Raw genomic sequence first — 72,089 nt, 5'->3', positions numbered from 1 at the left:
GACTGTATTGCTTCAACCTTCCGGGCATCTGGCTTCACACCATCGCTGCTAATCACATCGCCAAGAAATGTTAACTCGGTGACTCCAAATACACATTTGTCTGGGTTGAACTTCAAGTTATTCCGACGTGCGATATCAAGGACCTGAGAAAGATGGTTATCATGATCTTCAGGTGTCGAACCTGACACAATAATATCATCCATGGAGGTATCTACACCTTCCACTGAATCAAACAAAGTGTGGATTGTCTTATGATACACTTCTGGAGCAGAAGATATGCCAAAGGGGAGCCGTAAGAATCTATATCTTCCAAAAGGTGTTACAAACGTACAGACCTTCGAACTCTCCTCATCCAACCTCAGTTGCCAAAATCCAGCTGACGCATCCAGTTTACTGAAATAACGTGCATTCGAGAACTTTGCAGTGATTTCATCTCGTGTGGGAAGCTTAAAATGTTCACGTTTAATGGCCTTATTCAAATCCTTAGGGTCAATGCAGACTCTCAATTGTTTGTTTGGCTTTTCAACAATTACAAGAGGACTCACCCAATCCGTTGGTTCGTTCACCTTGGTTATGACGTCAAGCTTCTCCATGCGATTGAGTTCCTCCTTCAGTCTGTCATGTAAAGCAAAGGGCACTCGACGACATGCGTTTACGACAGGTGGAACATCATTGTCGAGCTTGATGTGATGAACACCTGGCAGATTACCTAGACCCTTGAACACGTCTGCATATTTCTGAAATACTACACCTCCATTCAAAGGTAACTCAGCATCAACAGAGAGAACACGGCGAACCAAATTCAACTGGTCACATGCTTTCAGCCCTAGAATAGACTGAACATCTTCTGGAGTTACAACAAATATGAGATCAAGTTGTATGTTCTTGTGACAAACTTTAGCTGTAAACTGACCCATTACAGGAATATCAACATGAGAGTAACCAGTGAGTTTAGTCTTTGAGGGGCGCAGTTTGGGCTTGTCTAATAGTCTGTTGAAATCTTTCTCAGAAAGGATATTAGCTTGAGCACCTGTGTCAAGTTTAAGTGGCAAGAACGTGTTATTGACTTGTAAAGAGACTATCCAATCTTTGCCAGAAACGACATCTGCATCAACTGAATCCACAAAGAGTTCATCTTGGGTTTTCTCAACAAAGTGAACTTTACTTTTCGATGACTGATTTTTGGACCTACAAACTCTAGCAAAGTGATTCTGTTTCCCACATTTATCACATGATTTTCCAGATGCAGGACATTTTCTAGGAGCGTGTGTAAATCCACAATAGCCACACGTATCAGACTGCTCAATCGAACGTGAACCAGAACTCTGTGACTTTTTCCTGTTAGATTTTCGACGACCAGATTTTGATTGTTGTTCAACTGAATGTACTGGCTGAGGGTCTAGTGGATGAAGTTCCTTAACTTGAACTTTACTAGCTTCAGCAGCTCTGCACATAGTAATAGTCTTGTCTAAAGTCAAATCATCTTCACGCAAGAGTCTTTCCCTTAATGCATCACTTGCAATGCCACAAATTATCCTATCTCGTATGAGTGAGTCATGCAAATCTCCAAACTCGCATGTTTTTGCTCTGCTCTTTAACTCTGTAACATACTGGTCTGTTTTCTCCCCTTCCCTCTGGCTACATGTAAAGAATCTGTGCCTCTCGAAGGTAATGTTACGTTTGGGAATGCAGTAAGCTTCAAATTTATCCAAAATTGACTTAAGTCTCATGGCATCCGTTTCACTCTCAAAATGAAATGTGTTATAAAGTTCAAGTGCATCTTCTCCAATTGTAGACAAAAAAATAGACGACTTTACCTTGTCACCTTTCCCGTTCTTGTCAGAAGCAGTCAAAAACAGCTCAAACCGTTGCTTGAACTTACGCCAGTTCTCAGCAAGATTACCAGTCAAAAGCAAAGGTGAGGGTGGTCGTAGTTTGTCCATTCTCTGACGAAACCACTTCTGACACCATGTAACAGTGTGACATGAAGATCAACGACAGATGACTGTTCACTACAAGTTTTATTGAAGATCTGAATGCGACGTGTATACATGTGACACGGTTCGCGAGCAGCACGTGCGAGGCAGGCACATCCGGGTAGGGGACCGGTCCGGCTCGCCTGGCCTAACTGCACATGCAGACTGTATACAAGTCTCTTATCATTACACCACCCACCACGGAGTATCACAAGGACAATGCTAAAAACAAGTGGGTTTCCAACTTGCAGCACCAAGGATATTCGGATGATATACTCCAGCGGAAGAGTTATAAATAACAAATCCACCAGATTGGCCCATGAGCCACCGCCTTCTGGGCATAAGACTCTAGGCAAAGTTCAAAACATCAGTGTCAAAAATCGTGAACATTTGATATAAACAAATGTACCAAGTCCAAAAGTAAAGCATTTGCAAATTAAATGTGTGTAATGACATACAAGTCCATACACAGGGCTTGGCGTGACCAGCCGATTGATAGAATCGGGCCGATTCTACCACCCGTCTAGATGAAGTAAGGGCCAAAGTGGTGTGTTGAGCAGCAGGAACACGGTTCAGGCTCCTACTGCCCTCAACCACCAGACTACCGTCCTCCACCGACACGGGACGCAACCCACGGCAAACAGGTTGCCCAATTCGGTCACTCCTTGCGACCAGCAATGGGGTGCTATGGACCTAGTTGACCCGGGTCCACACGGGGGTTTGAACGGCTCTTGGCGTGACCCAGCACCCACCACGAGGAGGTGGCCGTTCACGGGTGCCGTACAGAACATGATTTCTGCCAACATGTCCTGAAGTTTCATGAACATTCCTAACTATCATTTCTGAAATATTACTGTCTTTAGGCAGTATCACTGGATGCTTGGTATGTTCAGACATACATGCTCTGTTAAGCCGTCCACCAACCCTCAACAGGTTACCTTCTACAATGGGATCAAGCTTTATATATAGCTTACTTGACTTGCCAAGTTCAACCTTAGACTTCACAATGGTGTCAATTTCTTGCGCAAATGCAAGTCTCTGTACAAGCTGTATAATTGAAGTCTCTGCATCAACCATATCCTGCAATGTTAATTCAAGGTCTGCACCCTTCTGTTGTAAATCCATCTTGTTTCCCTTCACTTTGTCCCTTAAGTGTCTCTTCACTCGCAGAATCCAAGCCACTGCACGTTTCAGTCTGTGCCACTGTGAGAAATGACAAAGCAATTTCATAACTGTGTCTCTAACATCTGTGATTTTTACTGTATTTACAGATTTCCATTTCACTTCTAAATCATTGCTTGGAATCTCACTGTTCACAACAACTACTGGCCATTCATCTTGTTGATGCCTCAAGAATTCAGGACCACTTTTCCATCTGTCACTCTTCATGAAATCTTTCACTGAGAGTCCCCGTGAAGCATCGTCAGCTGGGTTTTGCTTCGATTCAATATAGTACCACTGCTGTGGAGATGAGCCATCATGGATAACTGAAAGTCTGTTAGCTACAAAAGTGTGAAATCTTGAGTTGACATTCTGAACATATCTTATTACAGACATACTGTCTGTCCAGTAATAACTGTCATCAATATCAATCTCCAGCTCTTGTTTGAGCAGACTGTCAACACGAACTGCCACTGTAGCTGCAGTTAACTCCATCCGTGGGATGGTCATTTGCTTGAGAGGGGCTACTCTGGACTTGCTCAATACAAATGTACAATGAATGTCTCTTGTTTCACTAACAAGTCTCAAATAGGTCACTACTCCATACCCACTTTCACTCACATCACAGAAATGGTGAAGCTGTGAAATAACAACCTTTCCAAAATTCCTTGGCTTCATGCATCTATCAAATGAAGTGCGCTCCAGTTGCGGCAATTCCGCAATCCATTTCTTCCAGCAAGAGAGATACTTGTCTGGAATCTCATCATCCCAACCGCATTTTATCCTGCATAAGTCCTGCAATAATTGCTTTGCTGGTAAAATAACTGGAGCTACAAAGCCCATTGGGTCATAGACTGAACTTGTAATGGAAAGGATGCCCCTTCTGGTTGCTGGTTTGTCTTTTATTAAAATCTTGAACACAAACTGATCTGATTCAATGCACCATCCAAGTCCTAATGCTCTTTCCATTGGTAATGTGTCTTGGTCTAAGTCCAAGTCTTTGAACTTTACTGCTCTTTCTTGTTCAGGTACTGTCTCCAAAACTGACCGACTGTTACTCACCCACTTGGTGAGATGAAAACCACCTTTTGAACAAACATCACTTATGTCTGCAACAAAGTTAATGGCATCTGTTTCCGTTTTTACAGATTTCAGGCAATCATCAACATAAAAGTTTCTTCTGATGCTATCAATTAATTCTTTGTCAAAATATGCTGAGTTATCTTTCCCTGTCAATCTGAGTGCATAGTTAGCACAACTTGGACTTGATACAGCACCAAAAATGTGTACTGTCATCTCCTATTCTTCTAAATCCCTTGTAATGTCACCGTCTGCCCACCACAAAAAACGTAAGACACTGCGATCACTTGGCGGCACCCTCACCTGGTAAAACATTGCTTCAATATCGGCCATTAATGCAACAGGTTCTTGACGAAACCTCAACAGGACCCCTAACAAAGAATTAGTCATATCCGGCCCCTTTAGCAACTGGTCATTTAATGAAGTTCCCTGATAGCGTGCAGAACAATCATAAACCACCCGAATCTTACCTGGTTTTTGTGGATGATAAATGCCGTGGTGTGGTACATACCATGTCTTCTCTGTGCGATGACTGTCATCTGCTAGCACCTTCTGTGCATAGCCCTTCTTCAACAAATCATTCATGAATGCTGTATAGTCCATGTGAAATGATTCACTTCGTAGAAACTTCTTCTTCAGTTGCTCTGCCCTGTATTCTGCTTGTGCTCTATTGCTGGGTAAAAATTCAGATGATGACTTAAATGGCAAAGGGATTTCATAATGTCCATCAACAAGCTCAGCAGAGTTCATAATGTTCATAAATAGCTTGTCATTTTCAGACATTTCTGGCTTGTCATCTATAAGCCTTTCACTGAAGTCTTGGTTGTACTGACTGATTAGCTGTTTCTCTAAATTCTCCAATACATCAATTCCGTTCACTGACACCCTTGGCAGACACTCATCGATGTCGCCGCAGTCACCACTTACAGTCCACCCTAAAAGAGTCTGTACAGCATAAGGTCCGCCTTGCTGAGAGTTGATGATCTGCCATGGTTCTAGAGCAGTGGGTACATTACTTCTTATCAACAACTGTACTTCAGCATCAATCTGTGGCAATGTAACTTCCTCTAAGTAAGACCACTTACCCAAAGCTTTCCAATCAAATGCATCATTTCTGGTGACCGGAATCTCTTTCTGAGTGTACAGTTTTGCTAACTTCACACAATTTTCACCCTTCAAATCTGTCACTACCAAGCCTGGCACTGTATAACACTGAACTGACCTTTTCTGATTCATAGTCTGCAACATAATGTGGGTTTTCCTACCTTCTATACCCAAATTTCTCATCAGACTTTCAGTACAAAATGAAGCAGAGCTTCCATAATCAAGAAATGCGTAGGTTTTGTAACACCTATCACTATTCTCCAACATCACCCTGACAGGCACAATAGGCAAAGTGCCGCTTGTTCCACTACCACAACCATATGTCACACTTTCACACATGCTTACAGAGTTATTACAAGCAACCTTCACATCTGTTTTAGTGTCTCTAGCATTATCCTTGAATGCATTATTATCTTTGTCATAAAACTGAGAATGTAAAACAGTTGCATGTATGCGTCCACACATATTGCATTTCAGTCTGTTAGTACAATATTTACTCAAATGCCCTGAGCATAAACATCCAAAGCACAAAGCTTTTGATTTGAGAAAGTCAAGCTTTTCAGAATATGGCATATTTCTCAGTTTCTTACACAAGTTCAAAACATGCTGTTCCCCACAAAAGGAACATACTGTTGGAGATTTCCACTGTCTGTTAGACACCTGAGAGTTTCTACATTTCATCTTATCAACCATTGTTCTGTCTTGTGTTTCGATGTTAGTCACAAAGCTACTGCCTCTTGTACTTTTCATCCTGTCTTGTCTCTGTCTGTTCACTCTTGGTGGCACTTGTTTTCCATCCTCAATGTTACCATACAATGGATCCGCTAATATCTGTGCCTGTTCTTCAACAAATTTAACTAAATCTTGGAAAGTTACCTTTTCGTCCTTTTTCTCCTGAATGGTAAACACAAGGCTACGCCATCTGTCCCGCATCTTGTAAGGTAACTTGGAAATGATAATTTTCATGTTTTGGGGGTGCTCCAGCTCCCTCAAATACTCAATGTCTGCCATGCTGTTGTAGCACTCAAGCAGATATAATGAATATCTGTTCAGTTCATCACTATCTTCAGCTTTAATATGTGGCCATTGTAGAGCTTTCTCTTTGTATGCTGTAGCAACTTTAAACTTGTTTCCAAACTTGGTCTGAAGCAGCTGTTTAGCTCTTGTAAACACAAACACGCTCCGGATCCATGTGAATACAACTCCGCACCAATTCCCCTGGCATTCCACTAGTAAACTGCTCCAAATAATAAAGTCTATCTTTGAAACTGTCTGTCTTACTTTCTATGCAGTGTTCAAATGCCATGATGAATGTCTTATATTCCAAAGGATCTCCTCGGAACACAGGAACTTTTAGCTCTGGTAACGTAGCTAATCGCTGATTCTCAATGACCATCTTCATGGTGGCATTTTCAATATCGTGTGGAACACAATAATCCTCAAGCACTTGTGTCTGAGGCACATGTTGAACGTAAGTGTGACTAGTTGGAAACTGTGCTGTTTGAGGAACAGATGAACTACTCTGAACCACTGGAGGAACAGATTTACCACTCTTAACTTGTTTGTTGTGATTCATTCTACTCACACTGTCTGTAATCTCCAGTTCCTCAAGTGCTTCTACCTGAGCATGAGCAACTGCCAATTCTGTATCCATCGCTAACTTTTCTTTCTTCTGTTTAAGATAGTATTCTTCCTCCTCTAAGGCATGCCTCTGCTGAAGACACTCAGAACGTGCCTTTAACTCTGCCAGCTTAGCTACCATCTTCACTCTTGTAGATGACACACTACTCCTATCTGAATCTTTGGAGCAGTGACCTGAAGATTTCTTGCTGTCAGATTTATTTGACCGAGCACTACATGCTACACTAGCCTTCTCAACCTTTCCAAGGCTCTGTGCATTATCTTCTATCCACACCTCCATTTCAGCCTTGAAACTACGAAACATACTGTCCTTTTTAGCAAACCATGACTGAACATCTGCATCAACAACTTTTGGTGTAACCATATTGCAATATGAATCATATGACTGAAGAAAAGCACTGTATTTATCCTTCCATTTAACATGGCACCCGTGAACGGCCACCTCCTCGTGGTGGGTGCTGGGTCACGCCAAGAGCCGTTCAAACCCCCGTGTGGACCCGGGTCAACTAGGTCCATAGCACCCCATTGCTGGTCGCAAGGAGTGACCGAATTGGGCAACCTGTTTGCCGTGGGTTGCGTCCCGTGTCGGTGGAGGACGGTAGTCTGGTGGTTGAGGGCAGTAGGAGCCTGAACCGTGTTCCTGCTGCTCAACACACCACTTTGGCCCTTACTTCACCTAGACGGGTGGTAGAATCGGCCCGATTCTATCAATCGGCTGGTCACGCCAAGCCCTGTGTATGGACTTGTATGTCATTACACACATTTAATTTGCAAATGCTTTCCTTTTGGACTTGGTACATTTGTTTATATCAAATGTTCACGATTTTTGACACTGATGTTTTGAACTTTGCCTAGAGTCTTATGCCCAGAAGGCGGTGGCTCATGGGCCAATCTGGTGGACTTGTTATTTATAACTCTTCTGCTGGAGTATATCATCCGAGTATCCTTGGTGCTGCAAGTTGGAAACCCACTTGTTTTTAGCATTGTCCTTGTGATACTCCGTGGTGGGTGGGGAGCTCGGATGATGAACCTTAAAGCACTAGCCATGGCTTACGAAACCCCTGTCACCAAGAAAAAACGTCCTCTTGACACAGAACCTGATATTAATGAACTCAGACCCTCCACATCTATTGACCATTGGCCACGTTACATAGTACTTGAGACCGTTGACAAGACACCTCTGAAGCTGAACCCTTTTGCCATTTCAAAAGGCATACAAGGCATAGCAGGAGATGTTAAAAACGTTAGACGTTTGCGTTCAGGATCTCTTCTCATTGAATGCAGTAAGAGGCAACAAGCAACTAATCTCCTGTCAACTAAATCTTTTGTCGGCATTCCCGTATCAGTCTCTGCCCACCGAACACTTAACACCAGCAAAGGCATAGTGAGAGACCGAGACTGCCTTTTTGCTGATATGCTGGAGATTGATATTGCCTCAGAAATGAAGGAACAAGGTGTACTATATGTAAAACGTTTCACTACCCGGAAAAACAATGAGATCCAACAAACAAACACATATTTGTTCTCTTTTTCTACTCCGACTGCTCCCACATCAATAAAGGCTGGTTACTGTCAACTCAAAGTGGAAACGTACATTCCAAATCCATTGAGATGCTTCAAGTGCCAAAAGTATGGGCATGGCGTAAATACCTGCACATTGTCTGTTGTGTGCGCTCATTGTGGTGAGAAAACACACACAACAGAAGATTGTGACAGTGATTTTAAAAAATGTACCAACTGCTCAGGTGACCATTCATCTTCATCGAAACAGTGTCCAATCTGGAGAGAGCAAATGGAAATAAACAGAATAAAGTATACCCAAAACATCTCTTTTTCTGAAGCAAAAAAACTAGTGAAGAGATCTGATCTTCCAGAAAGTTATGCTACAGTAGCAAACGCATCATCTGTGCGCAGCTCTAAAATAACAAAGTCATCTACAAGCTGCCAAACTACCTTGACTTGGGTCAACAGTGACTCTCCACAACTTCTATACCCAGCTATGTCATCACAGACTGAAGAATCACTTCCTGGAACATCAAAGTCTTCTTCTGATCATAAATCATCTTCGCAGTCACGCACTGAGTCTCAATCTACAACTGATAGACAGCAAACTGCTAAAGGTAAATCTAAGCCTAAGCCTGATGTTTCAAAACAACAAAGTGGCAGAGCTCCCAAGGGGTCACAAAATAAAGTTCAATTGTTTAATAAATACGGGTCTCTTGAAGACATGGACGTTTCTGAAAACGTCCATTCTAGGGCACATAGCTTGTCGCCCTCCAAAAGAGTGCGGGGTAGATCCCCAATAAATCCCCCCAAAAGATAGTTTATTCCACTAATATTGTACAGTGGAACTGCAGAGGATTGAGGACAAATTTACATGAATTACAGCTATTAGTCCAAGATTTCACACCTTCAGCGATATGTCTCCAAGAGACATATTTAAAGCAAACAGATACATTTGACCTTCGTCATTTTAATGCATATCATTCTTTTTCACCTCCGGGTGATAGAACTACTGGCGGGTCATCCGTTTTAGTCAGACAAAACGTTATTCAAAGCCCTGTTTCACTTAATACTAATATGCAGGCTGTTGCAGTGAGAATTACCTTACACGTAGCGTTTACGCTATGCTCTCTCTATATTTCGCCGTCTTCGACGTTCACTAAAACTGATCTTCAAGCTCTATGTGACCAACTCCCGAAGCCCTGTATTATAATGGGAGATTTAAATGGGCACAACCCACTCTGGGGTAGTGTAAATACAAACACTAGAGGTAAATTGTTGGAGGACTTTTGTTCTGACAATGACTTATGTATTTATAATGATGGTTCCAACACATATTTACACCCTGGCACAGGGACGTATTCTGCTCTCGACTTGTCATTGACAAATTCCGAACTATTAAATGAATTCGAATGGTCAGTCCACGATGACCTGTGTGGAAGTGACCATTTTCCTACTATATTAAAAGCTGTAACTCCATCTGATGTTCCTCCATCATCAAGGCGGAATTTTAAAAAGGCTAACTGGGCTTTATATGAAACACTGTGTGCTGAAAAACTTAAACCTGAACGTTTTATTGACGTTTCTGATACTATCAAATCTTTTTCTGATGAACTGAATTCCATAGCTGATGAGTGTATACCAAAGTCCTCTGCAGTTCCACACATAAGAAAACCATGGTTCAACGATGAGTGCAAACAAGCTAGGAAGGCAATAAAAAAAGCTGAACATTATTTCCGTCGCCATCCTATGGTGCATAATTTAAATAAATTTAAGATTTTAAATGCTAAAGCACGGCGTACTTTTAAACAGAACAAACGCCAATCTTGGCAAAATTATGTATCCAAAATAAATTCTCGGACACCCATGTCCAAGGTATGGAACATGGTCCAGAAAATCAAAGGTAAAGGTACTAAATCTACTGTCCATCATCTTAAACATGGAGATCAATTGCTTACTGATAAATCAGATATTGCTAATAAACTGGGTGAAACCCTTGCTAAACACTCTTCCTCTTCAAATTATGTACCTAAATTTCAGCAATATCAAAAACAACAAGAAAAGAAAACTATTAATTTCAATTCTGATAATGGGGAAGATTATAATGAAACGTTTTCTATTCATGAACTCCATACTGCTCTTGATCAAGCTCATGACACTGCTACAGGAGCTGATAACATACATTATCAACTCCTGAAGCACTTACCAGAATCCTGCCTAGAAACGCTTCTCAATATTTTTGATGATATTTGGACATCGGGTAACTTTCCTCCGTCATGGCGTGACGCCATACCAATACCTAAACCTGGACGTGATCATACGGATCCGTCCAATTATCGACCTATTTCACTAACTAGCTGTGTTTGCAAGACCATGGAACGCATGATAAATAATCGACTTGTTTGGTACTTGGAAACAAAAAATCTTATCACAGATATACAGTGTGGTTTCCGTAAAAACAGAAGTACTGTCGATCACTTAGTGCGACTGGAGTCATTTGTTAAAAACGTATAATAGCTCTTTTCCGCCGGAGCGAATGACGAATAAGGCGCTGTCTGGGGTTCAGTTGTTTATTCTAGTGGATCCAGTTGGATACTGATAGTTTCAAGTTTCAACTATTTATTGCCATATATATAGTATACAGCCTATCGAGCACATGGCGCCGTCCTCCCCAACCACATGGCAATCGCTACAGTCTGTCTATCTCTGTATCCCAATGTGAAGTGAAGGTTAATTGCTCAGGTGCAACATGTGGAACCCACTGTTTGCCAATCAACCAATCATAAATCAGCATACGTGCTCACATGATAAACAATTGCTAGTGTCATGACCTGACATGACCTGACATGACACAACCCCTTGAACTATGAGCCTTGTCTGACATCCTTGACTTATATAAGAAATCTCAGAATAAAAGCATTTCTCATGAAATGCTACCTGTGCCATCAAGATACTTTATGAACTCTTTTACCACAAATAAACTGAATAATCTAAAAAAATACTACCACCTAAAACCTTTTTATGAACTGTTTTCTTTTATCTATATATATTTTTTTTTATTTGCATTTTATAACTTATATTAAAATGACCACAACCATAACATAATGACATCCTTAAAACACAAGTGGGAAATTGATTCAAGCGTTTGTTAAATAAGTACATGATATATAGAGAATTATAACTCTACTATTTCATCACTGCTACAAACGCACTAATTAATAAACAACATGCTGTGTCTATCTTTTTTGATCTTGAAAAAGCATATGACACAACCTGGAAACATGGTATTTTGAGGGATTTACATGACTTTGGTTTGCGAGGTCGTTTGCCTCAATTTATTGCCAACTTTTTAAATGACAGACAATTCCAGGTCCGTGTGGGTTCTACCCTGTCTGATCATTACAATCAGGATCAGGGTGTTCCACAAGGCAGTATTTTATCTGTCACTCTTTTTAGCATCAAGATCAACAGTTTGTCAAAAGTTTTAAACGATTCAATTGATGGATCGCTTTTCGTGGATGATTTTAATATTTCTTGCCGAGGTAAAAATATGCATACTATTGAACGGCAACTGCAGTTGTGTTTAAACAAAATAAATAAATGGTGTCTTGAAAACGGCTTCAAATTTTCGAAGTCCAAAACTAATTGTATACATTTTTGCAGAACATATAAGCCACATAAGGACCCTGAACTATCTCTAGATGGCACTCCCATCAAAGTTGTAAAGGAGGCCAAGTTCTTGGGATTAATTTTTGACTCGCATTTAACGTTCCTACCACATATCAAATCCCTCAAAACTAAATGCCTGAAGGCACTTGACCTGTTGAAAGTCGTTTCAAATTCTAAATGGGGAGGGGACCAAACTACCCTCCTGCAACTTTATCGATCACTGATTCGGTCAAAACTTGATTATGGCTCCATTGTATATGGTGGAGCCTGTAAAAGCAACCTGAAACTTTTAGATTCTGTTCACCATCAAGGTCTAAGACTTTGTCTTGGCTCCTTTCGAACTTCACCTGTTGACAGCATGTACGTTGAGGCCGATGAGCCATCTCTTGAGCAGCGACGTATCAAATTAGCTTTACAGTATGTAACAAAATTATATTCCAGTGAGTCAAACCCTGCATATAACTGTGTTTTCAGTGCTCTGTGTGAGGACTTATACAATAAAAAGTCTTCGCTTGTACCGCCTCTTGGTTTAAGAATTAAACCATTTCTTGCTGCTGCCGGTATTGAGCTGGAAAATATAGCTCCTTCCCGTCTTCTTTCTTCTCCTTGGCAGTTGGTTAGACCCCAAGTGGACCTAACATCGACCACATTTAAAAAATCGGAAACTAATGAATTACAGTATAAACAAGAATATAATCAATTGAAACATAAATATAGCAGTTATAAATCCTTATTTACAGATGGGTCCAAGGACGGTGGCGCAGTAGCTTGTGCCACTGTCATTGGATCCAGAACAATATCTTCTAGATTACCAGACAACAGTTCTATTTTTACCGCTGAGGCTAACGCCATATTAACAGCTCTTAAATATATTCAAAGACGCCATAAACATAAACAATATATAATCTATTGCGACTCTCTTTCTTGCCTTCAGGCGATTAAAAATCTTTCTTGTAAACATCCACTTTTAATTGAAATTATTGAATTATATAATGATCTTGCTACTGGCCAATACGACATCGTCTTCTGTTGGTTACCCAGCCATGTAGGCATTTCAGGGAACACAATGGCCGATTTTGCTGCCAAGGCAGCACTCAACAAATCTGTGACACCACTTCTTCTTCCATACTCAGATTACAAAGCGAATATTAGAACTTATATACGTGATCTGATGCAAAAGAAGTGGGACACCCAAGTAGGTATAAATAAATTACATGAAATAAAACCGTATATTGGTTACACCTACTTGAGCTGTCAGTCCAGATTTGAAGAGGTCGTTATGCGACGATGTCGTAATGGTCACACCAGATATACGCATAAATACCTTTTGAAAGGTGAGGATCCTCCGTTTTGTATCCCTTGTGATGAAAGAATCACAGTCAAGCATGTCCTGCTTGACTGTGTTGAATACTCTATCACAAGGGATAAATATTTTAATTCACGAACTTTGAAGGATCTTTTTAATTCTGTTAGCTCTCATTTAATTATTGCATTTTTAAAAGAATTAGATTTGCTAAATGAATTGTAAATAGATGAATATTTTATACTTGGAAGTTTGAATTAGTAACTTAGAGTGTTAGTGGCTGTATCCTCGAGGGGGGTTAAAGCACTGTAAAATTATTGTCCTCCTGAGAGGATACGTAAGTCCCAAAACATTTGAAGTCAAATTTGATCTTCCATTTTGTCTTAGCCGTAGAATATGTGTCATTTTAATTTGTGGCTAATCTTGCTTACAATCACCATCAACTGAGGGGATGATGTAAATCCAGCTAGGGACCATGCAGGTAGCAGAAGTACTGTAAGTCCCCATGGCCCCTAGTATGGTGATCTACCTTCAGTTGTTGGTGATCTATATAGCCTGTTTTTATATTGTATTGTCTGAATAGGAATATTAGTTTTAACTTTTCACGCTAGTTTTAATTCTTATTGTGATATTCTAGTTGTTTTACTGTCCTTCGGCGACAGGTTTTTATCATATACATAGATTCCTTTTTTAAGAATGCTCTCGTCACGATATGGCTGCAATACTGCCGATGTGACGTTAAATGTTAACTCACTCACTCACTCCATTTAACATAATGTTCCTGAATATCTGTCACTTCAGCATTACTCTTCAGCAAATCTTCAATAATGCTCTTTTCTTTTGTTACAATCCAACAAAGTTTACACTTTTCTTCCTTTAATCTCTGTATTTTATACAAACGTCCTTTCTCTGACAAAGTCCTTGATCTGACAGATATACCGTCTCCCTTTAAGTCTGTGTTCCTTTCCATCCTATCTAATTCGCCTTCTGACGACATGCTGACATCAACTATCATTTATCAATGCAGATATTCACAAATTATGTCAACTTGTAATTCAAAACTGCTAATTTCTGAGTGAAACTTCAGACCTCTGACCCTGCGCGACGAGACAGCGGTAAACCGGAAACATGCTTGCCACTTTGTAAACAAACCTCAGGTCGTCGCTTCCGGTTACATGCACGAGATTCACGTGCGAAGTGGGAAAATTCGGCAGATCCAAAATACAAACAAAGTCACTATAAGTCAATATTTCACGACAAAGCCCTTTCAGCATTCAGAATTATCAACTGCCATTGTAATATTTGAGTGTAGAGTGCGAAATATCAACTTAACTGAACACCACGTGCGCTGTCAAACTGTGTTGTGTTGTCCACGCTCTCTCGCTGTCCTAGGTTTTTCAACTTTTTGTGACCGCTGCAAATGTCTGTACAAATAACTTCTACGGTTCCAACACAGCAAACCTTTATTCTGTTCATAATTCTGTGTACACTGTGTCCCTGTTGTTGCCGTTTGAAAAACCGTATGGCAACGCTGCTTTCTGCCTGACACTGTCACTTGCGCCAGCCTCCCAAAACTGCATAGCACCGCATGCCCATCCACCAAGTTATCTCCCTCTTTTAGTCATGTGACTTACCACAGATCACATGATCCCAATGTAACTATAAATAGGCCATTTGACCGCAACACATCTTCCATCGTCGAGTGAGCATGCTCGATTGCATACCAAACGTTGTGACAGGTATTTACAAACTGAAATGGAATCAAGTACATAGTGCTCAGGTCACAATCAGTTGAAGCAACATTTGGGCTCGGACAGCCCTTTGATAGGTGACGGTGTTTAGCATACTAACCTAGCTCTGAGCAGTTAAGTCCTGCCCCATGTACAGCTGTACATGTGGTCTCACCTCAGGCAAGTGAGTTTCTTCAAAAGATTCTGTTTACCCAGAATTTACCGGGAATATAACTGGAATATTACTGAGTGTGGCATAAAACTAAACTCACTCACTCACTGTTTACCCAGCAGAAAGTCCTGAGACTATTAACCTTCTAGTAGAGAAGGCACCTTGGTTAATCGGGGTAATAATGATCAGATTTTGCTCTTTGAGCAGGATATATAGCCCGTGAAACATTCCCATGATTCTCATTTTACGAAAATAAATGATACCATAAGGGCAGGAAAAACCACCTGTCATGCATATGTCACATTCCAGCTCAGTTTTACTTGCTTTTTTGTCTTTAATACCAATTACCAACGGGAAACACTCCTAGAGGTGCCAGTTCTTCTGAACGTCCCAACAGCAGTATATTAGTCATAAGGAATTGGGCACCCGTGGCAAGCCATCCCCCCCTGGTGGGTGCTGCGTTACGCTAAGAGCTCGCCAATACCCCCGTGTGGATCCGGGGACATATTTTGTCCACCAACACGTTTGCCTTGGGTTGCGGCCCTCTGTCAGTGGACGAAGGGATCCTGTTGGTTGAGGGCCTGGAACCGTGTTCCTATTGCCCAACAAACCACTTCGGCCCTGACTTCACCTAGACGGGTGGTTGAAGGTACTCGGTTCAACTAATCGGCTGGCCATGCCAAGTCCTGTGTGTGTATATTTTTATACACGATTTTGGAGACTTAGATGTTAAATGTTCCTTGAGATGGCTTGGCTTGTAATTATATATTTAAATTTGAAAATATTTCACTTATGTTTTTTGCCTAGAGTCCAATATCCAGAATGCGGTGGCTCATGGGAAAATCTGGTAGAATTATTAATTTTTATGTTTTTTTTCTGTTGGAGTGTACAATCCGGGTATCCCTGCTGCTGCAAGTCGGAGATCCACCTGATATTAACACTGTCTTTATGACTCTCCATGGTGGGTGGGGAGCTCGGGTGAGGAACCATTAAATCCTAACCATGAAATACCGAACCCGTACCAACCCCCGCCCCCCCCAAAAAAAACAAAAAAAACAACGAAAAACAAAAAAAAAAACGTCCACTTGAAAATGATGATCGGGGGCGAGTCTCTGTATCACTTGATTATTGACCACGGGCTTTGGTTATTGAGACTCTTGATAAGATTCCTATCAAACTCAATCCCTTTGCCATTTCTAAAATAACAGGAGAAATAAAAGACATCAAGAGCTTGAGAAATGGTTCACTGTTAATCGAATGCAACAGAAAATTGTAGTGCTGGTGTCAGTTCACAGAACACTGAACACCAGCAAAGGTATTGTCCGAGACCGTGACCACCTCCTTTCAGATATGACTGAGCTCAATATAGTTTCGAAGCTGAAAGACCAAGGAGTAACATATGTCAAAAGGTTTACAACCCGAAGAAATAATGAGACTGTTCAAACAAGTACTCGCCTCTTCTCATTTTCGGATCCCAATCCTCCTAAATCAATCAAGGCAGGTTATTGGAATCCGAATGTTTATATTTACATTCCAAATCCTCTACGCTGCTTCAAGTGCCAGAAATACGGACATGACGTTTCTAATTGCACATTGTCTGTTACATGTGCTCACTGTGCTGAGAATACACAAGTCACAGATTGTGACAGCAACTATAAAAATGTGCCAACTGTCTTGGAAGTCATATGTCTTTTTCAAGAGAATGTCCAATGTGTAAACAAAAACATGGCAAAAAAACAGGGTCAAATTTCTGAAGCAAAAATGATTTACAGTCCTCCGAACAGACAGAAACATACGCCTCCATTACCAAAATACCTGAAACAGCTTCAAAAGGCACTACTACACCCGTGATCACTTCGTCACACTGCTGTCAGACAGATTTGACATGGGTGTATACGGATATTCCAAACGTTTCTCTCCTGAACAGTCTACTCAGATAGCACCACGCACTATCCAGCAGATCGAGTCGACTACGTATAGTCAGTCTCGAGCTCAATCTGAAAGACATGGAAAACAAATGCCAAATCCAAATCCAAACAAAACTACACCAAATCGGTCTCCGAAGGGGTCAGATAATACATTATATAATAAATATGGCTCGGCGGAGGAAATGGAAGTGTGTGATAACACCCATCCCTGGGCACATAGCTTGTCGCCCTCAAAGAAAGTGTGTGGTAGGTCCCTAATCAGTCCACCCAAAAGATACTGTATTCCAGAAATATAAATTTAGTACAGTGGAACTGTAGAGGATAAAAGACAAATTTTAATGAATTACATATTTTAGTTCCAGACATGGCACCATCAGTATCCTGAAACTTATTTGAAACAGACAGATAATTTAATCTACGTCAGTTCCACGCATATCATTCTTTCTCACCTCCGGGTGACAGGGCCACTGGCGGATCTTCAATCCTTGTTAAGCAGAATGTTATTCATCGCCCACTAACACTTAAAACTAATCTTCAAACCGTTGCAGTGAGACTCACACTTCATATTGCCTTTACAATATGCTCGCTGTATATTATGCCTTCTTTCACACTTCACCTGTCTGATCTTCAAGCTCTCTATGATCAACTTCCGGAACCCTGCATTATAATGGGTGATCTCAATGGTCATACTCTGGGGTGGGACAAATACTACCACTAAAGGTAAAATACTGGAAGATTTTATCTCCAACAATGATCTGTGTATATATCGTTTTTTTTTGTTGGTTACCTAGCCACGGTGGCCTTTCTGATCTATCTTCTGTCTTCTGATCTATCGATCTGTAGCCTGTTTTTATACTGTATTGCCCACATAATGATATATCTTTTAACTTTCCACGCTAGCTTTAATGCTATTTGTCATATTTTAGTTGACGTTGACGTTGACTTTGAATATTAACTCGCTCACTCACTCACTCGTAAGGATTTCATAAAATCTATGAAGATATTTACTTACAGAAACATGACAAACACCCTCAAAAGCCAAGCAATAAAATACTGATATATATGGCAGTAGGGGAGTTGAGTGATTGCTTGAATTACCGTGTCGGTTTTACTCAGACCATCAAATTTTGCCAAGCACACTCAGTTCGTTACTCACGCTATCACATTGGTGGAGCACTCACAGTGAGACCGCCAATTGATACACATCATGAAACGTGTTGTCAAGCTAGAAAACTGATTATATGTGTTGCGATGCCTGACACCTTCCTACAATGGATATTTCAAATGTCGTGTTAGAACCGTGATGTTTCTGTAACAGCTGAATTTGTAGTAAGATATAAAAGCCGAGTTCTCAGTCCCACTGCACACACGGCGTTGTGTGCTGCCGAGTTGAAGTCAACTATCATTCAACTCAATCTCCTGGCTGTCCTGCGGTGCTTTGTGGTCACTATGTACGCAGGTAACTGTTTTCATACAATTTCCGTGTAAGTACAATTTCCACGTAAATTCTCAGAGACCATGACATTGAGGAGACATGTATGTATGAATGCTCAGGGTGGTCACACTCGCTATGGTCCCCTGACTATCATTTTGCGCCTTTAATGCACTTTTTCAATCAAGTCTGGCTTGTATATTGTTTTTTTTATTTTGACTCCATGATTGTTTTCGAAATAAATTGAGGCAAACATTTCACGAGTGAAATATAACCGGAACGTTTCTTTCTTTGAAGCAAAACAGATTATTCTTGCACAAGAACTATCAGGACCGACTTATTCTACCGCTGTTAAAACTCACTCACCTATTCATCTAATGAATGTACTTGTAACTTGAAAGTAACTTGTAACAGTAAAGTAACTTGTAACTTGAAAGTTACAAGTAAAGATTTCACGAATGAAATATGAGCGAAACGTTTAAGTCTGAAATTGGACCTTGGCGATTTATGAAGTTACCCAGACGAGAGAAACGTGGAACGACACATTGAAGTTGGACTGATCCAGGATAAACGTTGTGTCCTGTAAAATTCCCCAATTGAACTGAGCAATAAGAGGGGCGTCGGCCTAAGTATATATATTCCCGATTTCCAATGTTAGAAAAGCTTCCATCTTAATTTGAAGGAATCATTAGCAAAGGCGACTCAGCTTGTCGTAAGAGGCGACTAACGGGATCGGGTGGTCAGGCTCGCTGACTTGGTTTACACATGTCATCGGTTCCCAATTGCGCAGATCGATGCTCGTGTTGTTGATCACTGGATTGTCTGGTCCAGACTCGTTTATTTACAGACCGCCGCCATATAGCTGTAATATTGCTGAGTGCGGCGTAAAACTAAACTCACTCACTCACTCATTAGCAAAGCCGACACCCGTGGAGAGCCACCTCCTCGTGGTGGGTGCTGGGTAAGGCTAAGTGCTCGCCAAACCCCCGTTGTGGACCCTGGGGCATATCTGGTCCACCAGCCCGTTTGCCGTGGGATGCTGCACTCTGTCGGTGGAGGAAGGGATCTTGGTGGTTGAGGGCAATAGGGGCCTGCAACCGCGTTCCTGTTGCCCAACACACCACTTCGGCCCTAGGCGGGTGGTTGAATGAGCCCGGTTCAACCAATCGGATGGTCATGCTAAGCCCTGTACTTTTTTACATTTACATTTTTGTCCGATGTCTTGACTTCATGATGATACATTTGTATACTGATACTGAGTCAAAAACAAGAAACTTTTGACTCTAGAAAAACGTTAGCAAAACCCCACTAAACCCCATCCATTTGCCGTGCAAATGACGTTAGTGCCAAAACAGGTTTTGCACGTGCGGTCGATCACGTGATCCTCGCGTCGAAGTTTTCTTCATTTGCACGTGTTTGTATTGGCCTCAAGAATGAAAAGAAACAAACTTTTATACCACAGTTGTAACGGTACTTTAAATGCCACGATTATCAAATGTGCAACGTGAACGTACCGTTGGCATATTGCGAGCGGGAAGATCTGGTATTGACGTCGCAAGAGCAATGGAATGCATCCGTCGTACTGAGAATGACTTATGAGGTCGTCCACAAAAAACTGGCACCACTTCTGATCGCCCAAGGTCGGGTCGTCCACGTGTGCACGTCACGAGCAGAAGACCGTCAAATCGTCCTACGTCACCGACGTGACAGATTTCCGCCGGTTACACGAACCAATGTTGATATGTTTAGAGGTCGAAATCGTTTGCTGGTCAGCTCCGATGGACACAGAGAGACTGGAATCGAGTCGTCTTTACCGATGAATCCAGGTTTACCCTCAAATTCGTGGACGGCTGACACAGAGTCTGAAGACGACGTCGTGAACGGTATGCCCAATGTTGTGTACAGGAAGTCGACAGATTCGGGGTTGGAAGTTGCATGGTGTGGGGTGCTTTCTGTTGGAATAACCGTTCCCGACTTCTGGTCATCCGTGGAAACGTCACAGCTGCTGCTTTCCGCGACCACGCGCTCAGCCCTGAACTCGTTCCTTTCATGGCGGCTCATGGCCCAGGTCTACAGTTCCAGCATGATACTGCTCGGCCGCATAGCTGGAATCAACGTCATGGACTGGTCATCGAGATCCTCTGACCTTAGTCCAATACAGCACGTTTGGGATGCACTTGGGAGAAGGCTTCGTGATCCTAGGAACCTACCTCAGAATTTGCAGGAACTTGGCCCAGCCTTGCAAAAGCAATGGCGCAGAATCCCCAACCACGTGTTCACAAACATCAGGCAGTCGATGAGGAGACGGTGTTTGACAGTGGTGAATACGCGGGGAGACAATACACAATACTGAACAGAGACATTTCGAATTTTTATTCTTGTGACTTGACATTCTCTATACCCATGTTTTGGAACGACGGTGTAGCCTAATGTAAATGATTGTGACACTGCCAGTGTATCGAGTACATCACACAAATCTCAGCAATGAAATAATAACAATTTAACCATCTTAGCATCTCTTGTTCATTTATAGCAACCTGAAGAAAGAATGTGAAGTTTCTTTTTGTTTCAGTATATGATTACACATACAGCCATAAACAATTTACCTTGCACATCATAAAATAGACGCACACATACATAAAACCATACCAAAAGGGATACATACCACCATATATAGCCATGCATACAACCGCATACACATACACTATCAAATATACCATTACAAATACCTACAGTAATGTACGTGCATACGCACCCACAGGAATGACAGTGTGTACAGTGCTACTTTGTTTCCGGAAGATTCCATTTATAATTGACATTTTTATTATCAGGATTTCATCAACACCGAAGGTCCTGCTACTGGTTCTCCACCATTAAGAGTTCCTTTGCGGAGGCAGTTGTATCTGTGCATTCTTCTCGTGGGACCATGAAAACCGTAACCCCCTGGGCCGAAAATCATCAAGCCAGTTAATAAAACGACTGGTATCACACAAACTGAATATTCTGGGCCGTGAACGAGTTTCGAATTGTAAAAGATACGTTCTTTCTGAAGTTCACAAAATTCAGTCTTTCAGACTCATAGAGACACTGGATGTCTGTATCGGGCTCCGAAGTGTCAAACCACTTGAAGTAATTCGATTGAAAGATTTTGGGTTATGCACTTGATTGTCATGTGGAATTTTATTTGTTAATTATTAATTATTAATTGTTATGTACTTCATTCACCGCTGAGTTTCTTTTCATATATTTGGAAAAAAATATCCCAAACAACTACACCTACACATTCTTCTCCACCAACATTGTTACACGTGCTTTCTGATTCAGTGAAGACATTAGTGGTGAAGCATGTTTATTATGATCGATTTTGCTATTCTTTTGATTTTAGAATCATAAACACCAAAAAACACATTTCGATATGTCTTTGCAGTTCTTATCTTTACCAAACACTGTTGGTAATTCTACTAGTTTCAGTACCAGGGTAAATCTGATGCATCTTCCTCTACTTTCAAATGCTGGTGATTTATAGCTCATATTTTATATTATATTGTCCAAATACTGATATTAGTTTTAACTTTCCACACTACAAGTACTTGCACACTAGTTTTAATTGTGGTTGTGATATTCTTGTTGTTTTACTGTCCTTGGACGACAGGTTTTATTATGTATACATATTTCATTTCAATATCAAATATGTTCTCGTCACGGTATGGCTGAAATATTGCCGATGTGACGTTAATTCACACATTCACTCATCGGTATTAGACAGTTGACACAAATTGCGTTTTAATTAATTTAAACAACTTCCTCAACGTTTCTCCTATTGTTTATCCATAAACTGATTTTCTTTAACTGTCCTGTTTGCAGCTCCCAGCTACTGGATTGGCGCATCTGATCTGAACGTAGAGGGGAGATGGTTGTGGGAAGGACAACGTCGTATGACCTACACACACTGGTCTCGAGAACAACCTGACAACTGTCGAGATCACAGATGATTTTATTTATATAATTAGTCTATGGTACTGTAAAAAGATATAGTATAATCTTTTATTCCTCCATGGTGAAGAGTACAGAAAGAAAACAGTATTTATCTACTTATGTACTTATGTACTTATGTTAGAATTGTCATACACATTTGAGCTAATCTCACGTTTGAATTTAATCAGTCAAAGGCACGAGTGACACAGAGTCACTGGAACACAGCTTTGTACATCATGCTGATGTATTTTACACACCGAGTTGTAAACTCAGTCAGGTCCTCTTTGATTAGGGTAAAGTCGGTTGTACATGACAGCAGGCACTCAGTCAGTTCCGTTGGGTTCATGCTGTGAAGTAATACGCTGAACTCGATTGGTCCGACATTGATTAGGCCTAACCACAGTTCGTCCCGAGTTGCCTCTGTGTATCCACATACAACTACGGCGTGAGTGAGGGGGTCATCATACATCAAACCACACCGATGACACAGCCTTGTTTCACACAAGTCTATCACGGTCGCGCAAGCTTTGATAACAAAGTTAGCTTGCTGTCTGAGTGATGCGTCAAGCAATGACACAGTCCATGCAGGATGGACTTGAAGCCGGCGATGTATCCGGTGGAACTTGTGAAGGCCAGGGTCATCTGCCAGCCGACGGTTCCACTGTGCCACATGATACTCTCTGACTGACGTCTTCACTATTCTCCTCCACTTTAAACGCCCCAAGAAGCATCCTGATTCTAGGAATGTTTCCAAGTGACAATATAGTAGGTATTTCTTGAGCACCCTGACTACATCAGGCACATATCCGACGGATGACGATGAGACGTTGTGTAAGTAGCACATCAACCGGATACGAACAGCTTGTGAGGGAGATATTTGTGGTTCATGTTCAAGAGACCACCCAGGAAACACAACTTCCGCTGATCTATAACTGCCTCTAGGGGCAACACTCCAAGGAGTCCAAGACAACTATCAGTTCGAGTGGTACGAGGTAGGTCTTGGTTTGACTTAATGACGTGTCTGTAAGATCTTTCCAGCATTAAGATCTAAACTTTGGAAAGATTAGTCCACAACTCCGACCCGTACAGGGCTTTGGGAAGAAACACACGGCTTACGACTGTCAGGCTGATGATTGGGTTTGTAAATCGTGGGTGAAACCCACAAGCTGTCAGTGATCTCACGCAGGACCGCAAGGAAATGGCAGCTCGCGTCACATGCTCTATGCTTGACATGTTACTTGACAAGACTATTCCAACATGACGGATTGTATCCTTCCATGGGAGAGGTTGGTCGTACAACTTAACTTCAACTTGCTTTAGTTGTTGAGATCTCGATCGGTATGGAAAAGTCACTATTTCACTCTTGGCGGTTGACAGTACATATCTCCAGTCGTTGCTGTATTCCTCCGAAATCCTCACCATCTCTCTAAGAGCAGAGACCCTTGATGAAATGAGTGCCACATCATCTGCCTGAGTGGGAGAGCACACACTTAAGTCCATCACAGCAGCACCAAGGTTCGACTGAGAGAGTTTCTGAAGTAGGGAGTTTATGTACAGCAGATACAACTTCCCTGACAGCACGCCTCCTTGCCTGATGCCCTGCATCATGGGGATGGGCCTAGAATACATTGAGTCAAGGAACACTTGACACCTCATTCCAGTGTACATGTCGTCAAGAACAGTCCACAAGGAACCTTTGATTCCACTCTCGAATAACTTATATTTCAAACCATTGTGCCATACTGTGTCAAAGGCCTTTGATGTATCCAGGAACACAACGTGGATATCCTCCTTTTGCTCGTGGCAGTGGTGTATCGTCTCTTGCAGGTTGAAGGATGTTTGAAGGGCAGATAACTGAGATTGGTATGCCATTTGCTGTGGGTGAGGAAAGGTGTCAGTTTGATTTAGACCGTCCAGTCGAGACAGGAGCACCATCTCAAACACTTTGGACAACACAGGGGAAAGTGATATGCCACGGTAAGAGTTCGGATCTTTCTTTGATTTATTACCACCTTTGTACAGAAGTACCAGGATGCACTCACGCCAAGCTGTCGGGATATGTCCAGATTCAAGAATGATGTTGTAGAGAGTTGCCAAGTGAAACATCAGGGTTCTGCCACCATACTTTAGGTGTTCGTATACGATCTTGTCAGCACCACCAGCTTTATTGTTCTTCAGCTTGGTACAGCACTCAGTGACTTCCAACTCTGTGAATTTCATTGGTTGTGGATCACATTCTTCCTTGCATTTAACACGGATCTCCTCAACTAGGGATTCTATCTGCTTACAGAATTAAGAATTGAAATTGTTTCGGTCTTTGGCAGTATATACATCCTGGAAATGGCTAGCCCAAGCATCAAATATGGCTTCTGGATCACTGTGCACTGTCCCTTGATACAATATTGGGGAAAGTGTTGACTTGTGCCCCCCTCTGATCGACCGCACACGATTCCAAAAGGTTCGGATATTAAGGTCACGGACTTGTTCGAGTTCTCGGAAAGTCTGTGAGATGTGGTTGTCACATGCTCGTCTCATGTGCTTCCTGAACTCAGCTTTTGCTGCTTTGTAATCTCTGTAGGACGTGTATGTAGAGCCACAAGGCTTGCCTTCAGCAAGCCAAACAGTGCGCTTAGAAGTCATGTAATTATGAGAATCATAATGCGTTGTTGTTAGATTATATTCGGTAATACTAGGGGAACAGGTTCACGTTCAGGGAAGCGTGACCAGGTATGGCGAGAGAGCTGGGGAGTTAATTTATAAACAATACAGAGGTGTTGAGTAGCTTGGCTATGGGAGGTCAGTACAAATAGTGAGAAAGGGTAGTTATCTGCACAGTCAGCCAGAATCACCACTGTGTTCACCTGCATGGGTTCAGCTTTCGTATGGGATGGCATCTCACGCTGGCTGGCGTAAGTTTTTATTCTCATTATTACTTTTGTATTTATTGATTGAGTAGATGTAGCAAGAAATTGTTTAACTGATGTAGTATTTCTAGATATATGTGTACATTGTAACATTTTATAGCCACAAAGCCATTCAAAATATGAATGTTACCATTCCACATAAACTGTTTCTCTTTCATAAATATAAATCGGAGTAAACTATAAAGTTTAAAACACTGACACATGTCTTAATGAGTAAGTGTAGTTACGTATATTGTATTGTAGTGTCCCGGAACTGGCCGGTTATCCTTAAAGTAAGGAGAGGGAGTTATCTCCGCCTGTAAGGAGACAAGTGTCTTCGCTATTGTATAAGGGGCGTGTATCTCCTAGTAATGTGAGATGTGGATGGCACAGCCATCAACCATTACACAGGCCCCTTGACTCCGTGACCGAAACCAGCGCCTGAGTGTGAGGGATACCACGCAAATACAATTGACGTCATCAAGTGGAACTAATGAGAATGTGTTCTCTTTGAGTGGCAAATTTCATTGCTGTTATTTAGTTCAGTTGTTTGGTTTTCAATGGTGATTACATGTAATCATTTTCTATATTAGTGAGGGTATTAGGATTTTAGTGTAGTTAGCAGTAGTAGTGTTATTATAACTTTAGCAATATAAGTGGTAAACAGAACTGTATATGTAGCTAGGTTAGGTTATTAGATTAGTTAGCTGTATTTGCACCTGTAGAATTAGTTTAGTATAGGTATTGTGGTTACTTATATCTTCAGGTGAGGAATAAAGTTTTGCAAAACAAACTGTTTTTCTGTTGTGGTTAATTTGGTATGTGACAGCAAACATAAAGGCTATGAACATTCCTTGGAGTGATAATAATTGTACTGATGCAAAAAGGAACTCTAGGAACTCTGAAAAGGAGCTCTAGGAACTCCGAAAAGCAACTCTAGGATCTCTGAAAAGGAGCTCTAGGAACTCTGAAAAGCAACTCTAGGAACTCTGAAAAGGAGCTCTAGGAACTCTGAAAAGCAACTCTAGGAACTCTGAAAAGGAACTCTAGGAACTCTGAAAATTAACTCTAGGAACTCTGAAAAGGAGCTCTAGGAACTCTGAAAAGCAACTCTAGAAACTCTGAAAAGGAACTAGGACGTTTGTCTCCTACAAACCGCACATCAACGGATTGTATTTTAGTGCTGCAACACTAGGTGAAGTAGAGTCATTATCATATGAGTCTTGCTGCGTTGGTTTCTTTGTCTTATGATCAAACACTTCTGTATCTAAATGATACTTGATGATAATCTACGCTGCATATAACATTATCCAGGTAATATCCATTTAAGCAAGAGTGAGTGAGTGAATTAAGATGTTAACGCTGCTCTGAGCAATAACCCAGAAATATGTCGTAGAGACCACGATTTGCTTCAGACATTTTAACCATGTCGGGAATCGAACCCCAGTCTTCAGCGAGACGAACGAACGCTGTAAGAACTGGAATACCTCACAGGTCTCAAAAGCATGAGGCACCTGAAATAGGCCTCCCACAGTATATCTGATCTCTGGACCTGTGCATCCATTATTCACAACAACTAAATAGCGGCTTCTGCGGTTGAACATTACATTAGAGTAGACATAGATACCGTTGCACCACGCTATAAAGGATGGACTGACCTACTTATTGTAGTTGATTAAAGTTTGTGGTTGAGAGTATACATAGTAATTGAGTTAACACATGGGGGTATGCACAATCAGTGTAACACCAAAAACAACTAGGGTAGGTCTAAATTAACGGTCATTTGCTTCATGCATTTGTTACATTGTTCCAATTACTGCACTTACTCCCTTGTAATACAAACTAAAAATAACTATTTGAGGCTATGATCGGCTGTGAAACTAATTTTATCCACTCTTATAATTATGAGACTTAAATTTTCGATTTCTTAATTTAACTTTATATGGTTTACTTTTTTTTTATTTAAATTAAAATTCATCGGTACGTTTTCACTGCACACAGACTATAGTAACCTCGAGCGTGGTTTCCAAAAGAACCAAAGTTCATCTTTTTTTACTTAGAAAAAGCGTATGGCGCAACGTAGAAACATAGTATCTTAATACATTTACATAAATTTGGATTGAGGGGCAGATTACCTCATTTCATATCTCAATTTTTAAGCAAGAGATAAGTACGGGTGGGTACGTGTGTTTGATTAATTCCAAAAAGATCAGGAGGTACCTCAAGGCAGTATCTTGTCTGTCACCTATTTTAGCATCAAAATCAACAACCCCGCTAACGTCTTATATAGTTGTGTTGATGGGTCCCTTTTCGTGAATCATTTCAGTATTTCATGTCTTGGTAAGAGAATGCACGCAATAGAAAGGCAGCTTCAACACTGCCTTAACAAAATCCAAAAATATGCAAATGAGAATGGTTTCAAATTTTCAAAATCAAAAACAAATTATATGCACATTTGTTCTAAATACAAATCTTTCAAATCCAGGATACAACTTTACTAATCTGGAAAGTCTGGTTCCACCATTTGGAATCAGAATTCATCCACATATAACTGCTATAATTGATTTGAATATCAGATCACCTTACCGACTTTTGTCTTCTCCAGCGTTGCAGTAGTTGCAGTTTGGCTGAATCTAGAGGTTCTTGACGTCGCACAGCACTGCACTATCCTGTCACTATCTGTAAACAGATCCGACAATCACTTGGTCGATAGATCAGAAAAGACAGATAGACAGACAACCGCTGGCGTATAGAAAAGCAGAGATTCTGGGGTTAAAAAAGGAGATCGTTCCTACATTTTAGACTTCACTACAGGTAGATGTGAATTGAAATTGTCTTGTGGAAAAGGGTATATGTGCCTTTCCTATTTTCTGTTATACTCTCATTCATTGTAACATAATGTATATGCTTTTAAAAAAGAAAACAAAAACAAAAGCAAACAAACAAAGGCCCTTGTTATGAATTTTCAAATATTGTTGTATAGTTACTTGGTGGTTTAAATGTACTTTACTTATCTTTCTGCTGAAAGAACAAGCAGATCGTCTAAGGTAGACTGTAGATGTGAGTGCGAATTCAGCGCAAAACTACAGATATTTTCAAATTAATTAGCCACCTAATGTACATAATATGTCCCGTTTTTAATATATTTACTTTTCAATGTTTAGTTTGCAATGGTATACGGTAAGCAATCCCTTCAATACAAACGGCCAAGACCGAGTGAGTGGTTGGTTGTTGTTTAACGCCCTACTGAGCAATATCCCAGCTATAGGGCGACAAGCTGTAAATAACAGTGACGGACAGCATTAGTGTCGGTGCATTGAGCAGGAATACGATGACAACAAGCCTGACCACCCGATCCCGTTAGTTGCATCATGCTAAAATAACATACCAACCAAAGTTGTATCATGTATATAGATAATACCATGCTAGGTGAATACGAAATCTCAATTGAGAGTTCACAGATTGCTTGATTAAACAATCTCACTTTCGACGTGCATACCAATTTTTCTAAACACCCACATTATCACGGTCCAATTAGATTTTTTACTCACACCCACATACCTGAGAACGCCAGATGTTAACTGGTTTGTCCCGCAAAATGATTGATTACGTTTGGATTGCTGACACCTCGTTCTTGTAAACTTCATGACAGTTTGGTAACAGTTGTATCTACGTCGGATCTAGTATTTTTCTGCAGCAACACATATAACAGTCGGGTGTTCGAACCTTCTGCAGACGCGGCGTTCTATGCTGCTGTATCAACGACCATGGAAGTTGGGTCCCTTTCAGTCCTACTGTGCTTTGTGGTCACCGTTTATGGAGGTAACTATTTTCTTTATTACATACCATTCCACTGTGAGTCATCCATGTTTACGATATTTTATTCAAGTTGAAGACCCGCTTAAAGTGGTTGCAACATGTCCCGTTATACATTACAACTGTCCTAGGCATGGTGATCTACCATCGGTTGTCGGTGACCTATAGCCAGTTTTGATATGGTATTGTCATACATGACAGATGTATTCACAAAATGACACGAAGCGCCATAAACGTGACGGAATGGACGCAGAGGTATAGCTGTTCAGAGACGTGGACACAAGACCAGCTGGATGCAAACATTTCCTACGTTTATTCAAAGCTAAGAAATACTAAGTATGTGTATAAAGGGCCAGTGCGCCCCCCCCCCCCCCCCCCCCCATGCATGTGCGCGCGCACGCGCGCGTGTGTGTGTGTGTACGTGTGTGTTTATTCAGTAAGGGGGCCAAACAGTGATATTAGCTTTATCTTTCATTACTAGTTTCCCTTGTGTGCGATATTCGAGTTGTTTTACTGCACTTCGTCGATGGGTTTTTATACCCCATACATTGCATGCTAATGTCAAATATGTTCTCATCAAGATGTGACTGAAATATTGCCGATGTGATGGTAAATATTAACTCACTCACTGCATTACAACTATCTTAGAAAACCCATTAAAACAGCCGGCATGGCGCACGTCACTGGAAATGGTTGTAATGACGTTGAAATGTGGTGGGATATGATAAGATGCGTCAACCTTGTCAGCGAGCTTGACCACATGACAACGTAGTGGTGAACGAAATGTGTTTCAAAACTGTCAACCACCATCCTGCCGCATGCCAGCTGACCCTTCACTTTTTGTTTGACACCAAACAAGTCTGCAACAAATACCTGTATGTAATTATATCCACGTTTGGTACTGGCTCAACATTCACCTGATGAAGGTGCACAATTTAGCTCGAAACGCCGTATAAAGAATACAAAGAAGTTGGTATCCATCAAACGTGTCCTGCATTCATGTTTGTTCAACTTCTACATGCCTTTCATAAATTTCTGTGCCAGTAGACACTTGTTCTACTGTCATCTGGAGGGAGAGAGAAATGTGACTTCTTGGTGAGGAGACTCTTCTCCAATCACTTACTTCCCTTTGCAAGTGTTTGCTGCTCCTCTGGAAACGTCAGCATCGATGTTAAAGGTGTCCAGGGTGGACATCGTGCTTTGACGCCTTACACGTTTTGACGTCATCTTTGTTTCGAATACAGGAAGCTTCTTGGTATCCGTGGTATGTGCACAGCGCATTGATGTCTATGTAATTCATGTTCAGTAAGCTGCTCAAAACACATAGGTTTGCTTGTATTCTCTTAAACAAAAGTAGGGGAACGTCATTATTGAGTGAGTGAGTTAATACTTAACGTCACCTCGGCAATATTGCAGCCGTTACGAGAACAGTTAATAACTAAAAGGACTGTACGTATATTGCAAAAAAACTGTCAACGAATGACAGTAAAACAACTAGAATATCACAGTTTGAATTAAAACTAGCGTGGACAGTTAAAAGCTGATATTACTATTTGGACAAAGCAATACGAAAAAACAGGCTACAGATCGCCAACAACTGAAGGTAGATTACCATAATAGGGTCCATGGGGACATTTGTGATAGAAAAAGTGGGACATATATTAAATCACTCAGTGTTGATGTGGGCACCCGTGGCGAGCCACCTCCTCGTGGTGGGTGCTGGGTAACGCCAAGAGCTCGCCAACACCCCCGTAGTGGACCCGGGGGGATATTTGGTCCACCAACCCGTTTGCCGTGGGTTGCGGCCCTGTGTCGGTGGAGGAAGGGATCCTGGTGGTTGAGAGCATGGGAGCAGGACTATTGCTCCTATTGCTCAACACACCACTTTGGCCCTGACTTCACCTAGACGGGTGGTTGAATTGGCCCGGTTCAACCAATCGGCTGGTCATGCTAAGCCCTGTACATGTAAATGTTGTTCACAAATTTGAGAAAATATGTAATTTTTTGTCTTGGCTTCATGATGATTCATTTGTATTTCGATTGTACAATTCAAATTTCGTAACTTGCCTAGAGTCCTATGTCCAGAAGGCAGTGGCTCATGGGCCAATCAAGTGGAATAAATACTTTTGTGTTATTCTGCTTGAGTATACCATCCGGGTATCCTTGGTGCTGCAGGCAGGAAACCCGCCTGCTTTTAGCATTGTCCTTGTGATACTCCGTGGTGGGTGGGGAGCTCGGATGATGAAACAATATAAACTTACCATGGCTTACGAAACTCCCCTCAAAAAAACAAAACGTCCTCTTGATACTACTGATCCTGATGTTGAAGACCAAGGACTGTCCACATCCATTGACTACTGGCCACGGTTTATTGTAATTGAGACCACTGACAACACTCCGTTAAAGCTGAACCCTTTTGCGGTATCAAAAGGCATACAGGGCATTGCAGGTGATGTTAGAAACGTTAGACGTTTACGAACAGGTTCTTTGCTTGTTGAGTGTAATAGGAGGCAACAGGCAACCAATCTCCTTTCAACAAAATCATTTGTAGGCATTCCAGTGTCAGTCTCTCCTCACCGTACTCTTAACACTAGTAAGGTATTGTGAGAGACCGTGATAGACTATTTGCGGATATGCTGGAAATTGACATTGCTGCAGAGATGAAGGACCAAGGTGTGTTATTTGTGAAACGTTTCACAACCCGAAGAAACAACCAGATCCAACAAACCAACACCTATTTATTTTCATTTTCCACTCCAACGGCTCCAAAATCAATAAAGGCCGGCTACTGTCACATCAAAGTGGAAACGTTTATTCCTAATCCACTCAGATGTTTCAAGTGTCAAAAGTATGGTCACGGTGTAAATTCCTGCACATTGTCTGTTGTGTGTGCTCACTGCGGTGAGAAGACCCACACAACAGAAGATTGTGACAGTAATTACAAGAAATGCACCAATTGTTCAGGAGACCATTCGTCTTTCTCAAAAGAGTGTCCGATTTGGAAGTACCAGATGGAAATAAACAAACTAAAATTTACTCAAAATATCAGCTTTGCCGAAGCGAAACAACTTGTTCAAAGATGCGATCCACAAGAAACATATGCTTCTAAAACAAAACCATCATCTGAACCATCCTCTAAGGCTTCTACGTCTTCTTCAGCTGCTCAAACAAACTTGACTTGGGTGCACACTGATTCCACAGAGGTTTTTTCACCCGCTATTTCTACTCAGACCGCTGAGCTACTTCCTCGCATGTCGCAAAGTCAATCAGGGCCAGCTTCGGATTCATCATCACAGCCACCTGCAAGGTCTCAATCTTTGTCAAATGTCCAACAAATTCCTAAAGGAAAAACTAAACCTATGCCTGATTCTTCAAAAAAGCAAAGTGGCAGAGCCCCAAAAGGGTCTGAAAACAGAATTAAGCTTTATAATAAATACGGATCACTTGAGGACATGGACGTGTCCGAAAACGTCCAATCAAGGGCACACAGCTTGTCGCCCTCAAAAAAAGTACGGGGTAGATCCCCAATCAACCCGCCCAAACGATAATCCGTTGCAAAAATATTGTACAGTGGAACTGTAGAGGCCTAAGGACCAATTTCAACGAGTTACAGCTACTTGTCCAGGATCTTGCACCATCCGCTTTCTGTCTCCAGGAAACCTATCTGAAGGAGACAGACGCTTTTGATCTACGTCAGTTCACTTCATATAATTGTTTTTCACCTCCAGGTGATAGGGCCACCGGAGGGTCTTCAATTCTTGTAAAACAGGATGTTATCCATAGTCCTGTAACACTCACAACTAGTCTCCAAGCTGTTGCAGTGAGACTAACTCTTCACGTTACCTTTACACTATGCTCTTTATATATTTCACCTTCTTCAGCACTCCAGCAGTCTGATCTTCAAGCTCTCTATGACCAACTTCCTAAACCTTGTATTTTAATGGGTGATCTCAATGGACATAACCCGATTTGGGGTGGTACAAACACAAACTCTAAAGGTAAAATACTGGAAGATTTTATAGCCAATAATGACTTGTGTATATACAATGATGATTCAAGCACTTATCTGCACCCTGCAACTGGCGCCTACTCTTCTCTGCATCTGTCTCTTGCAGACCCTTCTCTACTAAATGAATTTGAGTGGTCAGTCCACAATGACCTCTGTGGAAGTGACCACTTTCCAACTATCTTAACAGCAACTAATCCATCTGATTCTCCATCTTATACAAGATGGAATTTTTCCAAGGCAGACTGGTCGTTATTTGAAATGTTATGCACATCTAAACTACGGCCGCAGTGTTTCAGTGAAGTAACTGATCCTATTCGGCTTTTTTCTGACACTTTAAATGAAATAGCTGATGAGTGTATACCTAGGTCTTCTACTGCTCCACATGTACGGAAACCATGGTTCAATTCCGATTGTAGGCAAGCCAGAAAAGCGAGGAAAAAGGCGGAAAATTATTTCCGCTATCATCCAACTGTCCACAACTTGAATAAGTTTAAAATCCTCAATGCGAAAGCCCGTCGTACCTTCAAACACAACAAGCGGCAATCTTGGAGGAACTACGTTTCCAGGATTAATTCGCGCACGCCAATGTCCAAGGTATGGAACATGGTTCAAAGAATTAAAGGTAAAGGTTCTAAATCTTCAGTTCACCATCTCAAAGATGGTGATAATTTAATTACTGACAAGTCTCATATTGCAAATAAAATTGGCGAAACACTTGCCAAAAATTCTTCATCGGCAAATTATGTCCCTGAGTTTCAGAGATATCAGAAACAACAGGAAAAGAAAAAACTTAATTTCGAATCAAATAATGGTGAAGATTATAATGAAGTTTTCTCATTACATGAGTTATATACAGCTCTTGACCAAGCTCATGACACTGCAGCAGGTGATGACAATATTCATTATCAGCTACTGAAACATTTGCCTGAACCATGTCTGGTCACACTTTTAGATATATTTGACAAAATATGGACGTCTGGAGCATTTCCTCCTTCGTGGCGTAATGCCATTGTAGTCCCAATACCAAAACCTGGCAGGGATCATACAGATCCGTCGAATTACAGACCGATATCTCTCACTAGCTGTGTCTGTAAAACCATGGAACGTATGGTGAATAATAGATTAGTTTGGTATCTTGAAACCAATAATCTCATTACAAATATTCAGTGTGGTTTCAGGAAAAATCGCAGTACCATTGATCATTTGGTACGCTTAGAATCCTTCGTGAAAAATGCAATCGTAAATAAACAACATGCTGTATCAATTTTCTTTGATCTTGAGAAAGCTTATGATACGACCTGGAAGCATGGTATTTTGAGGGATTTACATGAATTTGGATTGAGAGGTCGTTTGCCTCTTTTTATATCAGAGTTTTTAAAAGACAGGCAATTTCAAGTCCGAGTAGGTTCTACCCTGTCTGATCATTATAATCAGGATCAGGGTGTCCCTCAAGGTAGTATTTTGTCTGTCACTTTGTTTAGTATTAAGATCAACAGTTTATCCAAGGTTTTAAATGATTCAATTGATGGATCATTATTTGTGGATGATTTTAATATTTCTTGTCGTGGTAAAAATATGCACACTATTGAAAGACAACTGCAGTTATGTTTGAACAAAATAAATAAATGGTGTCTTGAAAATGGCTTCAAATTTTCTAAATCCAAAACTAATTGCATACATTTTTGTAGAAAATATAAGCCGCATAAGGACCCTGAACTATCTTTAAATGGCACTCCCATCAAGGTTGTAAAGGAGGCCAAGTTCCTGGGTTTAATTTTCGATTCTCATTTAACCTTCTTGCCACACATTAAATCCCTTAAAGCTAAATGTCTGAAGGCACTAGATTTGTTAAAGGTTGTTTCAAATTCAAAGTGGGGAGGGGATCAAGTTACCCTCCTTCACTTATACAGATCATTGGTACGATCTAAACTTGATTATGGCTCCATTGTATATGGTGGAGCCTGTAAAAGCAGCCTCAAACTATTAGATTCTGTCCATCACCAAGGTCTAAGACTTTGTCTTGGATCTTTTAGAACCTCACCTGTTGCCAGTCTCTATGTTGAGGCTGATGAATCATCTCTTTCACAACGCCGTATAAAATTGTCTTTACAATACATTACTAAACTATATTCTAATAAATCTAACCCAGCCTATGACTGTGTGTTCAATCCGCTGTATGAAAATTTGTATGACAAGAGGTCTTCTCTTGTTTCACCTCTAGGACACAGAATTAAACCCTTTCTTTCTTCCGCCAGAATTGAGTTGGAAAACATAGCTCCCTCCCGTCTCCTTTCTTCTCCTCCTTGGCAGTTGGTTAGGCCACAAGTTGACCTAACATTAACTTCATTTAAAAAATCAGAAACTAATGAATTACAATATAAACAAGAATATAATCAATTAAAACATAAATATAGCAATTACAAACCCTTATTTACAGATGGATCCAAGGACGGTGGTGCAGTAGCTTGTGCCACTGTCATTGGATCGAGAACAATATCTTCTAGACTTCCCGATAACAGCTCTATTTTTACTGCAGAAGCAAACTCCATATTAACTGCTCTTCAATATATTCAAAGACACCCTAAACATAAACAGTATATAATCTATTCAGACTCTCTCTCTTGCCTTCAGGCTATTAAAAATATTTCTTGTAAACATCCACTTTTAATAGAAATTATTGAATTGTACAATAATCTTGCTACTGGCCAGTGCGACATTGTTCTTTGTTGGTTACCTAGTCACGTTGGCATTTCTGGGAACACAATGGCCGATCTTGCTGCTAAAGCAGCACTCAGCAAATCTGTGACACCACTTCTTATTCCATACTCAGATTATAAAGCTGCAATAAGATCTTATATCCGTGATCTGATGCAGAAGAAGTGGGACACCCAAGTGGGTATAAATAAATTACATGAAATAAAACCTTATATCGGTTATACTTACTTGGGTTGTCAGTCCAGATTTGAGGAGGTCATTATACGACGATGTCGCATTGGCCATACGAGGTATACTCACGAGTATTTATTAAAAGGTGAAGATCCTCCGTTTTGTATCCCTTGTGATGAAAGAATCACAGTCAAGCATGTCCTGCTTGACTGTGTTGAATACTCTATCACAAGGGATAAATATTTTAATTCACGAACTTTGAAGGATCTTTTTAATTCTGTTAGCTCTCATTTAATTATTGCATTTTTAAAAGAATTAGATTTGCTAAATGAATTGTAAATAGATGAATATTTTATACTTGGAAGTTTGAATTAGTAACTTAGAGTGTTAGTGGCTGTATCCTCGAGGGGGGTTAAAGCACTGTAAAATTATTGTCCTCCTGAGAGGATACGTAAGTCCCAAAACATTTGAAGTCAAATTTGATCTTCCATTTTGTCTTAGCCGTAGAATATGTGTCATTTTAATTTGTGGCTAATCTTGCTTACAATCACCATCAACTGAGGGGATGATGTAAATCCAGCTAGGGACCATGCAGGTAGCAAAAGTACTGTAAGTCCCCATGGCCCCTAGTATGGTGATCTACCTTCAGTTGTTGGTGATCGATATAGCCTGTTTTTATATTGTATTGTCTGAATAGGAATATTAGTTTTAACTTTTCACGCTAGTTTTACTTCTTATTGTGATATTCTAGTTGTTTTACTGTCCTTCGGCGACAGGTTTTTATCATATACATAGATTCCTTTTTTAAGAATGCTCTCGTCACGATATGGCTGCAATACTGCCGATGTGACGTTAAATGTTAACTCACTCACTCAGTGTTGATGTGAGAGTAAAGAATGTTTTGAGTGTACTTCATCACTTGCACCTCTTTATGACCGGTTGTTTGTAGACATTTGTGCACATTTCTATTACAGGAAGCGTTGAGAACGTTTTGTCTCGCCATGTTCACCGTAAGTACCTCTTTCTTCCCTGATTGTATTTTAATAGGGTGAGGTGCACCTATCTGGCATTACCATTACATGGCTTTTCTGGGCCATGCAGTCGTTTGAGAAGATTTTGTCCTCCTTCTTCAGCTGAACTATTGATTTAATTTTACATGGGTTGTGACGTGTGTCATCTTTGGAGCAGGATATGTTCACCTTTCTGCGAGTCCCTGGTATCACCTCAGTTAGATAGTGATTCAGAAATACAATCTCGTGATATAGCCAGATATGTTCATCAATACTTTGTCCTTTTATTTTAGGCTAAAATTAAGTAATGTGCATGACATCAGCTTTCATGCAAAGTGCTTTGCTTCAAATTTGTTTCCAAATCACTTTTATTTTATGCAATACTTCTATCCTCTCATACATACTACATTTATAGAACATTCCAGTTGATGGCTGTGTTGTACTAGCCCTCCAACCAAAACCTGATGCTTGTGAAACGGAAAGGGTTGTATCATGCATTAGTTTTCTCTTGAGTTTCTTGAAACTTTCAGTTCCAGAATCATGAAGTAAAACCATTTACTAAATTGTAATTTTTTGTTTTAGCAGGATGTCCGTTAGGATTTGTTCATTACCGGCGGTCCTGCTATTGGTTCTCAGTGGTGAAAGGCTCGTTTGTGGAGGCGCATGTAAGTTTTCTAGGCACCTGTATATTCTTCACACATTCAAGCTTGAAGGAACCTTAAACAATTATCCCTTTGGTCTTCAAATGATCAAGTCACCACAAGTAATTGGTTTGATACAATGCAGGTTGATATGTTCTGGCCACTTTTGAAGATACAGTTTAGAATTGGATCTATAGAAACCAGAGTTCGAAATAATCGGCGACCCGGAAGTCCAACGCTGGTTGTCCTTGTATCTATCTGGTTCCAAGTATCAGCAGGTCCTTGTGGCCTTCAGTCAATTATCTGTCTTTTTGCAGCTGGAATATTTCCATATTTCTTTCATTGCTGCTTGGGAACGACCAAATGATCCATTATATTACAATAACTAGAGGTACTATAAGACTATACGATCATCCATGCAATAACTAGCAGTTTCACGTCTTGGTATATCAGCGGAATTTCAATACCAGACACTTGGCATCCTGTCCCAACTGGGCTGATCAATTCTCAAGCTGTACATCACAGGATTGTCTTGTCCAAACTCGATTATTCATAGGGCCGCCACATAGCTCAAATACTCTTTAGTGCCGCGTTAAACAAGAAAGAAAGAAAGTGTAAACTGAAGGAGGTCAAAAAGTAGCACGCGATACCTCCCATCTCACCCGGCACATGATATATCCTGTTTATTGACAACAACAAGAATACTACAATGAAAATGTTGGTAGACTTAACTGACAAAGTACCCAGGAGGGTTTTTGTAATAAAGAGATGTACTGATGAAAGGAACTTCCTCTGCTTTCTGTTCAAGTAATGGAGTGTATTTTTCAGGGCTATTGTCAATACTTGGGAAGCCACCTGGCGACAATTGAAAGCAGAGATGAGGATTCGTTTATCAGAGGACATGTTCTCCGTCACGGTAAAGGTGAGACTTTAATGAGTGAGTGGGTGAGTGAGTTAGAATTTATCGTCAAATCGGCAATATTGCAGCCATATCTTGACGAGAACAACTTCATTTCCATCAATATTTAAATCAATAAATTGAAAACGTAAAATCCTGTCATTGAAGGAGAGTAACAACACAAGGTAACCATAGATATGAACATAAAACTAGCATTGAAAGGTAGAACATTGTAAATAAAGAGGGCAATACGATATAAAACAAGGACTATAGACCGCCAACAACTGAAGGTAGATCACCATACTAGGGTCCATGGGGACTTACAGTACCTTTGTTTCCATGGTTACTAGCTGGATTTACACCATTCCTTCAACTATTGGAGATTATACTGAAAAATATATTAAAAGTACTAAATTCACATATACTCTTCAAAAACACTAGGGGAACCTGAACTTTGAAAGAAAAGAAAACCCACTGAGGAACGTTACAATGACATTCATCTTGTGTATGCAGCATCATTTCACGTTATCACCACACACAAACACAATGCATGGGAAGCACGTGCACAATGTGGGAGCCTCCTACACGTGCATCGGGTGTCATTTTAAACCTTGACGTTTTTCAGGAAGGCTTTCAGGGTCAAATCACACACTACTGACTGAAAAGTGTACAGCTGTAAGTTTCAAGTCATACTCCAGTCACCTAACAAATGGGATAACTGACCGATCAGCTTTGCTTTGAATGAAGTCCATGTGGTAATGCATTTTCAAAACACCCATTATTATTGTATCAACATTGATTCAATCCCATATATCTCCCATGGCACAAAAGCAATTCGTTATTTACACGTCTTGCCTCAGGATGTTAATAATGAGATGTCCACTCACGCGGGGAAATAGATCTCTAAGATTCCTCGCATCATAATGTGAATACCATACAGCCGAATGGTCCACATACTCAAGTAGTAGTAGCAGCAGCAGCAGCAGCAGCAGTAGTAGTAGTAGTAGTAGTAGCTTATGGGAAGTTCATCCACGGCCATACGTAAACTTGAACTGCAATGACCGACCGAAGCGGGTTCGTGGTTATGAGAGAAATGAACTCAGTTTCATTATATTTTGATTTAAAGAATCATAACCACCACACTCAGCAATATTCCAGGTACATGGCGGCGCTATGTAAATAATCAAGTCTGAACCAGACAATCAGGTGATCAACAGCACGTGCACGTGTAATTCTGATACATCTTCATACATATTTGACAGTTTCTAGTGGTGACGTTATATGTGATTGATACCGCTGCCCAAACGTAACCTGACACAAGTTTATGTATTGATATCTAAACTACTGGACAAAAGAAACGCATCACTTGTAAATGCCATAAAGTGAAATGAAAATATTCGCCAAAACGCATATGTTCGTCATTAGATGACGTTCGTGCTTGCAGGAACAATTCCAAAGACAGCATAAACCGACTTTGCTGACTTAGCCGGGCACAATTGTTGCAGATATACAGATTTGGAACAGTGCAACCATGCAGTATCAAAATGAACATCACAGAAATGACGTTCACAAGCCGAACGTGACAGAGCCATTAATGGCAGAAATGGTGGCCTCACAACGTCACGTTGCAAGAGTCTTCAATTGCAGGCACTCATTGAGCCATTACCAACAGACAGGCCAGACATAAGACCGTCCAAGAACGAGTAGACCAAGGGTTACCCCGCCAGTTGAAGAATGCTAGATCGGGCAATAGACCTGCGAAACAGATTCATCACAGCGACACCCCATCAGCATACGAAATGTACTACGACGACTCCGTATGGCTGGCATCAGAGCTCAGCGTCCCTTTTGTTGAATGACCTTGACCCATCAACACTGTAAACGCAGGTTACAGTAGGCTCGAAGTGTACATCGCTGACAGCGACGGTTTTGGGAGAGAGTTCTGTTTACATACGAGAGTCGATTCGCCATGGTCCGAAATAATACGCAAGTGCGTGTTTACAGATGCCGGGGCGAACGACGGGCTCCAAACAGCGTTCAGAAGGTGCACCCATTTGGTGGTGACGGTGTCATGGTATGGGGTGGGATTTGTGGTCAGCAGACTTGTCATCCTTCATGGAAATTTGATAGAGTTGCTCAAAAGAAAAGCCAAAGCCTTCAGACCAGTTTTGTTACCATTAGTGCGTCAACAGATGAGAGGTTTGCAACAAGACAACGCACGTCCGGATACTGCCGGACTCGTACAAGACTACTTCATCAACGTGAACATCAACGTATTGCCCTGGCTAACACAATCACCGGATATGAATGCGATAGAGCATCTCTGGGAGCATCTTGATTGACAGTTGAGACAACGGCAACCTCCACCAGCAAACTGACAGCAGCTCTGACAAGTTCTCAAGGATCTGTGGCACAGAATTCCTGCAGACGTCATCCGGCGATTTTCGTCATCTATGGGGAGACGTGTTTTGGCATGTATCGATTCAGGGGGTCGTCACAACGCTACTGAAGGTTTGGGATGTTCCATAATGTGACTCGAAACACATCTTGTGAATGATCTGTGATGGGGTAGCATTTGATTTTGTGATGTTTCATGTTCGGAAAATGGTTAAATTTTGTATAATAAACAATAATTCTCTCATATGTCTTCGTTATGAGGCACAACATCAGCTGATAAGTTTCTTTTGTCCCTTAGTTTATATACTTATTCCCTGTTTCTGTTTGCAGCTGAGAATTACTGGCTCGGTGGAACTGATCTCAACCTAGAAGGAAAATGGTTGTGGGAAGGACAACGTCCCTTCGGATTCAGAAACTGGATTCCAGGACAACCTGATAACTGGAAACACCACGAGCACTGCCTGGAAATTAGAAAGCATCACCATCACTATCTCTGGAATGATTTCGAATGTCATGCTCCATTACATTTTATTTGTGAAAAAGAGTTATAAATGTTTCCTGCCCACAAATCACACCTGAACAGATCGCCTGTGACGCTTCAACAGTTGGTGAAGTAAAGTGCTCAGCTTGTTATTCGTTTGGTGTTTTGTGTGTGTTTTGCTATTAGAGTAATTTAATGAGTAACTGAATCTTGTTTTATGCCACAGTTATTAACCTGTGGTCTGGTAATGTCAGCTGCTTATCCTCAATCTTATCATGCCGACATAATTATGTTTACAGACTTTACTACTCACCTCTCAGAGAAATCACTGTTTAATTAATCTACAGTGTTATTACACACGGAAAGAAGCGTAACTGGTCCTTACTCGGTTGCGTGTAATAGCATTTGTATCAACAGATAATATGTTGACTGAAGTCATTTGGTCCCTTTTTCATACTCCTTGTCTATGTTTTAAATGTATTCAGACACGTGAACCCTGTTCTGACAGTGTAATGCACTCGTTCTGAAAGCTGAATTCTGAGATATTATTTTCCTAATGTTGGGTGAGTAATAGATAAAATACTACACGATGTCCCGTTATACCTGAAACTCGGCGTAAAGAGAAATAATATAAAGTCATCGACTCAGGGACAGTATGCAGTACCTCAACATCAACGCAAACATCTTATAACTGGCACCAGACCGACCTTGTGCAAGCAGATAAACACGGATACGCATACAGGTCAATTCATAAGTACGAACACCTACATACCCTTTCATACAGACATGCACACATGTACTTGTCCTTTCATTAGCTACACTCTCGTGCGGATGCACGCCATTTCATAGGTACAATCACTTACATTCATACGCATATCTCCAGGGTATGATTCTGATGAATCCACGGCTCTGCCCGGTAAATTTACCACCTCCCTTGGCTGGCTTTTTATCCAATCAGGTGCCTGCACTGGGAAGTTGAACGAACCAACCACAACTCACTTTTGCTCTTTAAAATATCTAAAAGATTAAACTCGACAAAACATACCATGTAGAGGTTCTCTGGAAGAGGTAGAAGGACTTCTTGCATATATTTATTTAAAGTTTCGGACCTATCAATTAGTGTGCACGATTTCCCGAAGTCACACACACGCACACACGCACACACGCACACGCACACGCACACGCACACGCACATACATACATCCATGCATACATACATACATGCATACATACATACACACACACACACATATATATATATATATATATACGTGCGTGCGTGTGTGCGTGCGTGAGTGTACCCTGTCAAGTGCAGTGTGGGGGTCTGTGGATTGGGTGTTTGGATAGTTAGTTAGACAGATAGATAATTTGTTATTCACATTACACAGGTACAATTCATGGCACAGGTCAACCTCCCGATTGAGTTGAACATATGAGTCATTTCGGGAAAGCTGCAGGCATACAGCTTCTGGAAAAGTTGTTCATACACAAGAAACTCATGCTGTTAAAACATTCTGTTTCCACAAGATTGTAAAACAACTAGACTATCGCAAATGTTGTCCAGTGTTATTTCTTGTGGCAATATATAACAGTACCACATACTGTCTCAAGCAACTTCAACTAACCCGAGAGAACTATGACTTGACCACACATGAAAGGGACATGGTGTACTGACACACATTAATACAAAGAAAGTGGTATTATAATTATGCGCAGAAATATTAGCCGTAGATGCAGTTATGAATCTGATATGCACTGAAAAACCCATCAACATCCATGTTAAAATGTACCCGGTCAGTGAATGAGGGAGTTAAAATCTAAAGTCACATCGGCAGTGTTTCAGTCATATCGTGACTAAATCATGTAATATCACCATAAATGCATGTAAAGTACAAACACCTGTGAACTAAGGACAGAAAACACTAACAAATCACAGTTCGTAAGAAGGAAAACTGGTATCTGTCTCTAACCTTGGATTGGGAATTCGCACAAGACAGTATAAAAAGTTAAACCGGCCATAGAACGCCAACAACTGAAGGTAGTTCACCATGCTGACTTACATTACATTTCCCTCCTGCTTAGGCCCAAGCTGGTCTAACTATATCCTTTCAGATATTAGCAATTGAGACACACCCAGCCATACATTACAAATATACATATGCTACGAAAAAAAAACTGTGGAACGTTTTAATTTTCTTTGCATTTTGGGACTTACGTGCCCTCTCGAGAGGACAATAATTATACAGTACTTTAACACCCCTAGTAACAATCTTAGTTACCTATTCAAACTTCCAATCATAACATATTTAGCTATTTACTAATCAGTCAACAAATCTAATGTAAGTGCAATAATTAAATGAGTACTGTTATTATTGAAAAGAGTGAGTGAGTGAGTTTAGTTTCACGCCGCACTCAGCAATATTCCAGCTAAATGGTGGCGGTCTGTAAATAATCGAGTCTGGACCAGAGAACCCAGTGATCAACAACATGAGCATCGATCTGTGCAATTGGGAACCGATGACATGTGTCAACCAAGTCAACGAGTCTGTCCACCCGATCCCGTTAGCCGCCTCTTACGACAAGCACAGTCACCTTTTCAGGCAAGCATGGGTTGCTGAAGGCCTATTCTACCCTGGGACCTTCACGGATCTTATTGAAAAGAACCTTCGTGGTTCGTGATTTAAAATATTTATCCCTTGGAATGGAATATTCAACACAGTCAAGCAGGACATGCCTGACCGTGATTTTTTAACAAGGTATGCAAAACGAAGGATCCTCACCTTTCAATAGGCATGCATACGTATATCTTGTGTGCCCAATATGACATCGTCAGTTGGATAGATAATACAGGTAGGTATGATCAATATGCGGTTTTATTTTATACAATTCATTTTTACGCACCTGGGTGTCCCACTTCTTCTGCATCAGATCACGGATATAAGATCTAATGACTTTTTGAGTCTGGCCATAGCATCAAATTGTCATTGCGTTCCCAGAAATATCATCATGGCTGGGCAACCAACACAGGACGATGTCACAATCATGTAGCAAGATCACACAATTCAAGAATTTTTATTAAAAGTGGATGTTTGCATGAACGATTTCGATAGCCTGGAGGCAAGAAAGAGAGTCTGAATAGAAGATATATCGTTTACATCTGTTTGTTTCTTAATATATTTTTGGGCTATTAATATGGCGTTTGCTACAGCTGTAAAATATGGAGCTGTTATCAGGCAATTGAGAAGATATTGTTCTGGATCCAATGAAAGTGGCAGCTCTTGACAAGCCCTTAATTCCACTACTGATCCCGAACAGTGACTTCAGAACCCACCATCAAAGGTTATCCTCGTGACCTCATGCTAAAAGGGTGGGACATACATGTAAAAAGATTTAAACTTAATGAACTGAAGTTATACCTGTTTGGGCTGTCAGTCAAGAAGTAATGAAGTAGTTTTACGACGGTGTCGGTTTGGCCACAACCGTTTTACTCATGACTATCTGCTGAAAACGGAGGATGGTGGACCTCCCATGTGTATATCCTGCAATGAGGTGTTCACCATCAAACCTATTTTGCTTGACCGCGTGGACTTTTCAACTGCAAGGAACTCCAATTATGTTGCGAGAAAGATCCGTTTTCCCGAGTGATCATAAATGTCCTGAAGGAAGTTGACTAAAATCGCAAATTGTAGTTTCATATGAAGAATAACAAATTGCTTGCTTTTGTATTCGATGCTATGCCATCTTATTATGAATTTAAATGGCGGTGAAATGAAAGCCAAACTCTTTTGGACCATGCACCTAAGCTGGTAATGAATGCACACTTGATCTCGTTACTAGATGGCTGGAATAATGCCTATGTGAGGTAAAACCCATCTCAAGTCAACTTTGACTGAGAAATCACGTAAGTCCGGAACGATACTATGTCTATTGTCACATCATACGTAGAGAGCGAACAGACCATTGTGGATAATGGATTTCACGACTTCCTATAATTGTCATCAGCTTGATTGTGGTGCACAACTACACCAAGAATGTACTTAGGGTACCTCTTCGTCTGTCGTAGTTTGGAATTTCTCGTGTCTGGAGTATTGAGTGAGTTGGGTTTTACGCCGCACTCTGCAGTATTCCAACTATATGGCGGCAGTCTGTAAATAATCGAGTCTGGACCAGACAATCTAGTGAACAACAACAGGAGCATCGATGTGCACAACTGGGAACCGATGACAAGTCAGCGATCCCGTTAGTCGCCTCTTACGACAAGCATAGTCGCCTGTTATATTTCTGGAGTATGTACTCAACATTATATTAAGGTTTGATGTGACACATGCATTGCATGTTGTGTAATGTTATTTAATATCACGGAAGTGCAGCAAGTGGAATCATCACCTGGGTTTCTAAAATAATATCATTAAACGATAACACTCCTTTGTTTTACTCGTTGATTAATGTATCGAACAAACCTGAACCCATCTGGATCCGCCCATGCATTCAGTGATACCCTAACAGGGAATGTGTGTAATGGAACACCATGAACATTTAGAAATTTCATGAAATCCCTCGAAATTTTAGAGAAAACATGAAATCCCTGGGGACCACCCGAAACTTCTTTTAAGGATTACGTGAAATTCCTGCTTTCATACATTCGCTGTGATCTATATACCATGGAACACATTACACTATATAAACAGGTCATAAATCACCATGGGTCAAGCTCAGGAAATTAAAGATGAAAATGTCTGTAAACGTTTGGGATTTGCGAAAGAAACGAAAAAATGTTTTAAAAATGTTCAAAGGCTTTAAGCGGTGAGGAGATTACAGTCGGTGCTGACATTTCTTTAAGAGTGGACACTTCCATTGAAGAATCCTGAATAGCACAGCTATGAATAGTTATCAACAACCTCTATACATTCATTCTGAAAGTGTGCACCCCGTAGTGGCATAAGTTCTCTGATGGCCTATTTATGAGATCGACACAATGACTGAAGGACATTTTCAATTCCGTTTGTAAAATCAAAACATGTAGGAAATGTGTTCACTTCAGTAGTAGGTTATGAAACACATCACATCACTAGTAGCATATAGTCGTAGAATATATCAATATTTGTTATAGCTATAGTTTGTTATAGTTTGTCTTGTTATAGTTTTTGCATTGCTCATAGTTAGACAACACATTTCTCAGGGTACTGCTGTTAACATACAATTTCCATTGAAACCTGCCTAAACCGGCACCTTAAAGGATAATAAAATAATTCTGGTTTAGACAACGTGCCGGATCACTGTAATCAACTGAATTCGGTTTGGTTTGTTTGTTGTTTAAGACTGCACATGGTAATAATTCTGCTACATGTACACGACGGTGGTCTGCATGTAATCGCGTCTAGGAAACACAATCCAGTGGTCAACATCATGAGCATCAATCAGAAATACGATGGCATGTATCAACCATGTCAGCAAGGATGATCACCTGATCATGTTAGTCGCTTCTTAGCACATGTATGGATTTCTGAATTCTAATCCAGATCTTCACCAGGTGAAACCAGTTGAAATGGTTTATTGCTGAATGTCAGTAACTGTATACACTTAACATTCGTGCATTCGGGATATAAACAGACTTGTCCAAACTCTCTGGTGTGGATGTTCGGAGAGACACTATCACAATCTGGATGTTTTCCGTTCATGTCGATATATGCTGTTATTGTATTGTGTCGTTTAAAGAATATCTCTGTTTGGTTTCATGTACATGTATTTCTATATCAAACGCTGTGGTATTCCATTTATTGGAGCGTTCTTTGTTTACAGGCTCACAATTGTACAAGATGTTCTCATTAATAGACTGGCTCTACAGTCATGACACAACTTTAGATTTCAACTCATACTGGTTCTGCATCAGCGTTTTTGAATGAATAACATATGTTTTCACGTATGATCCACAGAAGCAAATACAATTCAAACATTGAACTGCTTTGAGCTTTTCTGTGGGTTTGAATCCTTCTCTGCTGTTCATGAATTTTCGACAAGGCGCATCTTTGATGACATATACGTCACTAGTTTTTAAACTAGTACTTAAAACAACTAATACAATAATTCCATTCTGTTCTATGGGCAGTCCTACCTTGACCGCGAGAAATACTCGAATTTGGTTGTACAGTTTAAGGAGTAGACACGAGCAATTTTGATTTCAACTGCTCCTGATTTTATGACAGCTTCACTGCGCACGTTTCGTAAACGTGCTCCTGATAACAGCTCCATATTTTACAGCTGTAGCAAACGCCATATTAATAGCCCAAAAATATATTAAGAAACAAACAGATGTAAACGATATATCTTCTATTCAGACTCTCTTTCTTGCTTCCAGGCTATCGAAATCGTTCATGCAAACATCCACTTTTAATAAAAATTCTTGAATTGTGTGATCTTGCTACATGATTGTGACATCGTCCTATGTTGGTTGCCCAGCCATGATGATATTTCTGGGAACGCAATGACAATTTGATGCTATGGCCAGACTCAAAAAGTCATTAGATCTTATATCCGTGATCTGATGCAGAAGAAGTGGGACACCCAGGTGCGTAAAAATGAATTGTATAAAATAAAACCGCATATTGATCATACCTACCTGTATTATCTATCCAACTGACGATGTCATATTGGGCACACAAGATATACGTATGCATGCCTATTGAAAGGTGAGGATCCTTCGTTTTGCATACCTTGTTAAAAAATCACGGTCAGGCATGTCCTGCTTGACTGTGTTGAATATTCCATTACAGGGGATAAATATTTTAAATCACGAACCACGAAGGTTCTTTTCAATAAGATCCGTGAAGGTCCCAGGGTAGAATAGGCCTTCAGCAACCCATGCTTGCCTGAAAAGGTGACTGTGCTTGTCGTAAGAGGCGACTAACGGGATCGGGTGGTCAGACTCGTTGACATGGTTGACAATTATTGTCCTCTTGAGAGGGCACGTAAGTCCCAAAATGCAAAGAAAATTAAAACGTTTCACAGTTTTTTTTTTCGTAGCATATATATATTTGTAATGTATGGCTGGGTCTCAATTGCTAATATCTGAAAGGATATTGTTAGACCAACTTGAGTCTGTGCAGGATGCAAATGTAATGTAAGTCAGCATGGTGAACTACCTTCAGTTGTTGGCGGTCTGTGGCCGGTTTAACTTTTTATACTGTCTTGTGCGAATTCCCAATCCAAGGTTAGAGACAGATACCAGTTTTCCTTCTTACGAACTGTGATTTGTTAGTGTTTTCTGTCCTTAGTTCACAGGTGTTTGTACTTTACATGCATTTATGGTGCACTTACAACTTGATTTAGTCACGATATGACTGAAACACTGCCGATGTGACTTCAGACTTTAACTCCCTCATTCACTGACCGGGTACATTTTAACGTGGATGTTGATGGGTTTTTCAGTGCATATCAGATTCATATCTGCATCTACGGCTAATATTTCTGCGCATAATTATAATACCACTTTCTTTGTATTAATGTGTGTCAGTACACCATGTCCCTTTCATGTGTGGTCAAGTCATAGTTCTCTCGGGTTAGTTGAAGTTGCTTGAGACAGTATGTGGTATTGTTATATATTGCCACAAGAAATAACACTGGACAACATTTGCGATAGTCTAGTTGTTTTACAATCTTGTGGAAACAGAATGTTTTAACAGCATGAGTTTATTGTGTATGAACAACTTTTCTAGAAACTGTGTGCCTGTAATTCTCCCGAAATGACTCATACGTTACGTCAACTCAATCGGGAGGTTGACCTGTGCCATGAATTGTACCTGTGTAATGTGAATAACAAATTATCTATCTGTCTAACTAACTATCCAAACACCCAATCCACAGACCCCCACACTGCACTTGACAGGGTACACTCACGCACGCACACACGCACGCACGTATATATATATATATATATATGTGTGTGTGTGTGTATGTATGTATGCATGTATGTATGTATGGATGTATGTATGTGTGTGTGCGTGTGCGTGTGCGTGTGCGTGTGCGTGTGCGTGTGTGCGTGTGTGCGTGTGTGTGACTTCGGGAAATCGTGCACACTAATTGATAGGTCCGAAACTTTAAATAAATATATGCAAGAAGTCCTTCTACCTCTTCCAGAGAACCTCTACATGGTATGTTTTGTCGAGTTTAATCTTTTAGATATTTTAAAGAGCAAAAGTGAGTTGTGGTTGGTTCGTTCAACTTCCCAGTGCAGGCACCTGATTGGATAAAAAGCCAGCCAAGGGAGGTGGTAAATTTACCGGGCAGAGCCGTGGATTCATCAGAATCATACCCTGGAGATATGCGTATGAATGTAAGTGACTGTACCTATGAAATGGCGTGCATCCGCACGAGAGTGTAGCTAATGAAAGGACAAGTACATGTGTGCATGTCTGTATGAAAGGGTATGTAGGTGTTCGTACTTATGAATTGACCTGTATGCGTATCCGTGTTTATCTGCTTGCACAAGGTCGGTCTGGTGCCAGTTATAAGATGTTTGCGTTGATGTTGAGGTACTGCATACTGTCCCTGAGTCGATGACTTTATATTATTTCTCTTTACGCCGAGTTTCAGGTATAACGGGACATCGTGTAGTATTTTATCTATTACTCACCCAACATTAGGAAAATAATATCTCAGAATTCAGCTTTCAGAACGAGTGCATTACACTGTCAGAACAGGGTTCACGTGTCTGAATACATTTAAAACATAGACAAGGAGTATGAAAAAGGGACCAAATGACTTCAGTCAACATATTATCTGTTTGTACAAATGTTATTACACGCAACCGAGTAAGGACCAGTTACGCTTCTTTCCGTGTGTAATAACACTGTAGATTAATTAAACAGTGATTTCTCTGAGAGGTGAGTAGTAAAGTCTGTAAACATAATTATGTCGGCATGATAAGATTGAGGATAAGCAGCTGACATTACCAGACCACAGGTTAATAACTGTGGCATAAAACAAGATTCAGTTACTCATTAAATTACTCTAATAGCAAAACACACACAAAACACCAAACGAATAACAAGCTGAGCACTTTACTTCACCAACTGTTGAAGCGTCACAGGCGATCTGTTCAGGTGTGATTTGTGGGCAGGAAACATTTATAGCTCCTTTTCACAAATAAAATGTAATGGAACATGACATTCGAAATCATTCCAGAGATAGTGATGGTGATGCTTTCTAATTTCCAGGCAGTGCTCGTGGTGTTTCCAGTTATCAGGTTGTCCTGGAATCCAGTTTCTGAATCCGAAGGGACGTTGTCCTTCCCACAACCATTTTCCTTCTAGGTTGAGATCAGTTCCACCGAGCCAGTATTTCTCAGCTGCAAACAGAAACAGGAAATAAGTATATAAACTAAGGGACAAAAGAAACTTATCAGCTGATGTTGTGCCTCATAACGAAGACATATGAGAGAATTATTGTTTATTATACAAAATTTAACCATTTTCCGAACATGAAACATCACAAAATCAAATGCTACCCCATCACAGATCTTTCACAAGATGTGTTTCGAGTCACATTATGGAACATCCCAAACCTTCAGTAGCGTTGTGACGACCCCCTGAATCGATACATGCCAAAACACGTCTCCCCATAGATGACGAAAATCGCCGGATGACGTCTGCAGGAATTCTGTGCCACAGATCCTTGAGATCTTGTCAGAGCTGCTGTCAGTTTGCTGGTGGAGGTTGCTGTTGTCTCAACTATCAATCAAGATGCTCCCAGAGATGCTCTATCGCATTCATATCCGGTGATTGTGTTAGCCAGGGCAATACGTTGATGTTCATGTTGATGAAGTAGTCTTGTACGAGTCCGGCAGTATCCGGACGTGCATTGTCTTGTTGCAAACCTCTCATCTGTTGACGCACTAATGGTAACAAGTCTGCTGACCACAAATCCCACCCCATACCATGACACCGTCACCACCAAATGGGTGCACCTTCTGAACGCTGTTTGGAGCCCGTCGTTCGCCCCGGCATCTGTAAACACGCACTTGCGTATTATTTCGGAACATGGCGAATCGACTCTCGTCTGTAAACAGAACTCTCTCCCAAAACCGTCGCTGTCAGCGATGTACACTTCGAGCTTACTGTAACCTCCGTTTACAGTGTTGATGGGTCAAGGTCATTCAACAAAAGGACGCTGAGCTCTGATGCCAGCCATACGGAGTCGTCGTAGTACATTTCGTATGCTGATGGGGTGTCGCTGTGATGAATCTGTTTCGCAGGTCTATTGCCCGATCTAGCATTCTTCAACTGGCGGGGTAACCCTTGGTCTACTCGTTCTTGGACGGTCTTATGTCTGGCCTGTCTGTTGGTAATGGCTCAATGAGTGCCTGCAATTGAAGACTTTTGCAACGTGACGTTGTGAGGCCACCATTTCTGCCATTAATGGCTCTGTCACGTTCGGCTTGTGAACGTCATTTCTGTGATGTTCATTTTGATACTGCATGGTTGCACTGTTCCAAATCTGTATATCTGCAACAATTGTGCCCGGCTAAGTCAGCAAAGTCGGTTTATGCTGTGTTTGGAATTGTTCCTGCAAGCACGAACGTCATCTAATGACGAACATATGCGTTTTGGCGAATATTTTCATTTCACTTTATGGCATTTACAAGTGATACGTTTCTTTTGTCCAGTGGTTTAGATATCAATACATAAACTTGTGTCAGGTTACGTTTGGGCAGCGGTATCAATCACATATAACGTCACCACTAGAAACTGTCAAATATGTATGAAGATGTATCAGAATTACACGTGCACGTGCTGTTGATCACCTGATTGTCTGGTCCAGACTTGATTATTTACATACCGCCGCCATGTACCTGGAATATTGCTGAGTGTGGTGGTTATGATTCTTTAAATCAAAATATAATGAAACTGAGTTCATTTCTCTCATAACCACGAACCCGCTTCGGTCGGTCATTGCAGTTCAAGTTTACGTATGGCCGTGGATGAACTTCCCATAAGCTACTACTACTACTACTACTGCTGCTGCTGCTGCTGCTGCTGCTGCTACTTGAGTATGTGGACCATTCGGCTGTATGGTATTCACATTATGATGCGAGGAATCTTAGAGATCTATTTCCCCGCGTGAGTGGACATCTCATTATTAACATCCTGAGGCAAGACGTGTAAATAACGAATTGCTTTTGTGCCATGGGAGATATATGGGATTGAATCAATGTTGATACAATAATAATGGGTGTTTTGAAAATGCATTACCACATGGACTTCATTCAAAGCAAAGCTGATCGGTCAGTTATCCCCTTTGTTAGGTGACTGAAGTATGACTTGAAACTTACAGCTGTACACTTTTCAGTCAGTAGTGTGTGATTTGACCCTGAAAGCCTTCCTGAAAAACGTCAAGGTTTAAAATGACACCCGATGCACGTGTAGGAGGCTCCCACATTGTGCACGTGCTTCCCATGCATTGTGTTTGTGTGTGGTGATAACGTGAAATGATGCTGCATACACAAGATGAATGTCATTGTAACGTTCCTCAGTGGGTTTTCTTTTCTTTCAAAGTTCAGGTTCCCCTAGTGTTTTTGAAGAGTATATGTGAATTTAGTACTTTTAATATATTTTTCAGTATAATCTCCAATAGTTGAAGGAATGGTGTAAATCCAGCTAGTAACCATGGAAACAAAGGTACTGTAAGTCCCCATGGACCCTAGTATGGTGATCTACCTTCAGTTGTTGGCGGTCTATAGTCCTTGTTTTATATCGTATTGCCCTCTTTATTTACAATGTTCTACCTTTCAATGCTAGTTTTATGTTCATATCTATGGTTACCTTGTGTTGTTACTCTCCTTCAATGACAGGATTTTACGTTATCAATTTATTGATTTAAATATTGATGGAAATGAAGTTGTTCTCGTCAAGATATGGCTGCAATATTGCCGATTTGACGATAAATTCTAACTCACTCACCCACTCACTCATTAAAGTCTCACCTTTACCGTGACGGAGAACATGTCCTCTGATAAACGAATCCTCATCTCTGCTTTCAATTGTCGCCAGGTGGCTTCCCAAGTATTGACAATAGCCCTGAAAAATACACTCCATTACTTGAACAGAAAGCAGAGGAAGTTCCTTTCATCAGTACATCTCTTTATTACAAAAACCCTCCTGGGTACTTTGTCAGTTAAGTCTACCAACATTTTCATTGTAGTATTCTTGTTGTTGTCAATAAACAGGATATATCATGTGCCGGGTGAGATGGGAGGTATCGCGTGCTACTTTTTGACCTCCTTCAGTTTACACTTTCTTTCTTTCTTGTTTAACGCGGCACTAAAGAGTATTTGAGCTATGTGGCGGCCCTATGAATAATCGAGTTTGGACAAGACAATCCTGTGATCTACAGCTTGAGAATTGATCAGCCCAGTTGGGACAGGATGCCAAGTGTCTGACAAGTTAAGGTTTCAGACCACCCATTTTCAGTCTATGTATAGACTACACAGAACACAGTTTCACGGTGTTTCTACAACATCAATTAGCAAAGCCTATGGCCCCAAGAAAAGATTCTATTTGTTACAAAATGGTATTGAAATTCCGCTGATATACCAAGACGTGAAACTGCTAGTTACTGCATGGATGATCGTATAGTCTTATAGTATCTCTAGTTATTGTAATATAATGGATCATTTGGTCGTTCCCAAGCAGCAATGAAAGAAATATGGAAATATTCCGGCTGCAAAAAGACAGATAATTGACTGAAGGCCACAAGGACCTGCTGATACTTGGAACCAGATAGATACAAGGACAACCAGCGTTGGACTTCCGGGTCGCCGATTATTTCGAACTCTGGTTTCTATAGATCCAATTCTAAACTGTATCTTCAAAAGTGGCCAGAACATATCAACCTGCATTGTATCATACCAATTACTTGTGGTGACTTGATCATTTGAAGACCAAAGGGATAATTGTTTAAGGTCACAATTCCTTCAAGCTTGAATGTGTGAAGAATATACAGGTGCCTAGAAAACTTACATGCGCCTCCACAAACGAGCCTTTCACCACTGAGAACCAATAGCAGGACCGCCGGTAATGAACAAATCCTAACGGACATCCTGCTAAAATAAAAAAATTACAATTTAGTAAATGGTTTTACTTCATGATTCTGGAACTGAAAGTTTCAAGAAACTCAAGAGAAAACTAATGCATGATACAACCCTTTCCGTTTCACAAGCATCAGGTTTTGGTTGGAGGGCTAGTACAACACAGCCATCAATTGGAATGTTCTATAAATGTAGTATGTATGAGAGGATAGAAGTATTGCATAAAATAAAAGTGATTTGGAAACAAATTTGAAGCAAAGCACTTTGCACGAAAGCTGATGTCATGCACATTACTTAATTTTAGCCTAAAATAAAAGGACAACGTATTGATGAACATATCTGGCTATATCACGAGATTGTATTTCTGAATCACTATCTAACTGAGGTGATACCAGGGACTCGCAGAAAGGTGAACATATCCTGCTCCAAAGATGACACACGTCACAACCCATGTAAAATTAAATGAATAGTTCAGCTGAAGAAGGAGGACAAAATGTTCTCAAACGACTGCATGGCCCAGAAAACCCATGTAATGGTAATGCCAGATAGGTGCACCTCACCCTATTAAAATACAATCAGGGAAGAAAGAGGTACTTACGGTGAACATGGCGAGACAAAACGTTCTCAACGCTTCCTGTAATAGAAATGTGCACAAATGTCTACAAACAACCGGTCATAAAGAGGTGCAAGTGATGAAGTACTCTCAAAACATTCATTACTCTCACATCAACACTGATTGATTTAATATATGTCCCACTTTTTCCATCACAAATGTCCCCATGGACCCTATTATGGTAATCTACCTTCAGTTGTTGGCGATCTGTAGCCTGTTTTTTCGTATTGCTTTGTCCAAATAGTAATATCAGCTTTTAACTGTCCACGCTAGTTTTAATTCAAACTGTGATATTCTAGTTGTTTTACTGTCATTCGTTGACAGGTTTTTTGCAATATACGTACAGTCCTTTTAGTTATTAACTGTTCTCGTAACGGCTGCAATATTGCCGAGGTGACGTTAAGTATTAACTCACTCACTCAATAATGACGTTCCCCTACTTTTGTTTAAGAGAATACAAGCAAACCTATGTGTTTTGAGCAGCTTACTGAACATGAATTACATAGACATCAATGCGCTGTGCACATACCACGGATACCAAGAAGCTTCCTGTATTCGAAACAAAGATGACGTCAAAACGTGTAAGGCGTCAAAGCACGATGTCCACCCTGGACACCTTTAACATCGATGCTGACGTTTCCAGAGGAGCAGCAAACACTTGCAAAGGGAAGTAAGTGATTGGAGAAGAGTCTCCTCACCAAGAAGTCACATTTCTCTCTCCCTCCAGATGACAGTAGAACAAGTGTCTACTGGCACATAAATTTATGAAAGGCATGTAGAAGTTGAACAAACATGAATGCAGGACACGTTTGATGGATACCAACTTCTTTGTATTCTTTATACGGCGTTTCGAGCTAAATTGTGCACCTTCATCAGGTGAATGTTGAGCCAGTACAAAAAGTGGATATAATTACATACAGGTATTTGTTGCAGACTTGTTTGGTGTCAAACAAAAAGTGAAGGGTCAGCTGGCATGCGGCAGGATGGTGGTTGACAGTTTTGAAACACATTTCCTTCACCACTACGTTGTCATGTGGTCAAGCTCGCTGACTTGGTTGGCGCATGTTATCGTATCCCACCACATTTCGACGTCATTACAACCATTTCCAGTGACGTGCGCCATGCCGGCTGTTTTAATGGGTTTTCTAAGATAGTTGTAATGCAGTGAGAGAGTTAATATTTACCATCACATCGGCAATATTTCAGTCACATCTTGATGAGAACATATTTGACATTAGCATGCAATGTATGGGGTATAAAAACCCATCGACGAAGTGCAGTAAAACAACTCGAATATCGCACACAAGGGAAACTAGTAATGAAAGATAAAGCTAATATCAGTGTTTGGCCCCCTTACTGAATAAACACACACGTACACACACACACACGCGCGCGCATTATTCAGTAAGGGGGGGAGGGGGGCACTGGCCCTTTATACACATACTTAGTAGTTCTTAGCTTTGAATAAACGTAGGAAATGTTTTGCATCCAGCTGGTCTTGTGTCCACGTCTCTGAACAGCTATACCTCTGCGTCCATTCCGTCACGTTTATGGCGCTTCGTGTCATTTTGTGAATACATCTGTCATGTATGACAATACCATATCAAAACTGGCTATAGGTCACCGACAACCGATGGTAGATCACCATGCCTAGGACAGTTGTAATGTATAAAGGGACATGTTGCAACCACTTTAAGCGGGTCTTCAACTTGAATAAAATATCGTAAACATGGATGACTCACAGTGGAATGGTATGTAATAAAGAAAATAGTTACCTCCATAAACGGTGACCACAAAGCACAGTAGGACTGAAAGGGACCCAACTTCCATGGTCGTTGATACAGCAGCATAGAACGCCGCGTCTGAAGAAGGTTCGAACACCAGACTGTTATATGTGTTGCTGCAGAAAAATACTAGATCCGACGTAGATACAACTGCTACCAAACTGTCATGAAGTTTACAAGAACGAGGTGTCAGCAATCCAAACGTAATCAATCATTTTACGGGACAAACCAGTTAACATCTGGCATTCTCAGGTATGTGGGTGTGAGTAAAAAATCTGACTGGACCGTGATAATGTGGGTGTTTAGAAAAATTGGTATGCACGTCCAAAGTGAGACTGTTTAATCAAGCAATCTGTCAACTCTCAGCTGAGATTTCGTATTCACCTAGCATGGTATTATCTAAATATATGATACAACTTTGGTTGGTATGTTATTTTAGCATGATGCAACTAACGGGCTTGTTGTCATCGTATTCCTGCTCAATGCACCGACCACTAATGCTGTCCGTCACTGCTATTTACAGCTTGTCGCCCTATAGCTGGGATATTGCTCAGTACGGCGTTAAAAAAGAACCAGCCAATCACTAGGCCTTGACCGTTTGTATTGAAGGGATTGCTTACCGTATACCATTGCCAACTAAACCTTGAAAAGTAAATATATTAAAAACGGGACATATTATGTACATTAGGTGGATAATTAATTTGAAAATATCTGTAGTTTTGCGCTGAATTCGCACTCACATCTACAGTCTACCTTAGACGATCTGCTTGTTCTTTTAGCAGAAAGATAAGTAAAGTACATTTAAACCACCAAGTAACTATACAACAATATTTGAAAATTCATAACAAGGGCCTTCGTGAAAACGTCGTATAATAGACTACAGCACACAGTACAGGTTCAACTGAACGCATCGGGTTTTATGCCATGAGTGGTGCTTAAAATGTTGAATTAAATATACTGTACGAGAGTAACTTCTGAAATGAGGTTGGAAATCTGAGAGCACAACCCTATAAGGAAACAGGTGTCCAGCTTGGATAGTGGCGATACTGTATTTTGACACTAAAACATTTTCGAACCGACACAAGGGATGTGCCTTGCTCGCACAAGGAAAGACTGGCCATCTCCTGTTTGTTTGCGCTACAGTTCGCCTGTGCTAAAACTGCAGCCAATATCGGATGGTAACACTCTCAAAATGCCCCTCAACGACTGTCAGCCATACTGCCTTTTCAACCGTGACCACCAGGCTGTATAAAACCCTAAACAATGATACATCTTTCGAGATTTCTGCTTCCAGCTTCCTACGCTCATGTGGCATGACAACTAAAACGCCTCCACCACTCAAGAGCAAGAGCGTCACAAGAGTAGTAAATTAATGAAGGCCTTCAACCATCACGTCTATAACTCGGCTTTCATATTCCCTGAGTACATCATCTGTCAAGCGTAGGTGTGTTTAACTAATCGCTCCAGATTTGACATATGTTGCTGGATCTTTGTAAACTGACAACGATTAGACCGGATGTAATTTTGTGTGAAATCGAAGACACACCTTTGATCGTGTGATGCTGTCGCACCTATCTCACCGAATCTGATACTTTGTAATTGGATATAACATTACACAAACCTGCCGATCAATAACCACTCACGCGATGTTATCCCCATACAAGATAACGAAAATAGTGATTATAGTACATTTAATATATCCACGCAACTGGTACATGCTAAAGACCCATGAAGATCCGGGTAGAATAGGTCTTCAGCAACCCATGCTTGCCATAAAATGCGACCATGCTTGTCGTAAGAGGCCACTCACGGTGTCGGTTGGTCAGGTTCGCTAACTTGGTTGACACATGTCATCAGTTCCCAATTGCACAGATCGAGACTCATGATGTGGATCAATGGACTGGTTGGTCCAACCTCGATTATTTACAGACCGCCGCCATATGGCTGGAATATTGCTCAGTGCGCCGTAAAACTAAACTCACTCACAAGTACACACTGAAGGCACTGGTATTTTCCCTTAATGATTGGATGTCAAACTTAACGTCACATAGCACTGTGAATCTTAACTCCCCAGGGAACATACAACTCTTGCAGACACTGGACCCGCCGAGGTAGTGTGGCTTCCCCATCCTTACGAGGTACCCATTCACAGCTGGTTAGACTGGGACACATAGTCACAGTGCTTTGCCCAAGTTTTCTGCATGTTGCTGTATCCGCAACAAGGACTTTGCACATATTCATGTGGCCACCATCTTGTCTTATACCAACGGATTCGTGGACTCCCTGAGGTGCACTTTACACAAGTGGTCGTGAAAGCACTGAAAGAGTCTGCACACAAAGTAGACTCCAAGGTTTTTCACCCAGTCACAAGTGGGCTCGAGCCCGACACCTCAATCTTGTTAGATCATTATTCTGGCGCCTAAGCCAGCTGGCTCACCTGTTGAAAATGATGTTTATATTTCAGCTTTGATTAAAACTATTTAGTGATGAATAAGCATCTCTAACAGAATAAAATATCGAGCAAAAAACCCGATAAAACTGAAAACTTAACTTAAATGTTTAAATGCACCTGAACCACATTTTTTCCTTACTGTCCACCCCTTCCTGCAATGTAGTTTGTCTCACTGTCCACGAAACGCATTATTCTCCTTACTGTCCATCCCTTCCTACAATGTAGTCCGTCCCACAGTCCATGAACCACATTATTCTCCTTACTGTCCACCCTTTCCTGCAATCTAGTTTTTCTCACTGTCCATGAACCACATTTTTCTCCTTACTGTCCATCCCTTCCTACAATGTAGTCCGTCCCACAGTCCATGAACCACATTTTTCTCCTTACTGTCCACCCCTTCCTGCAATGTAGTCTGTCTCACAGTCCATGAACAACATTTTTCTCCTTACTGTTCATCCCTTCCTGCAATGTAGTCTGTCTCACAGTCCATGAACCACATTTGTCTCTTTACTGTCCATCCCTTCCTGCAATGTAGTCCGTCTCACTGTCCACGAACCGCATTTTTCTCCTTACTGTCCACCCCTTCCTGCAATGTAGTCTGTCTCACAGTCCATGAACTACATTTTTCTCCTTACTGTTCATCCCTTCCTACAATGTAGTCTGTCTCACTGTCCATGAACCACATTTGTCTCTTTACTGTCCATCCCTTCCTGCAATGTAGTCCGTCTCACTGTCCACGAACCGCATTTTTCTCCTTACTGTCCATCCCTTCCTGCAATGTAGTCTGTGTCACAGTCCATGAACCACATTTGTCTCTTTACTGTCCATCCCTTCCTGCAATGTAGTCCGTCTCACAGTCCACGAACCGCATTTTTCTCCTTACTGTCCATCCCTTCCTGCAATGTAGTCTGTCTCACAGTCCATGAACCACATTATTCTCCCTACTGTCTATCCCTTCCTGCAATGTACTTTGTCTCACTGTCCATGAACCACATTTGTCTCCTTACTGTCCATCCCTTCCTGCAATGTAGTCCGTCTCACTGTCCATGAACCGCATTTTTCTCCGTACTGTCCATCCCTTCCTGCAATGTAGTCCGTCTCACAGTCCACGAACCACATTACTCTCCTTACTGTCCATCCCTTCCTGCAATGTAATCTGTCTCACAGTCCACGAACCGCATTTTTCTCCTTACTGTCCAACCCTTCCTGTAATGTAGTCTGTCTCACTGTCCATGAACCACATTACTCTCCTTACTGTCCATCCCTTCCTGCAATGTAATCTGTCTCACAGTCCACGAACCACATTTTTCTCCTTACTGTCCATCCCTTCCTGTAATGTAGTCCGTCTCACAGTCCACGAACCACATTTTTCTCCTTACTGTCCATCCCTTCCTGCAATGTAGTCTGTCTCACAGTCCATGAACCACATTTTTCTCCTTACTGTCCATCCCTTCCTGCAATGTAGTCTGTCTCACAGTCCATGAACCACATTTTTCTCCTTACTGTCCACCCCTTCCTGCAATGCTGAAGTTCTAAATTTAATGAGTCAAGTCTAGATTTCCTCAGGTTCAGAACATCACTCGGGGAACCACTCAAACACTATCAAGAATTTAGTTGCTCTTTTTTCGACCACGCTGAAATAAACCAATGACATTGATTTTTATGCCCAATAGAAAGTTGAAGGACAATTCTGCTTTAAGAGACAGAGATATACCACTTAAAGTCACCATTTTCCAACTACTAAAACATGCAGTACTGTTGTAGAGTGTGTAAAATTGTTAAGGAATCATTCCTATGATTTCAATCTTTCAAAAGCAGTTTCTGCTGACTTGCATAAATGAAAAGAAGTAAAACGTGTCTTTGCTATTGTGAACTAGTGTTTAGGAGCATTAGAATTTCACTTGTTAACAATACTGCTTCTTTAGCAACATTTTCCCGTTTTCTGTTAACACATAGCAATATTCTCAGAGTGTTTGAATCCATTTCACGTGTAAAATGACGCAAACAAAGCCTAGAATGCATGATATGATACACAAGTACGAGACGTATGCCACCATTAACAGCTGAAGAGAGAGCGAAAGAGTGATTGGGATTGTGCAGATGGGGGCGGCATACAATGCTGTTGCCAGCGTCCTCAGGCGCCACTGTACCATGCTAATAAGACTTATATAGCGCAGTAAAGAGACAGGGATCACAGAAGACATATTAGGGAGGGGACATCCTCACACCACAGTGATAGCTGAAGATACGTACCTAAAAAAATTCAGCATCGAGGGGGTTAAGGAATTCACTTCGTTACTGATGCTTTAATTTTGGAATGCTCTCATATTTTCCGATATTCACATATACAAAGGTTCAGAAGATAACAATTTGCCATCGTTACAAAATGGGTAAACAAGGTATGTAAAATATGCATTTTTGTAAATATGATTCTGATTAAATAATCGTAAAACGTCTGTTAGGACGAATATGCAAGGAGGAAAGAACCAGTGTGTTAATATTAGTAAGAAAATTGGAGGTTATTTTTGTTTGTTTGGTGGATTTATCTCCACCATGGGGGCACCCGTGGCGAGCCACCTCCTCGTGGTGGGTGCTGGGTAACGCAAAGAGCTCGCCGACATCCCCGTAGTGGACCCGGGGGGATATTTGGTCCACCAACCCGTTTGCCGTGGGTTGCGGCCCTGTGTCGGCGGAGGAGGGGATCCTGGTGGTTGAGGGCAATAGGTTCCTGGAACCGCGTTCCTCTTGCCCAACACACCACTTTGGCCCTAACTTCGCCTAGACGGGTGGTAGAATGGGCCCGGTTCTGCCAATCGGCTGGTCATGCCAGGCCCTGTGCATAGTGATTTATTATTGCACAGATCTAATATATGATTTGGTCTTGGCTTTTTGAAATTACAATTATTCCTGATATTATACTGCCTAGAGTCCTGTGCCAGAAGGCGGTAGCTCATGGGCCAATCTGGTTATTCCTCTGGATTAACTGGAGTATACCATTCCTGTAACCCTTTAGTGTCAGTTTGCTGGAAGTCCGCTTACGTATGACATCGCCCTTGTTGGCGCTCCATGGCGGGCAGGGAACAGGTTTGCTGAACCAAAACGTCAACTTTCAGAATCCGATTCTGAACTTGATTCTGATGAAGATGAAATCGTTACCAAATTATTGTATTCTGAAAGGGATACTTGGCCACGCTTTCTTGTGCTTGAAGCAAAGGGTGAGCGTGCCCTTTCTTCCTACTCACCATTCCTTTTGGAAAAGGGTCTACAAGGTAAAGATGGTGTCTTGAAAGATGTTACAAAATTACGCTCTGGAGGTCTTTTGGTTGAATGTGCCAGGAAATCACAAGCTATTAATCTTATGACTTCAACCAAATTAGCAGACATTCCAATTACCTGTTCTGCACATAAAACCCTTAATTTCTCTAAGGGTCCTATCCGTGATAGAGACCGAAGCCTTGCTGATGAATCTATAGAAGGAATCGTATCAGAGCTTAGAAGTCAAGGTGTCATTGATGCAAAGCGGTTTACTTATCGTAAAGATGACCGTGTTTTCCCGTCAAATACATACCTTTTGACTTTTGACACGCCAGTGCTGCCAAGTTCTATTAAGGTTGGATGTTTCTCTATGCCTGTGGATCTTTTTATTCCACGCCCTACACGTTGTTTCAATTGCCAGAAGTTTGGTCATGGGCAAAATTCTTGTAAGAATAAACTGACTTGTTTCAGATGTGGAGAATCTGATCATGATGGGAAGATGTGCACTAACACCATTAAGTGCTTACATTGCAAAGGCGATCACATGGCATCATCAAAAGACTGTCTCATGTGGAAATATGAAGCCAGTGTGCAGAAACTGAAATATGAGAAACGAATCAGTTACTCTGAAGCCAGACAACAAGCACGACTACTTATACCTGAAAATGCTGAACCGAGATCTTATGCTTCAGCAGCCAAAAAGGTGACCGCGTCTGTTCCGTGTCAAACTGATTTAACTTGGGTCACATCGGACCATCCAACATCCCTTTCCGAAACAGTACTGATTCAGCCTCAGATTCAAAACAGCCATCGTTAAAACCAAAAGGAACAACATCATATACACAAACAGAATCCCATCAAATCAAAATGTCAAAGTGTGCCAAAGTAGATATTAAGAAAAAGCAGAGTCAGTCAGATAGATTGCCGAAGGCACTAAAAGACACTGTGCTACTTCACAATAAATACGGATTGCTTGAAGATATGGATACTGAAGTATCCACCCGTGTGAGCGCTGGAGGCCATCCAAGTGGTCACTCACCGAAAAAGAAAGGGAGAGCAGTATCTCCTGTTACTGCTCCTTAGATATTTAAACCACAATGGGTTATTCATCTAATCTATTACAATGGAATTGCAGAGGACTTAAACATAACTTAAATGAAGTACAGTTGCGGGTTCAAGACTTTAAACCGTCAGCACTATGTCTCCAAGAGACGTATCTCAAACACACCGATGCATTTGATTTAAGGCAGTATTGTTCTTATCATTCATTTTCTCCTCCTGGGGATAAAGCGACTGGAGGTTCAACTATATTAGTTAGACAGAATATCATTCATAGCGATGTTCACCTGAATACAAATCTCCAAGCCGTAGCTATTCGCCTCAGCTTGCACATTGCGGTCACTCTATGCTCTTTGTACATTCCACCCTCGTTTGCTCTTCGACAAACTGATCTCCAGAATCTATATGATCAGTTACCAAAGCCCTGTATTATCATGGGCGATTTGAATGCGCACAACCCTCTGTGGGGAAGTACAAGTACAAGCAATAAAGGCAAGGTTATTGAGGATTTTCTATCTGAAAATAGCTTATGTGTTTTTAAGGACGAATCAAACACTTATTTACATCCTGGTACAGGATCGTATTCTGCACTTGATCTGTCCCTTGCTGATTCAAACGTGTACAACGAATTTGACTGGTCTGTTCATAATGACCTTTGCGGAATTGACCACTTCCCAACTGTCCTAAAAGCTATCAAACCTGACGATGACCCACCTTTATCACGGTGGAATTTTAATGAGGCCAATTGGTCTTTATATGAAACATTGTGTATGGAAAAATTAATACCAGAAAATTTTATCAATATATCAGACCCGATAGAGTTGTTTTCTGCTCAGTTAAATGAAATTGCTGACCAGTCTGTTCCTAAGTCCTCTGCAGTTCCTCACATTCGTAAACCGTGGCTCAATAATGAATGTAAACAGGCAAGAAAGTGTAGAAGGAAAGCTGAAAAGTATTTTCGCCGACACCCCACTGTGCATAATCTAGATAAAGTAAAAATTTTAAATGCCAAAGCTAGACGGGCATTCACACAAAATAAGCGTCAGTCGTGGAGAAATTACGTTAGTAAAATAAATTCACGCACGCCAATGACAAAGGTGTGGAACATGATCCAAAGAATAAAGGGCAAAGGTTCGAAATCTACTGTTCATCACCTAAAGGATGGTGATAATTTATTAACTAACAAAACTGATATTGCAAATAGACTTGGTGAAACTCTCGCCAAGTATTCATCCTCTTCCAATTATGTCCCTGAGTTTCAAAAGTTTCAGAAACAACAGGAGAAGAAAAGATTAAATTTTAACTCAGACAATGGTGAGGATTATAATGAATTATTCTCAATACATGAGCTACATACCGCCCTTGAGCAAGCGCATGATACAGCAACAGGGGCTGATGATATCCACTATCAGCTCCTGAAACATTTGCCCGAATTGTGTCTGGAAACGTTGCTAAACATTTTTGATTCAATATGGACATCAGGGAATTTCCCACCTTCCTGGCGTAATGCCATTGTGGTCCCAATACCAAAGCCTGGCCGGGATCATACAGATCCGTCGAATTACAGACCAATATCTCTCACTAGCTGTGTCTGTAAAACCATGGAACGAATGGTGAATAATAGATTAGTTTGGCATCTTGAAACAATAACCTTATCACAAATATTCAATGTGGTTTCCGGAAAAATCGTAGTAGCATTGATCATCTGGTACGCCTAGAATCCTTTGTTAAAAATGCTCTAGTAAATAAACAACATGCAGTATCGATTTTCTTTGATCTCGAGAAGGCCTACGATACCACCTGGAAGCATGGCATTTTGAAGGATTTACATGACTTCGGTTTAAGGGGTCGTTTACCTCTTTTCATATCACAGTTTTTAATAGACAGGCAATTTCAAGTCCGAGTGGGCTCAACCCTGTCTGATCATTACAATCAGGATCAGGGTGTCCCACAGGGCAGTATTTTGTCTGTAACACTTTTTAGTATCAAGATAAACAGTTTATCCAAGGTTTTACATGATTCAATCGATGGATCACTTTTTGTGGATGATTTTAATATTTCTTGTCGAGGTAAAAATATGCATACTATTGAAAGACAATTGCAGTTGTGTTTAAACAAAATAAATAAGTGGTGTCTTGAAAACGGCTTTAAATTTTCTAAATCAAAAACTAATTGTATACACTTGTGTAGAAAATATAAGCCGCATAAGGACCCAGAACTATTTTTAAATGGTTCTCCCATCAAAGTTGTAAAGGAGGCCAAGTTCTTGGGTCTAATTTTCGATTCCCACTTAACCTTTTTGCCGCATATCAAATCACTAAAAACAAAATGCTTGAAGGCACTCGATTTACTAAAAGTGGTATCCAACTCAAAATGGGGAGGGGATCAAGCAACTCTCCTACATTTATACCGATCACTTGTCCGTTCAAAACTCGATTATGGCTCCATCTTATATGGTGGTGCTTGCAAAAGCAACCTGATACTTCTTGATTCTGTCCATCACCAAGGTCTAAGACTTTGTCTTGGGTCTTTTAGAACATCACCTGTTGACAGTCTCTACGTTGAGGCTGATGAACCATCTCTTCAGCAGCGCCGTATACAATTAGCTTTGCAGTACATTACTAAATTGTACTCTAATGAATCTAACCCTGCATTTGATTGTGTCTTTAATCCCCTTTATGAAGATTTATACAACGAGAAATCTTCTCTGGTTCCACCTCTAGGGCATAGAATTAAGCCATTTCTTTCTTCAGTCGGCATTCAACTGGAAAGCATAGCTCCCTCTCGTCTTCTTTCTTCTCCCCCTTGGCAGATGGTTAGGCCCCAAGTGGACCTAACATTAACATCATTTAAAAAATCAGAAACTAATGAATTACAATATAAACAGGAATATAATCAAATGAAGCATAAATACAGCAATTATAAATCTTTATTTACAGATGGGTCCAAGGACGGTGGCGCAGTGGCCTGTGCCACTGTCATTGGATCCAGAACTATATCTTCTAGATTACCAGATAATAGTTCTATTTTTACAGCTGAAGTCAACGCCATATTAACAACTCTCAAAAATATTCAAAGACACCCTAAACGTAAACAATATATAATCTATTCAGACTCTCTTTCTTGCCTTCAGGCGATCAAAAATATTTCTTGTAAACATCCATTTTTAATTGAAATTATTGAATTGTATAATAATCTTGCTACTGGCCAGTGCGACATCGTCTTTTGTTGGTCACCCAGCCATGCAGGAATCTCTGGGAACACATTGGCTGACCTCGCTTCTAAAGCAGCACTCAACAAATCTGTGACACCACTTCTTATTCCTTACAGTCATTACAAAGCCACCATTAGATCTTATATCCGTGATCTGATGCAGAGGAAGTGGGACAGTCAAGTGGGTATAAATACATTACATGAGATAAAACCTTACATTGGTTATACCCACTCGGGTTGTCAGTCTAGATTTGAAGAGGTCATACTCCGACGATGTCGTATTGGCCATACAAGATTTACCCATAACTACCTGTTAAAAGGTGAGGATCCTCCGTTTTGTATCCCTTGTGATGAGAGCGTCACGGTCAAGCATATCCTGCTTGACTGTGTTGAATTCTCCATCACAAGGGATAGATATTTCAATTTCAGAACCATCAAGGATCTTTTTACCACTGTTGCTTCACATTTAGTTATTGGTTTTTTTAAAGGAAATTGATTTTTTGGTTGAATTTTGAGTACTATGTTTTGTAAATAGATGTATTTTAAATATTGGTAGCTTGGATTGGTGGCTTGTATTGTTAGTGGCTGTACCCTCAAAGGGGGTTGAAGTAGTGTAAAATTAAGTCCCAAAGCATTGATAGTGGATTTAATTCTACCAGGTTTTTAATCGTAGCATTCTTGTCATTTTATATTTGGCTGGCATTTCGTATATTCAGCCAGCAGCTGAAGGGATGGTGTAAATCAAGCTTGGGTCCATGCGGGTAGCAAAGGTAATGTAAGTCCCCATGGTCCCTAGTATGGTGATCTCCTTTCGGTTGTTGGCGATCTATAGCTCGTGTTTTATCATGTATTGTCTTCGTTGATTACAATGTTTTAGTTTTTCATGCTGGTTTTATATTCATATCTGTGATGTTCTAGTGTTTTTACTGTCCTTCGTTGACAGGTTTTTATGTTATACGTATATTTCATTTCAGAATTAAATGTTCTCGTCACGATATGGCTGAAATATTGCCGATGTGACGTTAAATGTTAACTCACTCACTCACTCACTCCACCATTGCATAACAGCTTGTTTAGGAAGGACGTGTCGGTTTCACTCAGAGCACTTATGTTTACTTTGCCATCCACTGGAAGTGTGATGATGCTTTTACCTCCTCAGTCCTCAACTCAAAGCATAGCCCACCTGCCAACGCCGCGTGCTGCCTGTCATTAAGTTCTGTTTGTTAAGTTAGATGAAACGACTGACGACACCTATATGTAATGGATATTTCAACCATCATACTTTTAATAAGTGCAGCAGCTGTACACACCTACCCTGTGGTGGCTGATTCGGGCCATTGCTTTATCATCCTGCAAAATCTGGGCGACATCGCGACAAAGGCATAGTACGACACGACATTGCGATATGGCAACACGATGTAGCGACATTGCGATATGGCAACACGATGTAGCGACATTGCGATATGGCGACACGATGTAGCGACATTGCGATATGGCGACACGATATAGAACTGCTCATGGTTCATATTAATTTAAATGGCTAATCAAGGAGTGTGTTTTGCCTTTGTTTACATAAACCTAAGAAAGGTAGCACGCAACTATTTTCCTGACTGGTGTCACTGATAGCGTATCGTTCTCTAACGTGTGTTTCTTGTTGATTATAACAGATGCCTGTCATTGTTATCATAAGAACACGGTTTGCATTTATGAAGATATGAACATAAAACCCGTTATACATACTTATGTAGCTAATTTACACTGTGGAAGCGGATTTTTATATTTATACTCTTAACACGTGAGTTCTTAGGTAAACATTTTCTTTCAAAAGTGCAACATCTTGTTGAACAGGGAGTGTTTGAGATTCTGTTTCACTCGGCTGATACAGACTGAACTGAAGACCGCCACTGAATGGAACCAGCACAGGGTCAGGCGAACAGGGACAGATGTCAGTGGAAAGCCAGATCTTCTCTTCTTTCTTCCATCCGATTATGGTAGGATTCACTGAAGTCACCTACACTTTTGTACATGTTGTGTATGAGGTAGTTTTGCAGATCTTACAGTAGAAAGATGTTCTAAGATACCCGCTCGCATGTTACGCTGACACCCGCGTTCGAACCCCAAACTTGCGAGTGAGTGAGTTAATATTTTACGTCACATCAGCAATATTTCACCCATATTGAGACGAGAATATTTAACAATGAAAAGGAATATATATATATATTGTAACATCTGTCAACGAAGGACAGTCAAACAACTAGAATATCACAATTAGCATTAAAACTAGCGTGGAAAGTTAACACTGATATCATTATATGGACGACACAATATAAAAACAGGCTATAGATCGCCAACAACTGAAGGTAGATCACCACACTAGGGACCATGTGGACTTACAGTACCTTTGCTTCCTGCATGGAACCTAGTTGGATTTACATCATCCCCTCAACCGCTGGTGATTGTACGAAATTTTAGCCAAAATTAGAAGAACAAAAATACTATGCTTAAAAATCCTAATAAGTTTATATTGACTTTGAACGTTTTGGGACTTACATACCCTGTCAGGAGGACAATTATTTTACAATACTTCAACCCCCTTTCAGGGTACAGCCACTAACAATTCAAGTTACTAATCCAAACTAACAAATATGAAAATATATCTATTTACAGAACATATTACTCACAATTCAACCAAAAAATTTATTTCTTTTAAAAACCTAATAATTAAAAGAGAACTAACGTTGGTAAAAAGATCATTAACAGTTTTGACATTGAAATATCTATCCCTTTGGATGGAGAATTCAACACAGTCGAGCAAAATATGCTTGACCGTGAATCTCTCATCACAAGGGATACAAAATGGAGGATCCTCACCTTTTCACAGGTATGCAGTATATCTTGTATGGCCAGTCTTGTATGGACATCGTCGTAAGATAACCTCTTCAAATCTGGACTGACAACCCAAGTAGGTGTAACCAATATACGGTTTTATTTCAAGTAATTTCTTTATACCTACTTGGGTGTCCCACCTCTTCCTCATTAGATCACTGATGTGCGTTCTAATGCTAGCTTTCTAATCAGAGTATGGCGTAAGACGTGGTGTCACAGATTTGTTGAGTTCCGCAAGATCGGTCATTGTGTTACCAGATATTCCAAAGTGACTGGGTAACCAACAAAAGATGATGTCGTACTGGCCTGTAGCAAGATCATGATACAATTCAATAACATTTATTAAAAGTGGCTGTTTACAAGTGAGTGAGTGAGTTAATATTTAACGTCACATCGGCAATATTGCAGCCATATCATGACGAGAACATACGTGACAAAAAGAATATATATGCATGTTATGAAGAACCTGTCGACGAAGGACAGTACAACCACTAGACTATCACAGTTAGTATTAAAACTAGCGTGGAAGCTAAAAATAGTATCACTATTTGGACAGTACAATATAAACACAGGTCATAGATCGCCAACAACAGAGGGTAGATCACCATAGTAGGGGCCATGGGGACTTCCAGTACCTCTGCTACCTGCATGGTCCCTAGCTGGATTTACACCATCTCTCAGCTGCTGGCGACTGTATGCAAGATTAGCCACAAATTACAATGACACATATTATACAGCTGAAAAAGTGGAAGATTAAATCTGATTCCAAATGTTTTGGGACTTACGTACCCTCTCAGGACAATAATTTTATGGTACTTCAACCCTCTTCGAGGATACAGCCACTAACAGTGTTATCTGCTAATTTAACTTCCAGTCATAAAATATTTACAAGTCTAATTCTTTGAAAAACGCAATGATTAAATGACAACTAGCATTACTAAAAAGATCCTTCATAGTTCTTGATTTAAAATAGTTATCCCTTGTGATGGAATATTCAACACAGTCAAGCATGTCTTTGAATATATTTAAGAGCAGTTAATACTCTTGTTAGCTTCAGCTTTAAAAATAGAACTGTTGTCTGGTAATCTAGAAGATATTGTTCTGGATCCAAAGACAGTGGCACAAGCCACTGTGCCACCGTAAACAAGGATTTATAATTGCTAATTGTTTTAATTGATTATATTCTTGTTTATATAGTCTGGTTCATAATTATTGAGAATTTTTCTTCTTACTTTGAGCTATCCTAACACCTCAACTGATTCACTGATACTTAAAACTAAGTAATGGTATAAGGGAGGTAACTCATCTTGGCCTACTGAGTGTAGTACAATTAGAGTTACCTCCCCTGAACTTGTAGCAGACGTCATTTTCCTCAGCGCTGTCAACAATGTCTGCTGAAGATAAAAGAAGGTTGATTTTTGAGTTGTGTAATCAAGGAATAGATGATGTAAATACATTGGCAGAGAGAACAGGAACTCCTCTTTTTACTGTGTATAGGATAAGGAAGAATTTTAAAGAGGGAAAGGATTTTGGGCACCAGAAAGGAGCAGGGAGACCCAGAAAATTGGACTTCTCAGATCGCGTCCGGCTGGGAATTTTAGCGTCTAAAAAGCAAAGGGCAAGCATCTCCAACATCAGGTAAGAAATGATAGAAAGGGGATCAACAGCTGTATCAAAATCTACAGAAATTTGATTGATCTTGGATGGGAGAAAAAGACTGGAGTTCCTTCTCCTCTCATGAAACAAGAACATAAAGACAGGCGTGTTGAGTGGTGTTTGGCACATGAAAACTTTGACTGGGAAAATGTGATTTTTACTGATGAAAGCTCAATATGGGTATATCCCAATAATGTGATAATATGGACAAAGTCTGCGTCAGCACCGTTGTATCGACGACCTAAATACAGCCCAAAGTTTCATGTATGGGGAGGGATATCCTTATTAGGAACGACCCCGCTGTGTGTGTTTGAGGGAAATCTGACAAGTCAACGCTACACTAACATATTAGATAATTTTCTCCTTCCAAGTGCA

The 72,089-nt window shown here is 40.7% G+C and overlaps 2 protein-coding genes across 4 annotated transcripts; one reads left to right on the top strand and one right to left on the bottom strand.

The window, feature by feature from the left end:
- Positions 1-28,841: 28,841 nt before the first annotated feature.
- Positions 28,842-41,865, top strand: LOC137259824 (perlucin-like). 2 transcript variants are annotated; one of them, XM_067797444.1, is made up of 5 exons: positions 28,842-29,399; positions 37,263-37,298; positions 37,884-37,963; positions 38,768-38,861; positions 41,565-41,865. In XM_067797444.1, exons 1-5 carry the CDS (start codon positions 29,345-29,347, stop codon positions 41,783-41,785), a joined length of 486 nt encoding a protein of 161 aa, XP_067653545.1. In that variant the 5' UTR covers positions 28,842-29,344; the 3' UTR covers positions 41,786-41,865. The 2 variants fall into 2 exon arrangements, with proteins under 2 accessions (XP_067653545.1, XP_067653544.1); XM_067797443.1 differs by having other exon boundaries at positions 29,269-29,399; positions 37,881-37,963.
- Positions 41,866-50,755: 8,890 nt separating this feature from the next.
- On the bottom strand, positions 50,756-57,267 carry LOC137260163 (perlucin-like). Of its 2 annotated transcripts, none has more exons than XM_067797858.1 (5): positions 57,185-57,267; positions 55,395-55,430; positions 54,729-54,808; positions 53,693-53,786; positions 50,756-51,058 (listed from the first exon to the last, which is right to left on the bottom strand). In XM_067797858.1, exons 1-5 carry the CDS (start codon positions 57,237-57,239, stop codon positions 50,838-50,840), a joined length of 486 nt encoding a protein of 161 aa, XP_067653959.1. In that variant the 5' UTR covers positions 57,240-57,267; the 3' UTR covers positions 50,756-50,837. The 2 variants fall into 2 exon arrangements, with proteins under 2 accessions (XP_067653959.1, XP_067653958.1); XM_067797857.1 differs by having other exon boundaries at positions 54,729-54,811; positions 57,185-57,262.
- Between the last annotated feature and the right edge of the window lie 14,822 nt (positions 57,268-72,089).

The sequence above is a fragment of the Haliotis asinina genome, chromosome 13 (genome assembly GCF_037392515.1).
Source record: "Haliotis asinina isolate JCU_RB_2024 chromosome 13, JCU_Hal_asi_v2, whole genome shotgun sequence".
Classification (NCBI taxonomy): Eukaryota; Metazoa; Mollusca; class Gastropoda; order Lepetellida; family Haliotidae; genus Haliotis; species Haliotis asinina.
This window is presented reverse-complemented; position numbering and strand designations above follow the sequence as displayed.

Bases quoted from the DNA above. Each gene is read 5' to 3' on its own strand.
- LOC137260163 (XM_067797857.1), bottom strand. From the start codon at position 57,239: ATGGAAGTTGGGTCCCTTTCAGTCCTACTGTGCTTTGTGGTCACCGTT. The intron at 55,431-57,184 runs GTAACTATTTTC...TTTCTATTACAG, and splicing joins TGTGGTCACCGTTTATGGAG to GAAGCGTTGAGAACGTTTTG. The intron at 53,787-54,728 runs GTAAGTTTTCTA...TGTATTTTTCAG, and splicing joins GCTCGTTTGTGGAGGCGCAT to GGCTATTGTCAATACTTGGG.
- LOC137259824 (XM_067797443.1), top strand. From the start codon at position 29,345: ATGGAAGTTGGGTCCCTTTCAGTCCTACTGTGCTTTGTGGTCACCGTT. The intron at 37,299-37,880 runs GTAAGTACCTCT...TTTTTGTTTTAG, and splicing joins TTTGTCTCGCCATGTTCACC to CAGGATGTCCGTTAGGATTT. The intron at 37,964-38,767 runs GTAAGTTTTCTA...TGTATTTTTCAG, and splicing joins GCTCGTTTGTGGAGGCGCAT to GGCTATTGTCAATACTTGGG.